At 33.6% G+C, this 72,089-nt stretch overlaps 1 protein-coding gene and 1 non-coding gene across 4 annotated transcripts; one reads left to right on the top strand and one right to left on the bottom strand.

Moving 5' to 3' along the window:
• Positions 1 to 8,052: 8,052 nt before the first annotated feature.
• On the bottom strand, positions 8,053 to 8,126 carry TRNAT-AGU (transfer RNA threonine (anticodon AGU)). The gene has a single exon. It is a non-coding gene; the product is annotated as a tRNA-Thr (tRNA).
• A 16,258-nt stretch (positions 8,127 to 24,384) lies between these two features.
• Positions 24,385 to 68,688, top strand: LOC143222761 (potassium channel, subfamily K, member 16-like). 3 transcript variants are annotated; one of them, XM_076449712.1, is made up of 6 exons: positions 24,385 to 24,563; positions 50,318 to 50,468; positions 51,601 to 51,777; positions 60,508 to 60,840; positions 62,526 to 62,755; positions 66,654 to 68,688. In XM_076449712.1, exons 1-6 carry the CDS (start codon positions 24,549 to 24,551, stop codon positions 67,191 to 67,193), a joined length of 1,446 nt encoding a protein of 481 aa, XP_076305827.1. In that variant the 5' UTR covers positions 24,385 to 24,548; the 3' UTR covers positions 67,194 to 68,688. The 3 variants fall into 3 exon arrangements, with proteins under 3 accessions (XP_076305827.1, XP_076305829.1, XP_076305828.1); XM_076449714.1 differs by lacking the exon at positions 24,385 to 24,563 and adding an exon at positions 37,747 to 37,986; XM_076449713.1 differs by lacking the exon at positions 24,385 to 24,563 and adding an exon at positions 46,330 to 46,662.
• The last annotated feature ends 3,401 nt before the right edge of the window (positions 68,689 to 72,089 follow it).

The raw sequence follows: 72,089 nt of genomic DNA, 5'->3' as shown, positions 1-72,089 counted from the left end.
ATTTGTTTGAAATGAAGCGCAAAGCTAAATTTTATTTATAATTCAGTTACATATATTTTCAATACTGTGATAAAGAATTTAACATTTATGAAACGTTTTGTTTGCATGATTCGTCGAATGTTTCGAAATACAGTTAATCCATGATCAGCGAAGTATATAAACAAGGTTTATCGATATATAAGTGAATATGTAATGAAATCTTAATTACGTTGGATAAAATAACGTTTAGAAAATATTGAGAAAGAAGAAACATAAATAAACCATGAAGAAAAGTAAAAAATACAACCAAAGCATTAATATTAGTGAAGAGAAGGATAAACATATTTATTTCTAAAACCTAAAGACTGAAAACTGAAATGTTATTTATTATTTGTGTGAAATACAACCTGCTCGGCGTTTGTGTTTATATATTAATGAAAACAGTTTATTTGGAAGAACATCTGTCGATTACTTAGACCAGGATGGTCTTTCACAACTAGAAAGATCCCTCGCTGGGACAGCGGTAAGTCTTCAGATTTACAACACTAAAATAAAGGGTTCCACTCTCCTTGGTGAACAACACAGCAGATAGCACGACATGACTTTGCTATAAGAAAACACACAAACACACACAATTAGAAGGTTTTCTTCAGGGTCTATACATCCAGTTGTAGTAATGGTAAAGCTGTAAGTTGATATGTTATGGTTCTTCATATTCAGAACCATGTTTGTTTCCATTGGTATACTTTGTTTTCCTTCTCACAAATCTATCACTATTGATACGTAACATTTTCTCTTCATTAATACCGATATTTTTAATTGAGCAAATCTTTCTCCTGTAACATTTGCAACAAGTTTAGAAGTTGTGTGTACCTAACATTTATATATTTCAAGTTTCTGTCATCATGTGATTAGCTGTTTTGACAATTTGAAAGATGTAAACGTATTGTTTGTAAGGACTTTCGATCTCTTTGAAGAGACACGTATTCAACTGATATCGTACCTCTAATGTAAGTTTCTTAAAATATTATTCTTTTGTCTTGATGTTACTTGTGAAAGAACAGCTTTCAATATCGAGTGTGTCCTAGTAATTACACCGCTAGAAACAAGGCTTCGATACCCGTGGTTAGCAGATCACAGATAGTCCATTATGTAGCTTTGTGGTTAATTCCAAAGAAACCAAACCTAGTAATTAGTATTTGGGGCTGCAGATCGTAGGAGGTTGTGTCAAGTTTATAATGTGTTTAAGTACCAATCAGTTTGTAATTTAGCTCACACTACAAGACAAACCCTTATTGCGGCCGGAAGTGTAGCTAGTTGCCTTCCCTCAGGTCAGCAATCATTAATTAGTGCTGGCTATACCTAAACCTTGTGTAGGAGTCTATGATGTAGTAGCTTAGTGCTCTTATGCGTATGACTTCATTCAAGTTACAAAATCCAATTTCATTCCCATTTGCAACAACCAACAGCATATTTGAACAGCTTAGATGGATGTTGATGTTAACAATACAAATGAAAATAATCTTCAAAAATATGGAAATATTTAACAGCTAAAAAAATCAATTCCAGATCAAAAAAAGCAAACACATATTATTGTGTATCACCTATGGAAATTTTCAGATGTTACATGCTACTTTTATATCTCGTGAACGTTTCTTGCTTTGCAACTGCGACCATAATATTTAGTGATCAGTCTAATTTAGAATATTTCTTGACAGTGATTACATTACACACTCAAAAGTACTGCATTTATAGTATCGATAAAAGACGTTTGAAAATAAAAAGAAAAGTGAAATATTTATATATTCGAAATATTACTTAACGTTGACCAAACGTTGCATTGATTTTTAACTTGTACTCAAATCAAACTACGTATAGACTCAGAATGAAATATTAACCCATAGTTTTTAATATTATAAATAATCTCTCATAAACCGAATATAATCACTCTTTGAGCTGTGGAATGTTATAATGTTACGGTTAATCCCGCTAACTGGCGGTGGGTGATATTAATTAGTTGCTTTCCCTCTAATCTATCACAAGAAAATTGGAACCGGCTTGGGTAGATAAGCATCGAGTAGTTTTGAGCGAAATTCAAAACAAACAAATTTCTTGACATCAACTAGTGAATGAATTTCTCTTAGTGAGACGATTGAAATTGGAGGTGATCGATTGTTCAGTTTCAAACCCAGAACTGAGTTTATTTACAGGAGAAAATACGATTTACTAGGAACAAACATTGGCGTGATGCACACTTTCATCTTCCTAACGACTTGTGCCACAATATATATTTTTGCACATAACTAGGAAAACTAGATAAAAAATAAAGAATGTGTGTCATAAATAGTGCTCAGGATATAAGTTAAGCTGAAGACACGAACTTGTTTTTTTTGTATAATAAGCTTTCGCAATTTTTTAATTCAGTAAAACAAAGTAAAATAAATCATATAGTAAAAACATATAGTAACAGTTTAAAATCGGATTTTTATTGATATTTATTAAGGTTAATCTTTGCCTTTCTTTAATACTATGCATCAAGGAAAGTATAAAACAGATTGATGCTAAAAGTGTTTTAAGTCGATTTGTGTTCCACAGTGACCTTTGTAACTTCAATAAATTTGTAGGTTTCAGAATAAAAACACTTGTACATTAAAGGAACTTAAACACAAAATCCGCAAACTAGAAGTGTTTGTGTTCGTGAGGACAAACTTCGCTCAATAATTTTCTTTAATGTTTTTCGAGATTTTCAAGCCCTAGTTTATGATAGGACAGTAATATTGATTCATCTAACCATTTAGAGTAACTAGAAATCTAAAATTATTACTTTACCAGTAGGAAAACGTGGATACAGATAGACTCATTCATACCGTATACCTTTGGAAACTATTGCATTGCGCTGTGAAAACACTCAGACTGCTTTTATAAATGCAGTTCTTTAGGCTTAGGAAGAGCTTTAATTAAAAAATTAAATTAATCTGTTTTATGTTTTGGAATTAATTGGAACATTTAACAGTTGGCGCCGAAATTACAAGTATTCCGCTTAAGTAAGTTTCAGATTTATTTTTTATTTGTTCTATCAATTCCATAGACGCTGCACGCGCTAGAAACTAGTCTCAGTTTAAATCACACGAGATGCTTCATTCTGTAAAGCGCAGAATAGTAATTTGTTATCACGAATAGACTTCTGTACTTTTTATTTCTATCTGAATTTTGACTTTTTCTTTGCCTAGAAATAATTAACAAAGTATAAATATTTGTTCGCTTATTTGAATCTATTTAAAATGGAAAAAAACACAAGAAAATATTATTAAGCAGTTGATGGTACACAATACGACATACTTGTGTAAAACAAAAACAACAACGATACCAAGAGAGTACGTAATTAGTTTACCTTCATTAAGTAATGAAAGTTGTAACTTTACGTCCGTCTTTAGACAGCCACATTTAAAAGGATATATATACTCGTTGACGTCTCCCTAATGGATCAGCGGTACGTTTATGAAGTCACACATTCGATATTCGATTCCCCATGGTGGACAGAATGTATGTAGCTAATTGTGTAGCTCTAAGAAACAAAACATAACACAAGTAAGTGACAAAAAGTTTTATTGGTGTGAATTTACTATTCTGTCCCAAAATTCTATTTAAAAATAGTTTCTTTTTGTTTCATTTTATGCTTTTTTTCTTAAATTTTATTACTGTACAATTGAATTAATGAGACAGGATGTATTAGGTCCAAAATAAGAGGTTTAGAATAAAATATTTGAATTCGAAGCCTTTAACTGTAGAAAAATTCAGCATCAAAAACTTAAAAGTAGGTTAAAAATCAAACAGAAAATCACTTTTGACTGGTTCATACCTTGTAATGAGCTCTCTAATTAACTCTAACTCAAAACATTTACAAATAATAACTCTATTTGATTTTTAATAGTAGTAATATTGACAACTATTTCTTCACATTATTAATTTTTAACAATATCACTGCAAACATTTTATAACTCCAATACGTTTAGAATATTCGTCTTATTATCTTAAACAAAATTTGTTTATCCACTTCATACAGTGAACTTTCTACAAAATGGTTCAGTCTCCATATGGAATATAATTAAGTGGTGGACATTGCAAATAGTCTAATGTGACTTTTCCCTAAAACAAACAAACCTTTTACAATAATGGTTGAACAAATAATTTTCTTTAGTCACCCACCAGAATTCTTTAAACATCTAGATCAAACATGATGAAAAATAATAATACACTAGTTAGATAAGTTAGTGTAAAACGTCTTTAGATCTTCACAATGTCGTTAGAGTTCATGTTGCTATGTCCGATCATACTTTATCTATCTTTGCAGCGTAGTTTCCATCGCACAATTCTCTGTCATGTGGCTGTCATGTTCAAAGCACGAATTCCTCTCTGCTGGCTTTTCACAGATTATCTAGTGGACGCAGACAGTAGTTTTCTAGTGCCCGTTTCAACATTCCTACCGCACAGAAATTTACGGTTGCAACATAAAGCGTCTGGACCAATATTTATTGTTAAAACATAGCATGAATACTTATTTAATTAGCTAACTATTTGAGAAATGTGACGTTGAACAAATATGTGGTGGGAGCAATTTGTGTCTGACTTTTCCAGATGGAGATCCTTCTTCAATATTTGTTTCCTACTGTTGCCCAAACCACGAGGATGGCTTATACCACTGATCGTTGTAGTTATGGATTCTAATCTGTTACAAATAGCTAGGATTCATTTGCTGCAGGTCTCTTTCTGGATGGTCCTGTTGCTCCAAATTGACTTATATTCCTTAGCTCTCATGTGTCATTAGGTCCAAGGTATAACCCCGTTTTGGAATTTCTAAATCCTTGATTTGGACACATTTTTATGATCTGAGTATATGTATATTTTACTTCTGAAAAGGCTGTTATATATTCTTTTCAAAAGCCATCAATTTTCGGCGGAATCGAACTACATACAGAGAGTGAAACAATGTCAGAATATAGTTCTGTTACTGCAATACACCACGACTTTATGTCAACTGCGATTGTGACGTAACTTACTGCTTTCTATATTGAAAGTTCTTTTCAATATAACCAACTCAACACCATTCACTAAATGAAAAGCTGCTTTAACATGATGATATTTCTTTAGCTTTGGTACATCCATCCTACTACAAAACATTTACCCTTCTTTCGTTTTCTTCATCTACGTCAAATAAGATGTTTTCTTTACAAGCTCCAAGCTGTTGGTGTGATGAGTTCTTAGGTAGGTGCAGGGTCCTGTGCAAAATTTAATAAAACTTGGCTGAAGATAGCAAAACATCCAATTTTCTATAGATTCTTTACATTAAATACTACCATACAAATGAAACATATAAAACTTTGCAGCCATAATTACATGCCATTAAAAGCCATTAAATAGGCATAAGATTCAAAGTTTTATTTGAGTTCAGTAACATTTCAGTCAACCTTCAACATTTCTATGTTCCTAGGTAGTTATCATAGCAAATATAATGTTTTTGAAACAGTGAATGTAAACTTAACACTATATAGAGTATTGACACACATAACAAAGAATACTTCTAAGTTGAGAAAGATTATTTCACAATAGACAGCTGAATCTGGTAACTAGACCATATTTATAAAGCTGTCAATCAATAATGAGTGTGAGTGCATTTTTTTTATAGCAAAACCATATTGGGCTATGTTCTGTGTTCTCCGATGAGAATCGAATTCCTGATTTTAGCGTTGTAACTCCGAAGACTTGCTGATGTTCCATGAAGGGACCTTAATAATCAGAACTGGTGCAGTTCTACTACATGGAAGAAAGAATAACGAACCAGGTTATAAATGTATGTATATCGTTACATATATTTTATTGCTCACAAACCTAATTTCTGGGTTTCTTTGACATAGTAATAATTATTGTCAGTCATATTCATTATAATAAAAAAAGTTGATGTGACTTACCAATTATATACTAATTTACATTTTAGTCTACAGCAAAGAAAAGAAGTGCCGTTGACAGTGATAGAATGGTGAAAAAGATCAAATCCAACACCGATGAAGGACGACCTGTGAAACGTGAATATACGGCAGTTAGGTTCTTCTACTGTTATATACAACATGAAAAAGCACCTGATTCATCTCATGTCTATTTTATTGGTAATAATTGTTACATCACTCCATCAGCTTACGATAATAAATAAAAACTGTCGTTTTAATGATGAGCTAATTATAAATGAATTTATGAGTAACTATCGACATGATGAGACATGTATTGAATGAGTCATGGCGCCTAGAAAATCAATAGTTCGATTCCCTGCAGTGGATACAGCAGATAGCCCAATGTGATTTTGCATCTAAAACAAACAGACGAAAACGTTATTGAAATAAAGCTTGTAATCCTGAAGAAACTATTAATGTATCTTAAAGAGATTCGTATTACGCAATCAATAAATTAAACGTTTAAAACTAGGGTTCTCTAAGTTTTAGACTGCTCTGTATTTTCAGGATTCTATCGGCGATGTAATAACCGATGTATTGTAAAATAATAAATTCTAATAGCTCACTAGTAAAGTGAACAAAACAAATAACGGTTTTGTATTTAAAAAACGGACTTTTTATTTAAATTATTAATTATCCTGAGCTCGTTGAACTTTATTGGACTTTTCTCTACTAACCATCAGCGGCTTGCTTTGTGTGTTTGTTTGTTTTTTAATTTCGCGTAAAACCACACGAGGATTATCTGCGCTAGCCGTCCCTAATTTAACAGTGTAAGACTAGAGGGAAGGCAACTAGGAGTGTGGTGTATGTATATATATAATATGTTAATCCTGGTTTATTTGAATTTTGATTAAAGAAAGAAATAGAAAAATTTGCTTTTTATCTAGTGTTATAGATGAGATATAAACAAACAAACAAGTATAGTAAGAAAGTTTTACATTTTATAACGTCAGGTAGGTATAGATGCATACATAATCTAACTAGGTAGAAAGTACTGAAAATATTTATGTTTTAAGTAACACAATTTTTGTAGTTTTGACTTTCTTGTTTCAATGCTTTTTATATCATTGAAACTTTCTATGTTTGTTTTATTACATTTGTTTTTTTAGTCATTACTAACTATATATCTGTGCAGCAGCAACACCAAGCGTGGGGCACACATTAACCTAATTCAGTTTTATCACTCATCAAGCTCTCTACCAACCAACCCTGAAATCTAATTACAAACCTATAGCAGCACGTCGTTCAACACACGCTAATATCCTTTTCGGTACAAGAATTGTTTGTTTTGGAATTTTGCACAAAGCTACTCGAGGGCTATCTGTGCTAGCCGTCCCTAATTTAGCAGTGGAAGACTAGAGGGAAGGCAGCTAGTCATTACCATCCACCGCCAACTCTTGGGCTATTCTTTTATCAACAAATTGGCCGTTACATTATAACGCCCCCACGGCTGAAAGGGCGAGCATGTTTGATGTGATGGGGATTGGCATTATAAGTACAATAAGTTTCAGTTTTGTTCAGCCAATACTGTGATATAGTCATTGTTAATATTAATATATTTTGAAGGTGGTTTCTGACAGATGATTTTTATAACCTCCATATTGTTTCATTCCTACTAAAGAGCGCTACCGTATTTATTGATAACTCTTTGAACTTAATATTACGTAAAATATACAAGTTGCTTTGACTAATAAAATATTTCTTGCCTTTCATCATTACTACCATGACATAGGACACTCACGTGAAATATGAAGCACCTTTGTAAACGTTCACACACGTGCTGATGCTTTAAGATTCAATGATAGAGTTATTACTCTTAAGAAACATCTGCACGTCTTCTTAACAGGTCCACTATTGTCAGATTAGAAGCATGTTGATGTTTGAATATTACACTACTTGTTAAGTATTCACTGAAACTTTGTTATTCGGTAAAAGCTAATTAATAATAATATTTGTTCCTTCAAACTGTCACTACTGCGTGCGAGTTGTTTTATACACAGATGCAATAGATTTCTCGTCATACTTCGAAATCTATCTTTGAAACACGAAGTTAATTCGATAAACTGTTTGAAGGCACCGGCGAGAATCGAACTCGCGATCTCCTGTTTACTAGACAGGCGCTTTAACCAACTAAGCCACGGTGCCGTTAGATGTTTTATCGTAAGAGTGGTTTGGTTCGTTTTGAATTTCGCGTAAAGCTACACGAGGGTTATCAGCACTAGCCGTTCCTAATTTAGCAGTATAAGACAAGAGGGAGGCAGCTGGTCATTACCATTCACCGCCAACTCTTGTGCTATTCTTTTACCAAGGAATAGGGGGATTGACTGCCTCATTATAACATCCTCTGGACTGAAAAGGCGAGCATGTTTAGTGTGACGGGTATTCGAACACGCAACCCTCGTATTGCGAATCGAGTACCTTAACCACCTGGTCATGACGGGACAGTAAGAGTGGCGGATGAGTATTAGTCGAACCGTAATGCTTTCACTTATCTAATATCTTTCCAGAACGATAAGCACTGGCTATTTACCCGAGCCTTTCAGTGGCTCAACTTCAAGTCTGAAGGCTTATAACGCTAAAAAGCGGGTTTTGATACCCGTAGTGGGCGCATCACAGATAGCCCATTGAATAGTTTTTGCCTTAAGTACAAACAAATAAAAAAAATGTTTTTAGTTTTCAATAAGTCGTGAAAATAAACAAAATACCTTGATTTACTTTGCTCTAAGTGTCTTCTGGCAAAATGGTTTAAGAAGAAACCTTATTTTAAAGTGTGATACAGCCAATGAAAATGCTGAAAACATGTTAGCAGTGTTTCTGTTATACGAATTACATGAACAAGGTCATAAAACCTATAAAGTTAGCCCTACTAATGGTTCTTTTGTACTCAGATATTTTGCAAACAACTGTAACAACCACTTTAAAACATTACCCCTCTTTTTTGGAAGTATCCTTTAGACAGGATAGTTCTGATAATATTAAAATAAAGTGTTGCTCTCTTCATCTTGCTTCAGACTAACTGCTATTGTGTTGCACGACAATTACTCTATTGTATGAAATCAAGATACAACCCACAAGGCAACTACATGATAGGACATTTAGAAACATTTTATTAACCAACACAGATTTACCTGCCCTTGTTGTTTTAACCGTATTAGTTAGAGTTATTTTTCATTATTCTGTCATAAAACCAGAGAAAATCCTCAATAATTGCGGCACTTAATGTTGTTTTTTGCAGAATATGTTTGTTAGTTTTTTTATTTTCGCGCAAAATACACCAGGGGTATCTACGCTACCTAGTCATTACCACCCACTGCCAACTCTTGGGCTATTGTTTTACCAGCGAATAGTGCGATCGACCGAAACATTATAACGCACCCACGACTGAAAGGGTAACTATGTTTAGTGTAACTGGGTTTGAATCTACGTCCGTCATATCACGAGGCGTGCTCCCTAACCACCTGGCCATACCGATCCTTTTGGACAGAATTAGAGTAAATTAGTGTATGAGACCTTTCTTTTCCCTTTTTATGATCTATATTTTTATGCACCAATAATACTAAGCGTGGAACATGCACATATCGAATGAGAGTTTACTACTTGTCAGGATTTCTACCAGTCTACTACTAAACTAAAATTCACGTAGGCAGTGGAAGAGTAAGTTAACCTATAAGACCTTGGGCGTGGTGAAATACGTCAACTGAAAGGTTTGACCTGATGAGTCGAAAATCGTAATTAGATTTCAAATCGATTAAGAGATGATGGATCTGTGAGCTAAAAGTTTATACTTGGAAAAACTCAGAGTAATTCTCTGAACCGCTGTGCCGCGGCTAAAAAGATAAATGCTGAAACACATTATATACTTATTGAATATTGCACAAATGTTCTTTCATTGCGAACAATACTTAAGAAGTTTGATAAATACAAATAACTGAAAAAAAATACATCAGATGTTAGATTATCCAAAATTATAATATGTTGTGTTTAACCAGTATTGTGCAAGCCAAGTACCTTCAAGAAACACTTTTGCGATTCCAGTTAAACAGTTATCTTCCTTCAAATTTGTACTTTTTGCAGATGTACTGCAACTAGTGTAAACTTATAAAGTTTACAGAATTTGATTACTTCTTAACCTCTAAATAAAGATTGAAAACATGAAATGCTAAGTCATTAATATTCGAAAATCTCGAAATAAACTCGCAAGTTATTGTCATTCATATATTGAAGTAAAAGATACTTTAATAAATGTATTGTATAAAGTGTCCCCCGGTAGGACAGATGTAACTCTCCGGATTTACAATGCTCAAAGTAGGGGCTCGATTTCTCTCGGTGAACACAACAGATAATCCAACGTGTGTTATGAGAAACCACACAAACACACTATTGAATATAATGGTTTGAGGTTTTGAATTCTCAGCCTTCTTAACAAATTTCTTATTACAACACTAACGTAAGTGTTAGTTCAAGAAAAGACTATCAACTGCGATAGTTTTCTAATAATGTATTGCTTATAGTAATAACTGTTTATCTTAGAATTTCGCGCAAAGCTACACTAGAGCTTCTTGCGCTAGCCGTCCCTAATTTAGCTGTGTAAGACTAGAGGGAAGACAGCTGGTCACCACTACCCACCACCAACTCTCAGGCTATTCTTTTACCAACGAATAGTGATATTAACGGTCACATAATAACGTCCACACAGCTGAAAGGGCGAGCATGTTTGGTGTGACGGGGATTCGATCTAGCGATCCTCAAGTTGTGAATCGAGTGTCCTAATCACCTGGATAGCCAGGCCACTTTCCTATTAACAAATGGATATTCATTAGCCGCACAACGAGTTCTGTTATACAAGTTGTCTTAGATTTGGTAACTTACTTTTGAAAATAAAATCTCAGCCACGAAACGCTTAAAGGGTTGAGTTTTATCTACTTTAATAGAGTATTTTATATAAAATATTAATAAGAACACCAGTGGCAGGTATATTTATCATTTACTAATTTAAAATTTTCTCTTTGAATTTAATTCTAGGCTTTGTTGCGAAACGTCTTTTAGATAGTAATAATAATTAAGAATGCCTGTTCCACTTTGATAAAAAAAAAGATGAAATGAGAGAATTCGATATCAAATACAGTAAGCTATTATACAAGCCTTGACACTGGAAAATATGATTTTTTAATTTATTTATCATTGACAATTTATAGAAAATAAGCACAACATATTTCACCTGATGCAGATATGTTTCATTCAAATTTCTTTGTGAACCTGACGATGACAGAAGAAGGTCGAAACGTTGTTCGCTCCTCTACTAGTGCTTTCTCTACCCATACCAGCCGTTTTAAAATATATAATTCTCTACAAGTGGTTTTCTCGTCATCACGGATTATTGTTTCATTCAAATGTTTTGAACAGCTGGAATTAGGCCCACCACTCTGTATTTACACGTGAAGTCCGTTGTGTAATGCTTGTTGTAAACAGAGGGTAGAAACGATAACTAAAGAACAAACAGAATAGACCCCGAAATCTTATTACATTTAGGACTACTTTGAAATAGAATTGACAGTCGATTTCAGCTTGTCGATGTTTCACATTTTATGGATAAAAGTGATAATTTTCAGGTACTCTTACACGTTTCTAAATTTGAATCAGGAACTGAAAAGAAGTCTGCATGCATATATGAATTTTTCATAAGCTTCAGTCTTGCAGTATCATTTGATGATTCTAGCTGCGGAAGATGTAGTTTGTTTGGAATTAAGCACAAAGCTACACAATAGTTTATCTTTGTTCTGCCCACCAGGGTTATCGAAACCTAGTTGCTAGTGGTGTGAGTTTACAGACATACCGCTGTGCCTCTGGGGGTAGAGAGATATAGAGGGAAGAAATATTCTATATTCTTCAAACAATAATATTGAAAAGAAAATTGGTTTTCTATTTTCATTGATATAAAAATCTGATCTATTCTTATAATAAAGGATGTGTAAGGACATGTCAACTAAAATATCGATTAATTAGTATTTTTGTTCTATGACAGACGGATGATGATCATGTTGTCCTAGAAACCGTTACCACGGAGAGAAAATCAATTTTACTGTAGTTAACAGATGCGTCTTCATGTGCTGTATTTATTAGTGCAAGTAATCGGACGTGAAAAATACAGTTCAATGATTGTTCACCTGGTTAGAAAACAGGGTTAATACGTGATTTAAAGCATATGATTTTATTTTAATTTTATAGTACCCCAGAGTAATTGACAAATGATAGACTCGTTTCGATGAAAAATTGAAAAAGATAAGAGAGATGCCAACTGAAATTTTGTGCTTGTCAGAGGTCTTTTATTTTGTGGGCGTTAAATTGAGTTAATATATTGAATGAAGTCCATCTGTTAGGATACTTGGGTTGTTTTTTTTTCACCCTGGATGACAGCGTCGATGTTGATTTTAATGAATGTCTGATAGTAACCAAGACAATATCGAAAATGTTTTGATAAACGCAGATAAAAGCTTCACGGCAAACGAAATAAACTGTTTCTTAAGATTTTAAGAATCCAACCACTATATGCAAATGTTCACTTTATTCAGAGAATAAAAACAGCAAGAACTGTTTTGAAGGTTATTTTTTTATTTCTCATCAGGTCTTGTTGCGAGTACAATCATATGTAGCAATTACAATAAAATGCATAAATAACAATAATAATTCAAATAAAGATCAGAATACTGTATACACATCATATTAGAATAAAATTAACATAACTTTTAACATAGACAGGTATTAGTTTTAATTAAACTATTCTAGACAACGATCCAGACTTCCTTAGTTAAGGTCATGCTCATTCAAATACTCTTAAAAAATAGTATTACACTGACTGTACCTTTTTACTTTTGTCATATATTTAAATTTACTTTTATGATATGTGAAACATTTGTAGTTTGGCATGTTCCTTCATTGTTTGAAGTAAGAGATCAACAGTTTAACAGCTTTAGAATCAGATTATATCATGGAAACTTGGTATATCATTTTAACATCTATCGGGAAGTGTATGCTATTAATCTAGCCTTCTTTACGATATCCATTTTAAGGTATTGTCTACTGTCTGCCTAATTTAAACAGAAAACAACTTTTGATCAGTTTAACGTTTTTGTTTCTTTCATACTGTTTAAACTAATATTTCATTTTATATAAGTAACGTTTTAATCATTCACTGGAATATCTTAGATAGACTAAAGCAGTGAAATAAAATATTTTAGTTTATTTACCTCAATTTTCATTTCGATATAAACTGTAAAAAAATCACATTTTGTATGCGTTTTACTTCTTCGACAAAGTGAATAAATGACGATATATCACTATATAGAGGTTGAGTGTGCTATGTTATGACGATTTTCGAGCCTCACAACGCCGTTGCAATATGTGTCACAACGTTCGGTAATGATGGCTGTGCATCTTGGCAAAAACCTTGCAGCGTAGTTTTCATTGAAAATGCTCCATCGTAAGGCTGTTATGTCAAATGTACAATATTACTTTCTGATTGCCCTCCGTAAGGAATCTAGTATGCGAAAGTTGTAGTTTCGCAGTATACGTTTCAACAACCTGAACGCAAAAAATTCTTAGGAGCTGCGTTTGATAACTAGACAAGCATGTTTTTCACTGTCCAGCAGCTGCTTGAAATAATCGACTGTTGAACGGACAAGTCACGGAAGCGACTTGTGTACACGTGACTGGTGCTGTTTTTCCCAAAGGAGATCCTTCTGGGTTATGTTGCCTACCGTTTCTTGGGACACGTGGGTGACTTTTGCCACTGAACTTTGCTTTCGTAGACTACCACCTGTTATAATATGCCGCGCTTTGCTTGCTGTGGTAGGGGTACGTACACCGCTATCTGTATTTCTCTCTCTCTTTTATTTTTGCTGCTGAAAGAAATGTTAATCATCTCGAGCTACGTGGTTAGTAACTTTCAAAAATATTATAATTATTGGAGGATCGTTAGCAATATTCAAAATTTTCTATCTTAGATTTAGGCTTCCTGTGATATATAATTTGGCTTTGTAACAACACCATGCCTCAAAACTTAATCTTGACCAAGATCAGTCGTTTTATTTCACTGTAGCAGAACATAATCGAAATCAAAGCTTTCGGTTACTTGAAACCTTGGCTTGAATAGATGAAAACCATTAATACCAGAATAAGTGTTGTTATACTTGCTAAATACTAACGATTTTTACAATATTAATGTTTTGGGAGAAGACAATAATAACAATGTGTTATTATTGTGATAATATCTGCTGAAAGCTGAACTGTATTTTGCTACTAGAACGTTAAATTTTGTATCAGCTGTATAGAGTATGTATAGGAATTAATGCTAATTATGATGTTTCTAATTATTGTGCCATGTATCTATACACTAGAAACTTATATATCAATATGAATTACAAGTTGTAGAAATTAATTTTTTGTTGCTTTCAAGCATTTTTCTGTAAATTGAAAGTCGGGCGGTGCAAATTACAATCAGAATAAAAAACGAATATTTTAATTAATTCTAGACACAACGTAAAATTAAAATGTTGAAAAACATGGGCTGCATTTGTATATCATCATTTATTTTTAAAAAATTCTAATTTGTATTTCGTATGAATGGCCTCCTAGTGGTATGTTTGCAGACTTATACTACTAGAAACCTGGTTTCGATACTCGTAGTAGACAAAGCACAGATAGCCCATTGTGTAGCTTTGTGTTTAATAACAAACAATGTTTGTTTTTGAATTTCGCGCCAAGCTACTCGAGGGCTATCTGCGCTAGCCGTCCCTAATTTAGCAGTGTAAGACTAGAGGGAGGGCAGCTAGTCATCACCACCCACAGCCAACTCTTGGGCTACTCTTTTACTAAGGAATAGTGGAATTGACCGTCACATTATAACGTCCCTACGGCTGAAAAGGCGAGCATGTTTGGTGCGACGGGGATTCGAACCCGCGACCCTCGGATTACGAGTCGAATGCCTTAACCCACCTGGCCATGTCGGGCCGTTAATAACAAACAAACAACAACAACAGTCGCTTGAATAAATTGAACCTTGGTTTGATTAATTGATTGCAATTAAGCACAATGGGCTATCCTCCTTCTACCCACCACGGGTATTGAAACCCAGTTTCTAGCGGTGTAAGTTTGAAGACATATCGTTGTGCCACTTTGAATTCTATTGTATATGCTTAGTGACATTCTGCCAATAAACGCTTTCCGCATTTTGGCTGTCTGTGCGCTATAAGAATTATAATCAAAGTTAACTATTCATTCAGACTAGAATAGCCAAAGAATTGGCGGTGGGTATTATTGAGTATCTGTCTTCCGTCTATTCTGTCAGCTCAGTATTATGGACAGCTATGTGCAGGTGTTCCCTCTGTAACTTTAGGCAAGTATTCTGAGACATTTCTCTCTCATAACACGTGCAAGATAATTTGTTTATTTGTTTTTGAATTTCACGCAAAATCTACACGAGGGTTATCTGTGCTAGCCATCCCCAATTCAAAAGTGTAAGTGTTATTACCACCCACCGCCAACTATTGGGCTACTCTTTTACTAACGAACACTGAGATTGACCGTCACCTTTTAACACCCCAACGCCTGAAAGAACAAACATATTTAGTGCGATTGGGATTCGAATTCGTGACCCTCAGATTACGAGTCGAGCGTCCAACCACCTGGCCAAGCCGGGCCTGCACAAGGTGGATAGTATGATTAATTTTTAAACATTAGAACCTTTTGAATAAAATATTAATGAACACATGACAAAAGCAAAATTGTAAACATTCTTTTCTTAAAAGAAAGGGAAAGTTTATCCGTTTTTACAAGATGTTAGCAGGATTTTTGAACTGATTTAAAGATGAAGTTTCAGAATGCATGATGCTGAAATTGTGATCTCGTTTTGATGTTATTTTTACAAAATCAATGATGATGGTTGTGCAATGTTTATGATCCATTATTATTGTAATGTCAAGCTACAATAAGTGTGTTTGCACATTGTTGGAAAATTATCAGTTTTAGACGGAGCTCATAAAAGTAACTTATGCTAGACTTAACAACGGCTAGATGTTATAATAGAACTTTCTAAAGAATCGACCCAACTTGTACATATCACCACATTCTAATATGATTTTCTTTGTCGAAATATCGAACCTCATGCAGTGTGAGGCCAATGGTGAGGCCAGCCCACGGTCTCATGTGGTAACCAGCTTATCCTCTTTGCGAACAACGTGAATGGTATGTGCAATGAAGGATTTCTCTTCAATTCCCAAACATTGGAGAATAGAATACAGTAGTATGTTTTTGCTTCGATTTCACAATTCTTTTATAGATAACTGCAAATTTTTTTAAAACAATCCCAGTGTAAACGAAGCTGATAGAATTGATCTAGTTTATAAAAAAAAACTTGGAGATTATTCTAGGTTACAAAGAATATCTTTAATATTTTTATAATACATTTTTTTTTGTGAGGCTTCCAAGCAAACTTTCTTTCTGCTAGATCTATGTTTTGTCACATTCTTAATCTTAAAATAGTAAAGGGTTATTGTTTCAGATTGTTTCAAGCCAACAGGTAATTAAAGAAAACTGAACCTGACAAATACTCAATTTCACTAGAAGTTACATACCTGTGATTGTCCAGTATACTAGCGCCGTTTCGTTTAAATTTATTGTTACGTTTTACACTTAGATTTTCTGTACTTATCAAAATAAAATTTATATATTTTGTTAATAAAAGTGTTTGAATTCTTAACATGATTCTCAAGGTAATTAAGAAATTATAAAGAAACTAATTATCTTTTGCAGTGTCTGTGAACGATGGAATACTTTACACTAAAACTTTACTTGTAATTTAACTCTGGTATTGTGGGTCAACCATTCTTTATAAAAACGACATAAAGTATATATAGTAAACCTTTTTATAGTCGTATGCAAATTAATTATAAACAATATAAAAAGAAAGAAAACATTTTTTACCTTTCCTGTCATGTCTTTGGTCAAACTATGAAACAAGAAAAAAACTTGGTCAAAATAAATAATAAATTCATGTGTATTACACATTTTACTCACTGTATTTCTGTCAAAATACCAAAATACACGTCTTTAAAGAATCAAGTTACTTTATGTAGTAATATACAAACACACAGAATTTGTAACATCCTCCAGCGTATAAACTTGCGATTCCAATCATGTCTTTATTTACTTAAGATGTATTTAATTCTAGTCACCCAGATTCTAACAGAAAAGATTACCTGCTGGTAACAATAATGACATCCTCAGCAACTCTGGATAATTCCTTGATGCCAAGATACACTAATCGACGTAAGACAGGATCTTTGGATTGAAACAGTTTTGTCATGGCAAAGAAAGTTTCAGTAGCTTTAGTGGTACCCACCTGCTCTCCCTGGAATAAAAAAATGTTATGTCTTTTAGTGTCCTGGTACAAGATGGTTGTACACAGTTTGGTAATATAGTAGTCTGAAGAAAGAAAAGCTACTTCAATAGTTTATACAGTTATAGATACTTAGACAGCTTTCAGATTAAATTGTACATATAGCAACGAATAGCTACTTGAGTGTAAATATCGAACTGAAATGAACATTTTTTACTGATTTGTACATACATATTTATATAACTTAATGTTATTGGAAAGTAGTAAGGTAAAAAGTACACATTTAATTTTACCAACTCATACGAATCTTTCAGATTCTTGTGTAATGGCTTCCTGTGAACAAGTCATAGTTAAAACTTAGAGATATAAAAAATGGCCACTGCCCTGCATCAGTGTTGCGAGGTGTGAGTCACGCTTCTACAGACAGCTAGTTTAGGTATCCTGCAAAGAAACCAAAATCGAACTATTAGAATAGCATTTCGCCTCAAAATGTAGTCCTCAGCTTGTTATATAAATAAAATGAGTGACATTTTTATATTAAAAGAACAAATTTTTAAATTAACTGCTTCCTTTCACTGAAAGCCTCAATCTTTTGTAAAGTGCTTTAAATAGCATTTCTTGTATAAAATGAAAGTTCGAAACATAATTTTTATCAGTGCATATCACACGGTAATGGGCGTAGAGAAATCATACAATCTGTGACCACCATTCGTCCCACCCAAAAATGCTACCAAGAAATTGTCGTCAACAGCTAAAAATTAAACAACATCTTCAAGAATAGTCTTATGTTTGTAGGTATATATAAATATATCACATCTTCTTCTTGAAAAATGATATTCGTACAACGAGATTGTAAAACGTTATAAATCTAAATGACAGTGTAAAATTGGTATCGTAAAGCAAAACAAGCCCAGGAATACCACAGCTGAGAGTAACAGTTTCATTAGAAAATCAGTGACATATTTATGAAAGAGGAAAATCTCACGCAAAACGTCTTTGTGATGAAGTAAAAATATATCTCCTAGTTTTGCTAATAAACAAATAAACAAGCATTTGAAGTTAATAACAACTTTCAAACCAAATTTTCACGAGTTTCAACCACACGTCAAAAAATCATCTGCAGTTTTGTTGAGAAAAATGGCACTGAATCGAATTCCAAAAACCTAATTCGATCAATACGTCCTGCCACGTTCACACATGGTTTTACAAGTGTGTTTTTGGATGTCTTCACAAAATCTTGTTATAATCGAAACTGCAGGGTACCACAACGGTGTGTAATTATGACCATCAGATTGAACGTAATCAATAGTGGAGGAAGCCATTTCAATGGCAGCAAAGATCTAGAGTATCGTTTTTTTAAAAAAAAAATGCCACTAACTTTCATTTTTACAATGTTGAATCAATTATCATCCAATAAACGCGGTATGTAATTATAACACCTTTGTGGTAGCGCTGATAATTGGACAAAAAAGCAAAGTAGAATACTATTATTAGCATGCTTAAAGGAAACAATGAATAAAGACATCGTGAAAATGCTCAGTTGAATAATCAACATTTATTGAAAATAGCCTAATCTCTCTTCCTGTAGTGAGAAATGTTTCAGTTTCAATGCAACAAAAATGACTAGCGGTGACTTCCTTATCTTAAAGGAAGTTCAACTAATAGTATATTCATATATATATTCTAGCCAAGTTTGTACTGTCTAAATGAGTGCAACGAAAAGAAAACTCTATGTCTTAAGGCAATGTTGTTAATTAACAAACTGATGAAAGAACTGAACGTTACTTGTTCATTCGTTTATTTACATATAAATATGTACTATTTAGTGTGTTGATTTGGTGATAAAAATGTAATATTCATTCTATTGATGTAATTTTGCAGTTTAATTTTTCTGCTCGTGATATATTTAAATGATTGTAATATGTTGGGAAACGAACCTTATATATTTGTAATTCTTCTAAATTCTCTACGTAGACTATTAATGACAAAAACTTCATTCAAAGTTATAGCAATTATAGCATAACAGGCTGAAAGTGTGCGTGCGCGTTTTCTTATGGCAAAACTTGGTTGTATTCGTTTTGAACTTCGCGCAAAGCTACTCGAGGGCTATCTGTGCTAGCCGTCCCTAATTTAGCAGTGTAAGACTAGAGGGAAGGCAGCTAGTTATCACCACCCACCGCCAACTCTTGGGCTACTCTTTTACCAACGAATAGTAGGATTGACCGTCACATTATAACGCCCCCACGGCTGGGAGGGCGAGCATGTTTGGCGCGATTCGGGCGCGAACCCGCGACCCTCAAATTACGAAGCGCACGCCTTAACGCGCTGAGCCATACCAGGCCTAATAGCAAAGCTACATCGGGCTATCTATTGAGTCTACTGAGGAGAATCGAACCCCTGATTTTAGCGTTGTAAATCTGTGGACTTACTGCTATATCAGCGGGGGACAGACTGAAAGTGTCTGATTTTGTGTTAGAAAGGTATAATGTACAAGATTTAATAAAAATGTATTTCAATGAAAATCGATATTTCGCATTTGTGGATGCATTTCTAGTATATTTGTTTGTGTGTTATTGAATTTCTTGGGTACATTATACAACTAAATTCATCTTAAACTAAAGTTAATCTGAACTATTTATAAATGTGGTGGCAGTGTTTCTGTTAGGCCAAAAGTAACATCCAGTGAAGTTTTTTTTTTTTTTCAAATTAAGGAAACTTTTTTAAACATTATTTTCCTGTGATTCGTCCTCAACAGCTCTTGCTGATTATTAAAGTCGTAATATAATTAATGTTTTTACAATGGTTTATTACACTATAAGATTAAATACAATATTTTGTATATTATACATAAAGTTAAGGCATATGATATTCTGGATATTTAAGAATATATGTTGTGATATTTCTATTCAAATTCAAATATAATACTTATTATATTTTCTTAATTTTCCAAACTGGTACACGCGATTGGCTAACAGTCTATAGTTCTTAGCTTAAAACATCAAATTACACTTTTAAGGTGGACCGTCATATCCGATACCATGTTCAAAAGTCAAAATTACCTGGCACAACCATCACGTGTAAAATCTTCTCCGTCCAAATTCTGTCGTAGTTTATATTACCACAATGTGCAAACTTTTATGGGTTGGGATCTGTCATAATGAAATAAGTCTAGAGCTTATTTGGTGTGCTTTATTGTTTGCATTAGTTTTTCACGGTTTGTAATTTTAATTTCGCTCTTTATCGAAACGAAATAAAAATGGACGATTTTAATAAATAATATACTTTGTTAATATAATTTATTATTATTTTAAGTCAAGTAAAGAGTTCTTCTAGCTTTTATTGCATTTTCTTCCACAAAACATTTTAAAATCGAGTCAAGAGAGCGGCTTTGTAGTTTTAAAATTTCTATTCAAGTTTATTGAAACAGAATTACGATTTTCCACTTAATTTAGCTATATTTTTCCTGTTGTTTTTATATATCTTTCGTAATAATGTGCGTCATCTCTTCACCTCGATTTATAGTTCTCGTTTTCGAAATTTCTGATAATTCTGTGCACACTCCTTCAGGCTTTTCACATCATCTCAGATCAATAACGTAACTCATTTTGAAAGTTCGGCAAAACAGGTTTACATCAACTTTCTAATCTAAGGAAGCTGACTTCAGTGATTTATTATGGCACCAAATACCGGTCTATGATTTAAGGAAGGTGATAAGATCGAGGGGTGGTGCAAGCAACAGAAACGACAGGTTATTAAGTTGAATGTTAGGTGGTTTCACATATAGTAGAGCCTTGAGAAAATCACAGTAAATATTGCGCAGGCGACAAGACTCATGGTTCCAATATTCTATAAAGTCAAACTTTATTCAGTAAGAAATAAAAAAAATCGGAATGTTTATTTTACTTTTCTAAGCCAGTAATATCATTTGCCTCATGTTTTCATTTTGCTTATAATTCTGCAGATATACAGAAGTACTCTAATTTAAGATACGTGCGCAAAGACTTACCGAATTTCTTTTCAATATTTTATTCATATGTATAACAGTACGAGTTCAACAGTTTTATAATTACTAGTAATTTATACTTTACGATTCCCTTGACTTAAGTGCAGAAGATATCAAGAAATATAGTAAGAAGAAATCGAAAGAAATAATGCAGCAATGCTGGAAACAGAAACAACAGTACAAGCTTCAGCTTAGACAAAATATTTTGACTAAGTTTTTTCCATGTAACATGTGTCTCTTTGTTTTTAAAACTGTTTGTGTTTATTTACTTTAATAAATAATACTGTATTGTAATAATCAATGTTTATCAATACGTGGGTAAACCAGTTACACATCTTTCACAGGTAAGAAACAATGCTTTCAGTTACTAACATATCTCCATATATATGTAATGTTAAAATGACTATTTAGAGCTGACTCATTTAGAACTCTGTTCTCAAGAACCATTCCTTAGCGCCAGATTAGTTGTTACTACATTTTCTGTAGTAATTTTACGTAAGCAAGTGAATCTTTAAATGAAATAAAACAATATATTAAAATGAAAATAACTTTTACTTAGCGTATACGTACCGTGTATTAAAGGTTATTTTTCTCTGTTTTGTTCCTATAAAATTATGCTCCATTTTTCTCGTCTTATTTTTTAAATTCTAAGAGTGTTTTAAAAGTAATGCCGGATTTAGATGTAGATGGATAAGAAAATATTAGCTATAGTCACATTCCAAGCATATCCATTTTTTAAATAAGAACATAGCTTTTTCTAGCAAAAGTTACCGTCGTAATAAAATTAGAAACTGAAGATTATTTGAATATTTCTTATTTTTGGACTTTCAAAATATGAAATTGGTTTCAACGTTGGATAATTTAATACGAGCCCGTCATCGCCAAGGCACTCGACTCGTAATCCGAGGATCGCGGGTTCGAATCTCCATTACACCAAACATGTTCGCCCTTGGGGGCGTTCTAATGTTACGGTCAATCCCACTATTCGTTGGTAAAAGAGTTGGCGATGGGTGGTGACGACTAGCTGCCTTTCCTCTAGTCTTACATTGTTAAATTAGGGAGGGCTATCGCAAATAGCTCTTGTGTAGCTTTGCGCGAAATTTAAAACAAACCAATACTTTAATACGAATACTTATACTGGATTGTATATTCAAACTAATTGTTTTTGCTAAGTTCTTCATGTGTAATTTACATCAAGTGTTAATACGTAAATTCTTTTTTTCTTGCCTGTAAACAATATTTTTAATATTTTACTATATCAACAATGTTTTTCTGACATAAAAACAAGTTCACCCTAAATTTGATGTTTTCTGGTTTTGTTAGTAATACACTTCAGTAAATTTTACTACTTTTATATGAACAAAAATATTATAAATATTCCCATAATTAAAAAAACAGTAACTTTTATGACGAATCTTTTATTTCAGAAACCAATTTTCTAACTTCTAAATCATTTCTCACAGACAAAACTTAGATGTAACTTCAAAAGTGAGTTCGGACTTTTTAATATTTTTCTTATAAAGATAAGATACTTAAAATGATGATATAAGTAAAACTTTCTAAGTATAGCTACTTTCTATGCACGAAAAAGTTATGTGTATTGGCTTTAGTATTATATGTCTCTGAGAAAGAGTTAGTGTAAATTCAGTCTTTTGTCTTATAACAACTCTTTTTCCCACACGTATAAAGTGGAAGTTTTGTTTTTGCTACAAAAATCTTTATTTGTTCTCAACTGTGATTAATAATTTGTGATCAGCTATTATCGTGCAAAACTTTTTCTGTGATATTTTATAAAAATACACTTGTGATTAGATCGCTTTGAACATAGAGCTGTCGTAATAGATACTTCAGAACTTTTTGTATCGCATCAGTTATGCACACACAATATTACTCAATTAATGTATCTGTCATAAGTTTTGGATTAGATGTAGACTGATTCAGCTATCTTTGAGAGTTTATTTCTCGCACACTCCAAACTACTGCTATATTTGATAGAAAGAGCCAGTGACTCTCTAAAGTCATCCAACATACTAGAGGATATAGAAAACTTATGACACTGAACATACTGCAGAATAAAGGAAGCAAACTATATTAAACATACTACGGGATAAAAAACAATAATAGACAACATGAAACATATTCGACAGTAAAGGAAACTGAGATTATCAAGTATGTTGACGATACAGACAATGAACAAAATTTAATGTGCTGGAAAATAAAGAACAGCACCGATACTAAACATACTAAAGGATAAAATAACCCAGGAATATAACATATATTAAACGATAATGACAACAAACTTACCAGAGCCCAATAATTCTTGGCGAATATGATAAGGCTGTTTAAAAAAGGAATCCCAGGCCATGGGTAATTATATCAGAGAAATCAAAGTATACACAATATGGCCACCTTTAATCCCAACAATTACATGTATTCTTGGAGAGAAGTTGTCCGTATCTAACATGGACATATTCCTTCGATTGACTTATTTGATGGAATACTTGAATCAACTTTGTATCATGAAAAATCTATTCCGTTTATGGGCTTGACAGGTGTCCTCCTACTACAGTAGACATGTTGAATATTGGTATATTGCTTATGTGTCTATCATGACATTTCAAGACTGCAGTCCAAACTGAGCTGAGGTAGAGTTCTATGCTGAATACCACCATTAACCATGGATTCATGTTTCTCATGGTTTTATTGGTATATTGACCAAGATTTGTTATTTATGATGAATAATATTAATTTTACTTATGTTCGAACGTGCCAAGGAAATTTATAAGAACCTGTATGTTCTCGTTATATTTAGAACCTCAATTTACATGTAACATATAGCATTACGAAGATATTCAACAATATTTGAGTGGGTCACCTGTTTCTGGGTGTATTAGTCTTCTGTCTCACTTCCATCCTTTTTACGCACATCTGGAGAACAGCCAATATTTTTATCTGATCCAATCCTTGCTGACACAAGACTAAAAATAATGCATTGAAGTTTTTTTTCTATCGCTTAGTTTATAGAGTCTAACATTGGCAACCAGCATTGTTCATTGTTCAGACGTTCTGTTACTTTAAGTGCCCTTATGGGTGCATGCAACTTCATCTCGTGTGAGTAGTCAGGCATAAACTACAACACTAAGAGAAACAGAACTCTTACTAACAGACCAAGATGATCCAACGAATGGTATGGAAATATTTAAGTCTTTATGTGTATAAAATATGCTCATATATTTCAGTATTATTGGCAAAACACACAGATAGCGGACGGTCAAGTTCACTTTTATGTAAAGTGGGAAAAGCAATACAAAGTTTAACATGTTAACTTAAAATGTCTGCATCTCTAAACCTTTAGTTTCAATATTATTTTAAATTCTTTGTATACTTAGCGAACGTCATAAATTTATATACAGATAACAATAATGTTGTTTAAACATATTTATTAAAGAAATTAATGTTATATGTAATTTATTTGCATCATCAGGATTAAGGTCATTTGGGCGAAACATTGACGTTACATATTTTCTCTCTCAGCTACTTTAGTAAATTCTTTATATTTTTAGATTTTCATTATGCTCTAACTGTTCTTTATGTTCACGAAGAATGGATGGCAATCTGCCTTGAACTTGTACGATTATCACGGTTAAGGAGATAAAAATGTTAAAAAAGGACTTAAAGATGTAAAACCTGAAATTAAAATTTATTGTTGTATTTTTTTCATTTGTTTTTATTCATAAATGGAGATAAAAATATGTTAAAAAAGGACTTAAAGATGTAAAACCTGAAATTAAAATTTATTGTTGTATTTTTTTCATTTGTTTTTGTTCATAAACACTTCGAGTTGTTTATAAGATATTGTTTTTAAAAACTCCCAGTTGTTTATACTATATCGTATTTTTGGAATCTTTCAGTTATTTATGCTATATGTTATTACAAAATATTTGTTTACAGTATATCTTATTTTTAGAAACTTCCAGTTGTTTATGTATATCTTGTTTTTAAACTGCAGGTGGTTTATATTATATTTTGTTTTAGAAAAACTTATAACTGTTCGTAGTATATCTTATTTTTAGAAACTTCCAGTTGTTTATGTATATCTTGTTTTTAAACTGCAGGTGGTTTATATTATATTTTGTTTTAGAAAAACTTATAACTGTTCGTAGTATATCTTATTTTTAGAAACTTCCAGTTGTTTATGTATATCTTGTTTTTAAACTGCAGGTGGTTTATATTATATTTTGTTTTAGAAAAATTTATAACTGTTCGTAGTATATCTTATTTTTAGAAACTTCCAGTTGTTTATGTATATCTTGTTTTAAACTGCAGGTGGTTTATATTATATTTTGTTTTAGAAAAACTTATAACTGTTCGTAGTATATCTTATTTTTAGAAACTTCCAGTTGTTTATGTATATCTTGTTTTTAAACTGCAGGTGGTTTATATTATATTTTGTTTTAGAAAAATTTATAGCTGTTCGTAGTATATCTTATTTTTAGAAACTTCCAGTTGTTTATGTATATCTTGTTTTTAAACTGCAGGTGGTTTATATTATATTTTGTTTTAGAAAAATTTATAACTGTTCGTAGTATATCTTATTTTTAGAAACACTTCAATTTGTTCAGATACCGCAGTATATACGGATAATTATATGTATGGAGAGAGAGAGAGAGGTGAAGAGAAGGAGAATGGTTATTTAATTTATTAAAGTTAACGTGCCTCCAGTGGCACAACGGTGTGCCTGCGGACTTACAACACTAGAAAACAGATTTCGATGCCCGTGGATGGTAGAGTACAGATAGCCCATTGTTTAGCTTTGTGTCGAATGAAAGACAAACAACAAATGAACTAAACTTTATGTATCTGAACAAACATTACAAAATAGATACATTTTGAAGCTTTGCCGAATAACAAAGAAGATCCGACGAGAAAAAAGTGCAAAAGATAGAACATAATTGAGTTCGGGGATTGTTTTTGATGTAACATATGCGTATTAGCAAGGGTTTGAAACTGGATTTGAACTTTTTCCTAAAAACCTAGTTTTGTTAAAAAATTACCTCCAATAATCTTATAGTTAACTCCGTTTGTCGTTTTGTATTTAGAAGGAATGAGCAATTGCATTTACATGTTAAATAAAAGTATGAAGAAATATATGCTTGTTGATGGCTGAATTATCAGACCGCATTAATAACACCTATACATGTTAAGCCATTTACGAAGGAAAAGAGAAAAATATTATTATTTGGAACAAGAGCACGTCGTCAAAATTAAGAAACAAGGGGCTACTAAACTTTTAGCCCCCCGCTAGTACAGCGGTAAGTCTACGAATTTACACCCTAAAATCACGGGATCCATCCCCTAGGTGGGTACAGCAGATAGCCTGAGGTGGCTTTGCTATAAGAAAAGCACACAAACACACACTAAACTGTTAAACCAAAAGTATATAATATACCTCTGTAACTGGGAAGAGAGGGGGACAGTGCTATAAATCTAGGGAAATGTGAGTAATTAAAACTAATTGCTATGATAACTAAATGTTGTTAAATTATTTAAATAGAAAGCTAAATTCAACATTGACCATATGACTTGAACGTGATGATCGGTTTAAAAGTCATTATTTATTGTCTATTGTTACTGGATCATGAAAATATAAACTAATTAATAGTCACTATTTATATTCACTGATACTGGATCATGAATGGTTAAATTGGTTTATCTGTTGTTGCTGGATCATGAAAGGTAAAAAGGATTAATCGTCACTATCCATATCTATTGCTACTGGACTATACATTCCATAGGACTCAGCACATGAAACAATACAAAAACTCAACATACTAAGAAACCAAATAAACACAGCCATAAAATTGTACTCACCAGATAAATTAATGACGAATTAGACAAAATAAAACAATACTTCATCAACATCAATAAGTTTCCTCCACAAACCGAAGAAAACATTATACGCACACACCTAGACAAAAAACAAAATCAACTAACAAAAGTAAATATATCCTACGATTTAGAAAATCACAAAACCATATACTGCTGTATACCATATATTCCCGACATCAGCAGACAAATAACCAACATTTGGCAGAAACTAGTAACAAAATATGACATTCCAGTTAATACCAAATTTATTCAAAAACCAGGCACAAAACTGAGGTCTATACTATGTAAAAACTACACTGAAAAACACCACACCAACATTATTTATAAAATACAATGTGATAACTGCCACGACTTCTATACTGGAGAAACAAGTAGAAAAATGGAAACCAGATTCAAAGAACACAAAAAGTCATCTTCACACGTTTCCGAACACTGCAAATCAAATAAAAACAACATAACCATAGAAAACACTCAAATACTAAATAAAGAAACAAACATAAACAAACGCAAAATTAGAGAAGTCTTACTTATACAACAGCTCAAGCCCAAAATAAACCAACACAAAGGAACACCTTTATACCTATATTAATAAATATAATCAAACATCTAAGCACGCCCTCTACAGTCATACACTCAGTTACACAACTCCTTTCAAACATGTGGTCAGCTATCAGTCAGTTGCCTCTTTCTTTCTTTGTGAACCTGACGATGACCGAAGAAGGTCGAAACGTTGTTCGCTCCTGTGCATAGTTTTCTCTATCCATAACAGCCGTTTCTACATATATATGGATCATAAAAGGTTAAACTGATTAATAGTTTCTGATCATACCTGTTGTTACTGGATCATGAATGATTAAACTTATTTACGGTGAACGTTCCCAGTGTTACTGGACTATAGAAAGTTGTGCTTTTATAGCTACATCAATACCTTTTTCTCAATTCTTCAATGACTGAATTTATTGATTATTTTATTCCAGCCATCAGGATAAACAAAGTTTTGTGAAAAGGTATTTAATATTCTTCTCACAACACGTTGTTATAATCGTCTTGAAAATAATAAAATTTAGCACAATTAAAATTTGCATGTTAGTTATTATTCAGTTTCAAAATGATCATTGGTTTTAGGTGTGTAAAAATTAATTTTTGATTTTAAGAAATGTTATACAGCTGTCAAGCCCAAAACTATACGTGATAAGCGTTTAACCAATCTGTCTGTTTCCCTACCTATCAGGTCCGGCATGGCCAGATGGTTAAGGCACTCGACTCGTAATCCGAGGGTCGCAGGTTCGATTGGTTGGTTGGCTGGTTTATTTAGTGTTTTATGGCGCAGGTTCGAATCCTCGTCATACCAAATATGCTCGCACTATCAGCCGTGGGGACGTTATAATGTGACGGTCAATCCTACTCTTCGTTGGTAAAAGAGTAGCCCAAAAGTTGGCGGCTGGTGGTTATTACTAGCTGCCTTCCCTCTAGTCTTACACTGCTAAATTAGAAAGGGCTAGCGCAAATAGCCCTTGTGTAGCTTTGCGCGAATTTCAAAACAAACCAAACCCTAAATATCTATTAATCCTCTCTCACAAGTGTTTGATTGAGTTTGTTATAAATACTAGATACGCCGTTATTGTGCTGATATATTGCCCAGTGTAACATCTCATTATTCTTCGCAAGATATCGTCAATGTATATGTAATTTGAATAACTTTTCGCTAAACTTCGAATTTTTTTGATAACAAGATAGTTGTTTATCATATAATTTATTCGTACATAAAAGATTCCACTCGTAAAAATTTGATTGAGAAGTTTACACTCTGTTGGAAATTAACATGCCAAGTTTCCAAAAACCCAGCAATGTATCAAAATTATACAAAGTCATTGGGTTTCATTCACAAGTTAAAAAACCTGATTCGGAAGGAGTATTTTAAGTTTTCTTAAAGTTTTAGAACAAGGTAGATTTGCCCAAAAAAGCTTATAAATTGTGTTGATAATAATTTAGTTTGTAACCAGTTCGTGTATTTACGTGCTGGCATATGAAATGAAACACAACAAATTATGGATGTTAACCGTTTGTGGTGATGGATAATTTTTGTATTTTAACTGTTAAATTGAGCTCTGACGGAGTTCATTTAGGCATCATATTCTCAAGTCCTTGATTTGATATGTATAAATGCAACACCAGAGGCCGTTAGTGAGTAAACAGTAAACGCTAGTTTCACGTCCTCTGCAATAGCATTTTCCACAGAACTGATATTCCTGTTTTGCTAATTTGCTATAGTTTCAGTTTCTATTGTTTTTGTACAATACAGTATGTGAAAACTGCCTACTGGTATGCTTAAATGATAAAGTTGTTTAGTGGAACTGCCTCGGTCTTCTTTTCTTTGTTTGCGCAGTTAATGATCAATTATAATATTTTGTTTGTTTGTTTTGAACTTCGCACAAACCTACTCGAGGGCTATATGTGCTAGCCCTTCCTAATTTAGCAGTGTAAGACTAGAGGGACAGCAGCTAGTCATCACCACCCACCGCCAACTCTTGGGCTACTCTTTTACCAACGAATAGTGGGATTGACTGTACATTACATTATAATGCCGGTCCGCTGAAAAATAAAAAAATAATAAATTAAATTAATTTTAACCCTTTCACTCCCAACCACAATTTTGAAACTTTTTCCAAACTCTTGTTGTATATTAAAGAAAAAAATATGAGTAAACCAGTTAATATAAATATATTCTAATAATATTATCATTTTCAATTACATTATAATTTAAATATTATTTCAAATTGGATTTTCTCAGTATTTCAACTAGTATAATATAAGAGGAAGGAAAAGTGAAAGTTTATACTTAAAGCTACGAAACTATAGAATTGACAAGTTTACGGCTGCCTTCATACCTTACAGTCCCTCAGGAAGTAATGTGTTCTCACTTAGTGTATATTTGAGAATTTAGGATTACGTTTTACTGTGTTGATAACCTTGAGATTCTTGTGAAATACCTTAAACGTAAATCACGTGTTAGCTGGACATGTCCCTGCTGAGTCCAAGCAGATATTCCCCTGTCTACAGGTAAGAACAACTAAGATATTTTGTTTCATATAAAAGTACCATTTGTTCCTTCAAGTTAACCGGTTGTTCTTCGACACCAAAGTTTTAAGAATTTTATACCAAATGTGTTAAATTTGCTTATTCTATTCATGGAAATTGACGGGCATGCGAGACCTGAGTCTTACGTCTAGTAGCGCCAAGTGGCAGCAGACAAGTTGCTGGTGTCCAGTGCTAGAAGTGTCAGTTTGTACTAAGAAGACAGAGAATTGTTTGTGACTTACTTTGTACTAGCTAAAAACTTGTTAAGTTGTTTATTTTAAAGAAAATCTCTCTTCAGTATGGATAGATGGCTGAAGGAACACGCATCACACAAGAAAACCTTAAGTGATGCACAAATGCAGCCTAGTTTTATTGAAACTGAAGTTAGGAAAAATAATAAGCCTAATTATAAACGTTTAAGTGATATGTAGCTTGGTAGCAAAGAAAAGAAAACAAAGACCTATTGGACTCGACACTATTGAGATGAATATTTGAATTATGGTTTTATAAGTGGTGGTGGCAATAATGACTTGCCATTATGCGTTCTTTGTTATTCAACATTATAAAATGAGAGCATGAAACCATCGAAACTGAAACGCCACTTTGATACCAGACATCCAAAATACTCGAGTAAGCCAATATATATATATATATATTTTTATAAATAAGAAATATTAAATAGTTATATCCAGGAAAATAATTTTACACACTTTTCCCATGATATCTTCCAATAATTGGTTTGTGTTGAATTTCGCGCAAAGCTACAGGAAGGCTATCTGCGTTAGTCATCCCTAATTTAGCAGTATAGTACTAGAGGGAAAGCAGCTAGTTATTACCACTCACTGCCAAATGTTGGGCTACTCTTTACCAACAAATAGGGGAATTAACCCTCACATTATAACTCCTCACGACTGAAAGGGCGAACATGTTTGGTGTGACGGGGATTCGAATCTGCGACCTGAGATTACGAGTGGAGTGCCTTAACCACCTGACCAAGCTGGGCAGCTTTCAATGAAGACTCGATTATAGACTCATATGTAATTTCAAAAGTAATAGACGAGACAAGTTATCCACATAATATTGATGAAACGTTAATACTTTCTACAGTGAACATCTGTGTTTATAAAAAAAACAAGAAAACCACTTAAATTTACTGTTTCTCTCTAATAATAGAGTGAAGTTAGAATTGTGGACATGGTGAAAAATATTGAAGAAACTTTTATACGCTTGGTTCATTGTAGTCAGTTTTTTATTACAAGTGGGTAAAAGCACAGACATAGCAGATGCTGTCAGTTTAATGTGTTTTGTAAGATATTATTGTAAGGACACAATTCATGAATATTTATTCATCTGTAAATCACTTCCAACAAGAACAACGACTGACTAGATTTTTAATTAAATCAATAATTTTATAATTCAGAGTGGAATTCAATGGAAAAAAATGTGTTGGATTGAATACCGATGGCGCTCACTCAATGGCAGGTTTCCTTACAGGAGTTCCCCAGAGGATTAGAGCAGTGACACCAGTTTGTAAATGGATGCATTGTAGCATTCACAGAAAGGTGTTAGCTGTAAAGGAAGTGAATACACTTACTTTTGAATTCATCTATGCAAGAATGTGTTAAATTCATAAACTATACAAAATCTAGTTCTTTGAATTCCTGAATCTTTACTGCTTTGTGCAGAGAATTAAGAAATAAACACAAGAATTTCCTATTACATTGTGAAGTTTGGTGGTTATCAAAAGGAAATGCCTTAAAAGACTCATCGAAATGAAGAATGAAGTCATCTTGTTTTTGGAGCAACATCCCTATCAGCAAAGGATGCAATACATGAATTTAGAAACAGGTTTCATAATTTGCTTTCGTTAATTAAGGTGACCTATTTATGTGACATTTTTGGCTTCTTAAATGTGTTAAATCTAAACTTACAAGGTGCTAACATAAATATTTTTAAAGTTTGGGAAAAGACAGAAGCAGCTTTAAAAAATTAACATGTGGGTACATCGACTCAAGAAGAGAAATTATACGTTTTTTTCTACTTTAACAGAATAACACAACCAAGGTGAAAAGGTAAAATTCTAGCTGATATTTCTTCATCAATCAAAGAGTATCTTTTCGGGTTAAAATCATGCTTTAAGGAGTATTTTCCTCCAATTGACAGCAGTGAAATGTAGATGCATTCTACTGTTCACACGGAAAATGAGGAAGGATTACAACTTAGTGAATTACATATTGATTTTATTATCGAACTGTCCTGTGGCAGCGCACTGAAAGACTGTTTTAGTTAAGTCTTGTTAATTAAACTTTGGCTGACCTGTCGTGCTGAGTATCCAAATTTATCAGAAAATGCAGTAATAATTTTTATGCCCTTTGTCACGACTGAAAAGTGAGAATCAAGCTTCTCAACGTTGGTTTTTCTCAAAAAACAAGTATAAAAACAGGTTAGGGATCCAGTCAGGTTTTAGGATCAAATTGATTTCTTTTCTTCTTCATTTGAAGTTGCTGTATGATGAAAAACAGCATCATCTTTCTCATTAGGTAAGTTTTTCTCAAAAGAACGTTAATAAATATAGAGTTAATGTAAAAATTAAATAACAATGACGTATAATTTCTTTTATTTATTTTTACAAAGTAGTACAATAAAACACCTGTATATTTTATAATCAATCATGTATCGATAGAACTATTGCTTACAGCTTGATGTTAATCCTTAACCATTTCTTAGCAGGTTATTTAATTAGGTATTTCAGGAGGCCGGGTTTCATGAAAAATTATAAAATAAACTTTTCCAACAAGGGACCGGTTTATTTGGTTTATTTTGTGATTTTTCCTACATTCACATTCACATCCCTCAGCTGTTATAAATAGTAAAGACAAAACGCCTACGAGGAACTGTTTTGTGTGGCACTGAGTACACTAAAGGGAAACATCGTTACCCTAGTGTAAATACTATCTTAAGATAAGATTAGTGTATATTATTGATTACAGGAGGATAATATAAAAGTTGGGGTTTTGTTTTAAAAGGGTATTTTTAGGCACATAACTTAAATTGTTTGAAATTATCAGTTTATCATATAGTTATATAATAGTATAATCGAATAGCTCTCTATTAACGCAGGTCTGGCATGGCCAGGTGGATTAAGGCGTTCGTCTCGTAATCTAAGGGTCGCGGGTTCGAATCCCCGTCGCACCAAATATGCTCGCCCTTTCAGCCGTGGGGGCGTTATAATGTGACGGTCAATCCCACTATTCGTTGGTAAAAGAGTAGCCCAAGAGTCGGCGGTGGGTGGCGATGAATAGCTGCTTTTCCTCTAGTCTTACAATGCTAAACTAGAGACGGCTAGCGCAGATAGCCCTCGAGTAGATTTGCGCGAAATTCAAACAAAAAAAAAATTTTAACACGTACCAGGTATACTATTGTGTGTATACTTCGTGGATATAAATTAAATATATTCAAATATTTCAGCTATCCACTTTCAAATTCGCTCTGTAAAGCTTGTTTAAATAACTTTGACCTCAGACTTGCTTGTATATGGAATGATGAATTCACCATTAAAATAGGACGAACTCGATTCTATTTCAGAAATTGAAATAAATTTGATTTTGCAATTTATACTACATGTGCCATTTTATTGTGATCAAACATTACTATTCGCGTCTGTCTGATATAAAGTATATTTTATTGTTAGTTTAAATACGTATAAAATTATAATGTGAATCTGTTTCATTCTATCACAGTAATAATTTCTGCTATAGAGTAACTTTTTGAAATAATTGTTTATTGTGTAAAATTCCAGTTAATTGTTACGTAACTTTTCCGTAAATATATCGTTAACTTTTCAGTGCGTTTTTCTTCATATCACTAATTCGTTGGTTTCCCTGTTTAATAATTTGCTTAATTATTATTTTTTTTGTAATAATGTACTATTAAGTAATTATAAGTCGCCCCCCGTTAGTACAGCGGTAAGTCTACGGATTTACAACGCTAAAATCAGGGATTCAATTCCTCTCGGTGGGCTCAGCAGATAGCCCGATGTGGCTTTGCAATTAGAAAACACACACACAATTATAAGTCAATATATGCTGTTTAAATACACAGTTATGTACTGTGTCATAACATGATGAAATGAGGATTATTTGAACTACAAATATGGTTAAAATATCAAAATAATAATCACGAGATTAGGCTTATGGCTTTGTTTTGAGTTTTTGGTTTATTTATGGAGAATAGTGTGACGTCATTACAATAATGTTATTGGATTCAGCTGTGATTACATGCGTTCCTTCTGTGAGCTTTTGTTTCTTACTCAAATTTCCGAATCTACTGTCACCTTTTCTACTCTTAACTGAAGATAAATAGTTAATCGTAGGCATCTTCTGTTGGTTTTGTGTTTTTTCTTCTATTTCTTTTCACATGTTCATCATTTCACAATTTTTACATGTTTGTGTGTTCCACTAAAATGTTAAGAAATACATTTGCATTCAATCAAAGTAGTACGGACAAGATTAGTGATTGATCATTGATATCGGATATTAGTATTCAAGTGGTATTTCATTTAATACACAGAAAAATTGAATTTTTGTCACTAAAAGTATTATAAAAAACTAATTTTAGCGTGTTTGACTACCCATATTATCAGATAATTTCATATAAATTATTATTCTACACGACTATTTTAACTTTTTACAGTTTTCTTTCGGAAATAAACATAAACTAAGAAATATAATGTTTAAAATAAAATGGAAAACAAATTACTGAAACTTTCTCGTCGCCAGCTTTAATTCCGAGTGAGTTTTGAGTGTTCTAATAAGTTGTTAACAAAACGTTTTCACACGCTATCCCATGGCATATCAAGGTCCGGCATAGCCAGGTTGTTAGGGCGCTCGACGCGTAACCAGAGAGTCACGGGTTCGGATATCCATCACACCAAACATGCTTGTCCATTCAGTCATGAGGGCGTCATTATGTGAGGGTCAATACTACTGTTTGTTGGTAAAAGAGTAGCCCAATAGTTGGCAGTGGGTGCTTATGATTAGCTGCCTTCACTCTAGTCTCACACTGCTAAATTAGAAACGGCTAGCACAAATAGCCCTCGTGTAGCTTTACGCGAAATTAAAAAAACAAACAAACTCATGACATATCAAGTATATAAGCAATACTAGTTTAAGTACAAAGGTAAAAAATCAAGAACATTATGTGAGTATAACGAGAGAAAATGATATATGAGATGAAACGGGGTGATTTAAGAAGTTTTTTTTTTTCCGTGAATATGACTTCGTTTTATTCTTGTTACATTTTTATTATCAAATGAGTTTCATCTTCAGATGCTTTTGAAGTCAATATGGTCAAAGATTCCAAAATGACTTTATTATACTCTTATGTTCTTTTCCAAAAACATTTTTATACAAATCAGCTGTCCACTGTAGACGAAATGCAAATACCCGTAATTTTGTTTCTGTTGACTTTATTCATTTGAAATTAATGTTAAAAATAAATATTTTTCTGTGCAAATCGATTAAATATTACTTGAATTCTAATCCTGATAATGACTTTTACTAACTGGTCATGCCAGTCTTCCTTCGGTTTTAAGCCTAACGTGCATATTGTCTGCAATTATTCCTTTCAAAGGTTATGGTGAAAATCGTAAGCTTAAATATCATCTTCTAGGCTAAATAATTCTAAGAGGACAAACAATTGGTTTCATTACATAAATCAGATAGTAGCGTAGTGATTTTCTCTATCATTAATAGGCTTTTGTTTAATTGTTTGCCTTAGCGCAAAGTAGTAACTTATCTGCTCTTCTCCGCCACGCGGATCGAGACCTGGATTGTAAGATTGTAAGTATAACGTTAACCCGATGGCGACCCGCTAATATAGAAGGATAAATTGTGCTTCCTTTAGTCTAACTCTAATTCATTTCTACTTTTATTGATTCCTAGTTTTATATTATACAACGATTTATTGGTAGCATGTGAAGAAATCTTATTCTACTAAACTATGATAGACATCTGTTTCCACAACACATGCTTTAAAGTAGTTAGAACAAAATAAAATTTTTTCCCTGAACTATTAGATTCATGATTATATTTAGATAAAGTCTTTGATTTACATTTACATATATCATTAATTTAGTAGATTTGAAAAATTTCAGTCTTAAAATATGAAGTATAACTTAATTATTAAACACGTTCTGATATGAACTCGATTCTCGAAGTTTAAAGTGATCATTTGAGACTATTCTATATACTTTTGCTGGAGTATTCAATAACATTTGTATGTCCTGGGATCGATTTTGATGTCTCTTGTGTGGATGACACCACTGCAACTTTGTATTTCACAGACGAACTCTATATTATTACTGTGGTTAATAAACATATTTCTTAAACTCCTACTCCTAACTACCCAATTCCGCCTCTCACTTAAACAAGGATCGGGTTCAATCTCTTGTGGGAAAATTAATTAAAAGAATGACGTCATTGTCCCATATAATCGAATATTTACATCTTCCAAGCTTGCACCTGATATCTCTTGTATCCTGAAAGGTACTCCAGAACATAATTAAAGAATTTACCTCTTAACTGATAACAAGTTATTTTTAGTAGCTGGAACTGTGAAATACGTCTTTATAACTTGAATATTTTGTTAAAGATTGCTGTAGTACTTTAAAGGAGTATTTTCATTACATTTTTTTCGTCTTTTACACAATACAAGAATTAGCTATTTGTTGTCTATACCGTGTGTAGTGTGCACTAATTTGGTAAATCATTTAAATTTATGAAGTTATATATATATATAATATAATATATATGCTTAATTAATATGTGATTGATAAGAAAATTGTCCAGTTGTTTTTATTAATTTAAATATTTGGGTTCCCTAAGGACGTGACGATGAACAATAGCAAAGTGAATAAACCTTACAGAAATACTGATTTAAATTTATAAAAATGTCTCAAAACTGTTTTCATCACTTTACTACAGCCGGTGTTATGATAATCGCTGTGACGTCACAAACAACAGGGGCTCTCTTTTTTCCTTAAGAACATGTGTTTCAGTTGAAAAAAAACATCAGTGCCCTGAACTCTAGAAGTGACACAACAGCTAGATATTTTCGATATGATGGCCTTTTTCGCTAGTCATAACAACATTTTTCTAGATAAGTTGACGTCCAAAGCCTTCCCGGAAGTATTCAACTTGTCTGCAATCCAAACACAACTTTCATAAATATCCATTTTAGTGTTTGGTCATGAGGTAGTTTGGTGAAAAACACGTCATTCTCACGGATTGTAAACAGGGTTATGCATTAACACGCTGGTTACCGCCCTTTCCACCTACACTTTTATATAGTCATTCCAAGGGATAAGGTGTAGATATAAAAAGGCTGATTATTCCTCGTATAATCTCATCGTGGACCCCACTATACCGTAACAATTTTGGCATATTAAAAACGCTTTTGTTTTACTTAGCCATTTATACAAAATACTTATATCAACAGAAAGAAGATGATGATGATTTTGTTCTAAAAACATAGTCTTAAGAAAGAGTAAAACTCATGGCATCTTAAACTTTAGGTTTAAGATTTAAAAGTATAAAAATCTTCATCAGTGATTAAAGCAACTTTTGTACAGTCTGAAGTCTCAAGTAAGTGGTTTATTGAATTTCGGATAAAACTCTTTTCTTTAGTTCCGTAATGCAGATACAGATGAAGCTGCAATGTATTTATATCAGGAGGAATATATTTAGAGAAGGTATACTTACAAACACAAAAAGAATGGCATGCTCAACTGCTTTGGTGAAGAAAAAGAAACGGCAGGTTCTTAAAAGGCTTTATGACTAATTTCGGAATCTTCGCGTAAACCTATACTAGAGTTATCTAGTATGCTCATAGTCGTCTCTAATTTTGAGGTGATAGACTAGAGGGAAGGCAACAAGGTAATAGCACCTATCGCTATCTTTTAGGCTATTCTTATATGGCAGAAGAAAGAGATTTAACTGTAATTCATGCAGCGCACAAACAGACCTCAAAACAAGAAGTTTTTTGTAGCAACGAGTCCTAAATTATGAACACGCAGATTCTCACTCCGAAATCTCTGACCGTTAGGCTACACGTGGCTTCAAGAGTTATGAAAATACGGAAGATTATGAGTACTAGTTCCTCTCTCCCTACCATGGGTGTAGCAGAAGGTAGAGAGAACTGGAAGAGAAGATAAACGTTGCTTGTTAAATATCATCCACATTTCTTAACTTGAAGTTTGCAAATTGTCCACATCCAGTTTAACAAACCTTTAGTGATGCAAATTGTCCACATCCAGTATGACAAACCTTTAGTGATGCAAGTTGTCCAACTCTAGCACTACAAACCTTTAGTGTTGGCTCGGCATGGCCAAGCGCGTTAAAGCGTGCAACTTGTAATCTAAGGGTCGCGGGTTCGCATCTGCGTCGTGCCAAACATGCTCGCCCTCCCAGCCGTGGGGGTGTTATAATGTGACGATCAATCCCACTATTCGTTGGTAAAAGAGTAGCTTAAGAGTTGGCGGTGGGTGGTGATGACTAGCTGCCTTCCCTGTAGTCTTACATTGCAAAATAGTCCTCGTATAGCTTTGCGCGAAATTCAAAACAAACCAAACAGCAAGGGTAGCCAAATGAAGATTCAAAGTTTAATATTACTCTTATCAGTACAATAATGTCTTGCAAAAGTTAAACATTACTATTATAGCAGCTTATTTTGCCCCTGTAATAATCTAATGTTTCTATTGTAACAGCATGAAAATACAAAACCCTATAACCAGAACGTTTTCGAAAGGTGTACCCTTTTTACCCAGAAGAAAGCACTCTTGTTTTATGGGTTTGTTTTTTATGTGAAATTGGTTTTTGAATCTACATGTTTTCTTAACCTCAGTGTTAGGAGTATAATATGAGGTTGTAACATTTAAAACTTCCATTATAACAGTGTATCTTACCTTTGTAGTAGTTTCCTGTTGCTGTTGTAATTGTTTAATATTAGTTTTCTGGTACTAAAATGGCATTCTTATAAATTTTATGCACCGTATTTTTCGGTGTATAAGAAATATCTTTTTTCCCCACAAAAGGGGGTCTCAAACCCCTCTGCGTCCTATACACCAAAGGTAAAAATTTTATGCCTCTCTAGGCGTATTTTGAAAGGGTTTTTGGCGAGTAGGCAGTTTTTTTGTTTCCATAATGTTGAAAAGTACCAAACCTTTTTTCTTTCCTAAAATGTTGAAACTGTAATAAAGATATTTTAAAAAATGTGAAGTGAGCAATTGCCTTAATGGCGCCAAAGATGATATTGTTTGAGGACAATGAGAGTGAACTTTCAGAACTTGTTTTCAGTGAATTCAGTGACGCAAAAGAAGATTTTGAAAGTTTTATAATGAATGAACAATGTTTTGATACAAATGTGTAAAACAACCATATTTTATTTTATTATGGACACTACTTTTGAAGTATTCTAAAGAATAACAAAGTATTATACTGATATTGAACAAATAAATAAATGATAACTGTGAATATTTTTTTTCTTTGAAGATAGCCTTAGAAATATGGGTGCATCTTATACACCGAAAATGCGGTAATTGTTATAATATTTTATTATTATTTTGATAATAAAGTTTTTGTAACATGTTTATCAGATCATCTTAAAGATCATGTTCAGGCAAATACACCCAAGTTTTAGTACTGAGTAAGACCAGAGACGAACAACAACTTGTATTAGAATATTTTCTGTGTTACACAGTTTTAGTTTATAACTGAAAATAAGGTATCCGATACTATTTAAGTATATATGCATGCTACGTATTGTAATTTATATCAGACAAGTCTCCAATTTATTATGTTATTTATTACGATTTCAAATAGCCTGAAATTTTAGTTTTAATCTACAAGTGAATTGATTGTCGATATGTATCAAATTTATGATGTTTGATAAGAAGGTTGACACACACAGCTTTCTTTCCGAACACAAATATACTTTAATATAAAAACAATAGTACAATTTATGATAATGGTTATTACAAATAATAATTTATAAAAAAAAGTTTTACAAACATGCAAATAATACTAAGTCTTCTATCTGGTCTGGAATTAAATATTTTATTGATTATTCACAATGAGCGAATCAATGATACACTTCATTTGACGGGAAATCGGTTAGTTTCTTCATACGTGAGCTTTTTCCGCTGAAGTTATACGATGAATTACTAACGTCCAAAGTTAATTCACAGATGTTAAGCTGTTTGTAATGTTCGAAATCTATGAACATTCCTGGTAAAAAATCTGCAATTTTCCGATTAATAAGCGTTAGCTACCAATAGCTTTCAAGGTCTATAGTATACTAACTTCAGCAAACCAACAATATTAAACTGTCTCTTGGCGTGTCGATTTATAAGCTTTTAGAGTGAAGTTCTCGAAAGTTCAGTTGGCAACAATATTTGAAGATATGCTAGTGTAAAACATATATTATTAATTCTAACATTTGATAATCTTCAAATTTATAAAATAGGTGGGACGTTTGTATTATACATTTAACAATGTAAGCTACATGCATTTCTAAATATTGATTAAACTGAAACAAACATAGATATTAAAATAAATACACAATAGTAAATCCGTTACATATATATATTTTAATTGAATATATCGTAAAGATACGTGTGTGTGAGGATATGTGCGAAGTTTTTTAAGCCATATATTTTCACTTGAAATAACTCTTTATTTTTAATGCGTTTCACATTTTTTATTCTAATAATCTAATTTTGTTTGTTTGTAGTTAAGCACAAAGCCACACAATGAGCTATTTGTGGCCTGCTCACCACGGTATCGAAACCCAGTTTCTAGCCTTGTAAGTCCGCAGACATACCGCTGTGCCACTGGAGAGCTATAATCTTGTATTACATTGTTTTTCTTATCTGAATAAAATCGTTTGCATTTGAGTATATATGACTTCCTTATAGGTATATTCCATATACAATACATGATCAAAAGTATGTGGACACCCGCCCATCACATCCATATGTGCTTGTTGAACATCTCATTCCAAAACCAGGGGTATTAATATAGAGTTGGTCCCCTCTGCTGCTATAACAGCCTCCACTCCTTTGGGAAGATTTTGGAACATGGCTGCGGGGATTCGCTCCTATTCAGCCACAAGAGAATTAGTGTGAGGTCGGGCACTGATGTCGGGCGAGAAGGCCTGGCTTGCAGTCGGCGTTCCAATTCATCCCAAACGTTTTCGATGAGGTTGAGGTTAGGGCTATGTTCAGGCCAGTCAAGTTCTTCCACACCAACCTCGGCAAACCATGTCTTTGTGGACCTTGCTTTACGCACGGGGGCATTGTCATGCTGAAACAAAAAAGGGCCTTCCCCAAACTGTTGCCACAAAGTTGGAAGCACACAATTCTCTAAAATGTCACTGTATGCTGTGGCATTAAGATTTCCCTTCACTGGACCTAAAGAGCCTAGTCCAAACCATGAAAAACAGCCCCAGATAATTATTCCTTCTCCACAAAACTTTACAGCTGACACTATGCATTCAGGTAGGTAGTATTCTTCTAGCATTCGCCAAAATTAGATTTGTCTGTGAAACTGCCAGATTGTGAAGTGTGATTCATCATTCCAGAGAACGCGTTTTCACTGCTCCAGAGTCCAATGGCGGTGTGCTTTACACTACTCGAACCGACGCTTGGCATTGCACATGGTAATCTTAGGCTTGTGTGCAACTTCTCGGCGATGGAAACCCGTTTCATGAAGCTCCCAACGAACAGTTCTTGTGCTGACGTTGCTTCCAGAGGCAGTTTGGAAGTCGGTAGTGAGTGTTGCAACTGTGGACAAACGATTTTTACGCGCTACGCGCTTCAGTACACGGCGGTCCCGTTCTGTGAACTTGTGTGGCCTACCTCTTCGTGGTTGAGCTGTTGTTTCCCTAGACGTTTCTATTTCATAATAACAGCGCTTACAGTTGACCGGGGCAGCTCTAGCAGGGCAGAAATTTGACGAACTGACTTGTTGGAAAGGTGGCATCCTATGGAAGTACCACGTTAAAAATCACCGAGCTCTTCAGTACGACCCCTTCTACTGTCAATGCTTATCTATGGAGATTGCATTGTATGCTTGATTTTAGGGACCTGTTAGCAATGGGTGTGGCTGAAATAGGTAAACCCACTAATTAAAATGGGTGTACACATAACTTTGGCCATGATGTGTTTTTAACTCATGGAATCGCCGTATTAACTGTAAAGTGTTTCAATCCTAAATGAAAGTCATACGGAAGTTATTACGCTAGCTAAAAACTCAGACCGTGAATGTACGAACACCTCACGTTTCAAGTGATGTTTACCCATGTTAGCTAATCCATCAGTCTGCTTCTTACGCATGCCAAGAGATTTGAAACCACAGTTATTTGATGACTTTGGTGAAAACCTAGATTAATGACTTTTGATATTCCTTACCTTGAAAATAAATAAACTAGAATGATAGATGTTCAGCAAAAGCTTAAAAATAGCTGATGTAATAGTTGTTAAAGTTATAATAATGTTTCGTTTTTATTTTAGACTAGATGATATAACATTAAAATCGACAAAATGCCTTTTTATCTTTCATTAGTAGAAAATATTTGAAATACTAGTAAGCTGTAATTCAACTAATTTTCTTGTTATCAGGGTATAGATGCGTCTAAATTAAAACAGACACATTGAATGAAATGTAAATATTATCGTGGAATTTCTGAATCTTCGAAAAACTATCAATGAAAATCGACTGGTAATGGGTAACTTACTCTCGTTCTCAAAAATATATTGTTAAAAAACATGAATAACATAATATGATTATCTCGTTAATATACGTATTATGTTGGAAGTACTATCTACTACATTCGTTTTCACTAGAATGTTGACAGGCAATTTTAAGAGAATAGAATGGATGAACATTCATTCGCAAAAGCAAGTTGCTTGTTGTAAATAATATCGTACAAAAGACTTTTAAACAATCAAACTATCTTCTGATAGGTTGTCTGTTTCGTCCATTTAAATAAAATGTTTCAAAAGCCACCTACAAGCTCTGGTCGCATTGATTAGCATGTTCTGTGCGAACCCCATTTGTTTGAATACACGAATAAAAAACATAAATTAAATTCGTCTTAGTTAATCAGCAGTGTTCCAAAACTGTAACGGGTTCCTCTCTCTCTTCTTTTTGGCTCGACTCGCTGACTGACTTCATCTTGTCCTTCGAGGGGAATCTTTTTCATTTAAATGTTTTCCTGGTGGTGAACGATGAAACGTCAATAAATCTTAATATGGGGCGTCATTTATCAACTAGAAAATACTGTGGACGTATTTGTTATTGATAGTAAAAACAAATACTACTAATTATTAACGTATACTTACGATCAATTCTTCTCTATATTTAGACAGAAAAGTTACAAAAAACGTTAAGAATACTAACTATGGTACTTTGACGTGATATACATAAGGTTTTGTTGTCAAGAAGTATTATTAAATCATTTAAATATTCTAATCAATTAATATTATTTAATGTTTTAAGTAATATCACAACGTTTGCTTTTGCTGTCTTTAAGAATTCTACGCAACTACACACATTTGTACGCAAATATAAATATAACGAATTACTTCTGGCAAAGTAGTATGATACGGTACAGGCGGGACAGTTGGCATAAGTCCGAGTGTTTAACGGTTTAACATATATAAGGCAACGAGAGATTGACAAAAACCAACGTTAAAACCGAAACGATGATTTTCTCTTGATAACAGTCAAATATTATACAGCTTCAGTTTATGCTTTTCGCACATATTCCAAACACTTGGGTTTCACAATACTAATGTAATAGTTCGATCAATGTTGCTCAAAGTAACAAATTTAAAAGTTTATTTTTTGTTTAGTCAATGTTAAAGTAACTACATAAACAACATTATTGACAAGAGACTGTATGTTAGAAATGGGAAGGCAGCTAGTCATCACCGCCCATCGCCAACTCTTGGGCTACTCTTTTACCAACGAATAGTAGGATTGACTGTAGTATTATAAGGCCCCCAGGGCTGAATGGTCGAGCATGTTTGGTGTGACGGGGATTCGAACCCCGACCCTCGAATTACGAGTCTAATGCTTTAACCACCTGGCCATGCAGTATCGTAAAACAACACACGAAAAAAGTAAAACATATAAACTCCAGAGTTATTTGAATCTTCATTTGGATACCTTCACTGTTAACGACATTTTCGGTCGTAATCACAAATTTTGTCAGATTAGGATATTAAAGTTCGTCCTAAAGTCATACGTAATAAAAAATATTCATTGTTAAAGTTGTTGAAATTATTTTACATATTATAAATAATGATAATATTGAAACGAATTACGAACAAAAATGGAGAACGCCATCACTTGTAAAATAGATAAGAAAGGCCGGTTGTTATCTGCTAAGATTCACAAAGTTTTGAAAATACACTGAATATACTTTTAAGCGTTCATATATTTGTAATAGCGCATATTCAACATAACAAAACACTAAAGGTTAGAAAAAATTCTTAAAAGCGCACTAGCCACTTATCCAGACTGATATGCTTTTCTATTTATATCAAAATCTGGATATTCTGGCATCAGAATAAGAAATTCTCTGTATAGTCCTCTCAAACAAAGGCAAGCGACCACGAAAACCGTCTATGCATCCTCAATATAACTCCCAAACAGCAAGCGACAAAGAAGACCGAAAATATGAAACACTTTTATATATAACCTCCTAAACAACAACAAGCGATCATGAAAATAGACTGTGCAACTTTTATATAATACTCCTAAACAACAAGTGACCATAAAAACCGACTATGCAACTTTTTACATAATACTCCTAAACAACAACAAGCGAGCATAAAACTCGACTGGATAACTTTTATATAATACTCCTAAACAACAACAGCGACCATAAAAATCGACTATGCAACTTTTTACATAATACTCCTAAACAACAATAAGCGACCGTAAAATTGACTCTGCAGTTTTTATATAATACTCCGAAATTACAACAAGCGATTCTAAAATTGACTGTGCAATTTTTATATAATACTCCTTAACAACAACAAAAATCGACTATACAACTTTTATATTACAATTGTAAGCAACAACAAGTGACCATAAAACTCGACTATGCAAGTTTTATGTAATTCTCCCAAACAAATGCAAGCGACTCTTAAAACCAACAATGCAACTTTCAACAATTTAGCATTACATATATACCACAGATAGAGTTGCGCATAGAATGAGATGAGATTGAGTCACTTTTACCTTGTGTAAGTAATTATTTGAGTTGAGTAAAAAAGTATACATTATTTTAAAGTCACCTTTTTAATTTGTCAGATTCTGATTATATATTCCTAAACTGATTGTTTCATTGTTTAAGTAACCGAGATAAAGTATTTCCTCCCTTTAAAAACGTGACAATGTTTAAGATATATTGGCATTTTACACTTAAAATGTTATAAATGGTATGATTTAGTTTATGTGTATATTTATGCTTGCTAGACTTACATCATAATTTTAATTGAGTACGCGATACTAATGATATCATACTTTTACTTCTGTTGTTAAGTGTAAACTTATGTTGAGGATATAGAAGCGCGTAGTTCCGGAAACTAATAGTGAACGTTTGTGTTTGTACATTCAATATTTTCTTTAATTGTTTTTAATTTTTGTTTGAAAATATGTAAACAATGGTTTCTGCACTTGATCTATAAAGATATTTTACCCTATATGTTTTTCAGAATATCTGTTAGTTATTTTATAAGTAGATTAATGTATTTCGGTTCGTTTTTGTGACTATAAAGTGAATGAAGTTAAAAACAATTATTTATTTCCGCATGAGGGCGCTAACAAGATTATATGTAAGCTTAAAGCACCTGCAAATCCTAGTCCTTTTATATATATTTCTCGGGAAAGTTGCCAACTAGAAATGATCTACTTCTAGTTGAAATTTCTCTCTGTGTGTTCCTAAAAATACAACAAAATTAACATGCCCTATCGTGAAGGGGCCAGGAATACCGCATGATGAAGTATCTTCTGTTTGAACTGAACGACACCACGTGGCGATGTCTTTTCTCGCTTCAACTACCCTAGTTACTTCAAAAAAGGGAAAGCCTGTATTCAAAGAGAATGTTTAGGGTTTGCTCGGATGGTCACTCTGTTGAATGAAAGGTTACTATACTCTTTGAATGATTGGTAAAGTCAGCTTTGCTTCTCAGATAGTTTTAAGGTCTCGTGCAAAGTTCTTTGGTTCGTAACGTTGCAAGAACACATATGGTAAGTACGAGACACAAGTCAATATAACGATTAATCTGCATGTGTTCTTAACATGTCTTATATGTGTTATTTTACGATGCTATTTTTACGATTTAACCTTCTAGCTAAAAGAGTTATTCGCGTTTGTTTCTTTGTTTGGAATTAAGCACAAAGCAACACAATGGGCCATAAGTGCTCTGCCCACCACGGGTATCAAGACCCAGTTTGTAACATTGTAAGTTCGCAGACATACCGCTGTGTCTCTGGGGTGCGTTATTCGCGTTAAATCGGTGGTTTTGCTGAGAAAAGTTTTATGACAAATAAAATAACTGATGGATAACCACGTGTTCTTCCCTAAGTATTTTACCGAACATAATAATAAGGATTTTATTTTAATTCGTGATAACACCAGAAAGTGTTGATATAGTTAACCGAAGAAGCTAAAAATACCGCAGCTAAGAAAAGAAATGGAGATAAACAAAAAAAAATAAAAAAATAAAATCAGTAAGTCTGAGAGAAAAACTCATGACAGTTAACTCTTAAACACAGTTTAGTGGTCTTATAAAATGTTGTTTCAAATGTTTTGATAACACTCACTGTAATAATAATGATCCCTTTTAACTTATAAAACTCTTAAAAGTTCATGACCAATTATTACCTAATACAAGTCAACATGCAAGTCGAGATGAATTTCAGTTACACGATTTTACTGTTAAAAATAACAGCTACAGCTTTGTATGCTCTGTATTTGAAAAATAATAACACAAAACACACACACAAAAGAATAAGTAGTTTTGTTCTACAAAGTTAGAGATACAAATACAAGGGTTGGATATCGTCATTCATCATGTACCTAAATTAGAACTTTATGGTTCTTGTTACTCTTTGTCAAAACCCGGCATGGCCAGGTGGTTAAGGCACTCGATTCGTAATCTGAGGATCACGGGTTCGAATCCCCGTCACTCTCAACATGCTCGCCTTTTCAGCTGTGGGGGCGTTTTAATTTGACGATCAATCTCATTATTTGTTGATGAAAGAGTAGCCCAAAAGTTGGCGATTGTTGGTGATGACTAGCTGCCTTCTTTCTAGCCTTACACTGCAAAATTAGGGACGGCTAGCGCAGAGAGCCTTCATGTAGCTTTGGACGAAAGTTAAAACAAACCAATTCAAAATCTTCGTCAATCTCAGTTTACTGAAGTTTTGATCTACAGACGTACCTACTACTAGTACTAAGTTTTATGTGTTTCCGACCACTTGTTTACTCATCGTTAAATGATTTGTTTCGGTTGGTTTGATTGTTTGTTTGTTTCTGAGTTTCTCACAAAGCTACTCGAGGGCTATCTGTGCTAGCCGTCCCTAATTTAGCAGTGTAAGACTAGAGGGAAGGCAGCTAGTCATCACCACCCACCGCCAACTCTTGGGTTACTCTTTTACCAACGAATAATGGGATTGACCATCATTATAATGCCCCCACGGCTGAAAGGGCGAGCATATGTGGCGCGATGGGGATGTGAACCCCCGACCCTCAGATTACCAGTCATACGCCTTAACACGCTTAACCATTCCGGGCCCGGTTGGTTTGAGCAGTAGGTTGTTGATATATAATACGAAAACACGTTATGATATCGTAAAATAAAATGCGAAATTCCTTCCCATTTCTTTTTAAACACAAAATTCACTAAGTCTGGCATTTATGTTATGAAAATAGATTTGTTTCAAAGTAAAAACGATTTAAAGAAACCAAACTATACCATCGCTACTGAAAGTATGTGAAGATGATTGCTACAGTTCTGTGTTACATAAGCGATACTGATAGTTAATTATACTTTATTAGATCGATGTTTCAGGGCATGTGCTGCCTGTGGAACTGTTAACTCCATTGTCGTTCACATTGAGTCCAGTGACCATGATTATACACTAGCTGAACACCGTTAATTCCATTGTTATTAGGATGATGGAGCCATTCTTAGACCATACAGTTCGTCAAACTTTCCACAAGGCCTATATGCCAATTACACCTGCGAACATATAAGAGTATCAAACAGAACTGGTTAAAATGATCAAATCCGCTAAACTTCTCGATTCGTACACATAGTGAAAACACTAGCCACCCTGTCTTGATTACGAATTTCAAAATCATCTATCTGGATCATCCAATATTGAACTTTTAATTAAAGAAAGTTTGTCTATTGTAAATGCATTTCCAATTTTAAATAATAACACAGCTTAAGATAGAATATGTATATTCCAAAACGTTTAAGAATTTAATGTTTGTTACTGTAAGCACACGTGCCAGATGTTTATTGTTGCTGTTGTCGTTATATACTGTTCCATATTAAAGTTTGATTCTCGTCGAATGAATTTGTTGCTTTTGCCTGATATGTGCTTTTAATGCCCATTGTAGGGGAATATTTAATTATCTTGTGGTATTTTTGTTTTTCACAACATATTTGCCCGTATTGGGTCTAAGAGACATGGAATCTTTCATGCATCAGACGAGTGCTTGACCATCTGAACCATCTGAGAAAGTTAATTCTCTCCGGCTGGCTATTAAGGAACCTTTTAATAATTCAACTATTACATTTTCTCACTCGCATAAACGAAGTTTGTCCCTTAGCCAAATTTCGAGATCGTGGGGACGGCTTTACGTTGTGTATGAATTTTGTATCTTGATTTGAAACCGATAACTTGTCACAGCTAAACGAGCGTCCCACCAATTGAGCTAATATGCAAATCTCCTAGCGCTGGATAATAAGACACTTTAATAAGATTAAAAAATATAGAAATTATGTTGTATGAACTACATATTAATATTCATCAAGACACGTATTGGATTGTTTACATTTTGTGATCATTGGCGAATTTTCTTGTTTTATGCAGGACTGAATATGTTACATTGAAATCTCTTTGAATATATCGTATCAGCACATCACATGAAAACAGCAGCTGGTAAAAAGTGTGATGTCACAAAAAGAGGTATTGCTTTTGTAATGGGTTGTAACAGCTCCTTCCGACGCAAAATATTTGCATACCCAAATAATAAAGCTTTGCATACCCAAATAATAAAGCTGTGTTCAGATCAGGGGCTTAAGAAAATAATGATATAATTTCTAGTTAATGACAATGTAAAAAAAAGTAATATCTATCATCTTAGGGCTCAAGAACTATCCAGAAAGTGGTCTACTACAAGTCATACCCCAACTGTGATAAGCAGAATGTAGCGTCTTGTAGCAGGTTAAAACCCATGAACATAAACGCCAATAGCAACAACTGATAATATGATCCAGGAAAAAATTATTCAACACAATGACAAAATTTCAACTGAAAACAAGGCCATACTTTAGTTTTAAGAGACGTGAGCTATATCAGTATAACAAAGTCATTTATAGAGAACAGTTTAAATTTCTTGCTAGGGACAACAATGAATATGATTTGAAAATAAAAGATACTATATTAATAAATAGACTCAAATTTGAAATAAGTGAACTGTGTAATGCTGTCCATTTATTATTGCAAATATATTGTGGTTAACATATTATTAATTCTATTTTTGACTTGTATTAATAATTCTTGTAAATACAATAAGCACTTGCTTATGGTAATACAAAAATATGTATAATATTTATGGTTTTTTAACCGATTCAGTATTGTTAAGAATATTTTTTGCTTTGCTTAGACAATCACTATGACCAGAAAGGAGGTTCTTGGCCTCTTGGTTCTATTCATCATATACGTATTGATAGGTGGAGCTGTTTTTATGGCTCTTGAAGCTCCCTTGGAGGAGAAGATGAGAATGCAATTAAAAGATACCCGGAAAAAGTGGGAAGGTAGGAAATATTAAAATCTGTAATTTGTTTGTAGTTATCTATAGCAGTGAGTATCATGATCAGGTTACTAAGATTTGATTATCAGGTTAAATGTCTGTTAGCCTTTAAAACAATTTTACTGGGATGTTAATTGCGAAATGATTCATATTAGGTTAAGATGTTTATGAGATATTTAATGCCTTGTGAATTTAAGTGTATTTAATATTTTACATTGATATAATGCTGTAGACAAAAGGTTGTTTTTAATTTAACAAGGAGTTCAATAAAATTTCACTCTATAAATATATTATAAAGCTATATTATTGTTATCCACTTATCACTGAGCCTGAGAAGTAATTCATTAGATTTTAATCAGAACTGTATGCCTTCCCTTTAGAACCCTTAGAAACGTTAACCCTTACTACACAAAGCCTGATTGTAATACAGTCACCTTCATGAAACGGTATGAAGTTCATAAATAGCAAATCTTTAGTAATCTTCTTTACTTGTAGCACTTCTACAAAGCATCATGATCTGTATTTTTGGTGTGCTTTTTCTTATAGAGTTACATCGGGCTATCTGCTCAGCCCACCAAGGGGAATCGAACCGCTGATTTTAGCGTTGTAAATCCGGAGACATACCGCTGTACTAGCGGGGGGCATATTTTTGGTATTAATGTAAATTGTTTGACAGTTACATCATTATCTCACAAAGAACAAATATGAATAACTTTAATCCTTCCTCTGAACTGAAAATTCATTAAAAACCTTGTCTTATTTATTATATTTTATTTCGTTTTTACCGTCCTCAACGAGACAGTTGTAAGGTTACTGACTCAAAGTTCAATTATCCGCGCTAAACACAGCAGATAGCTAAGAGTGGCTTTGCTCTAAACTAAAAATTAAACAAATTTTTATTTAATATGTTTTGTATATTTAACATATCCAAATATCAAGATGCAATAAGAAATATTTTTTTATTATTATAATATAAAACAAGTTCCTCTATCTCTTTTAGATTCATAATAGAGTATATGATTTATTAGTTATTTATGAATAAGACAAAATTATTACCAGGGCTTTCGGATATAAATTCTAAATAATTTAGAAAACAGTATCATATAGAGTTTTTTTGTTTGTTTGTTTTGAGACAGATAGGCTTCTAGGGACGAATCATCCAAATTTCACTAAAGGAGATTTGCAAAAACTTGTGCATCACCTAGCGGAAGCAAGGAGTAAAAACTTAATGGATGATTATGGTAACAATACCCACATCAACTGGAGTTTCTACAACTCATTTTTCTTCGCAATTACAGTCGTTACAACAATAGGTAAGAGAATCGTGCATGACGTCTTTACTTATTAATACAGCTTTCTGTTTCATTTGGTTTTCTTTTCTTTAAATATAAAAAAGGTAGATGAGAATTATTTAAAATATTGATAACTAAGCCTAATAAATATTTTTGCATGTGTCCTGCCAGCCTCGATAAAACCGTTATGGCGAAACGTTGGCTTAAATTATACATATATACCTATTCTACTGGTAACAGTTCTGATTTATTACTACCAAATAAAAACATCTCTTTAGTGTGTACTACAGATTTTGACCTTTCAGAAAAGGTTTATTCAGTTTAACAATTGGACTGATGGTCCTTCGTTAGGAGATAGAATGTATAAAACAACATTATTAGCTTTCGGTTTGACGTTACTTCGTTAGCGATTAAAATATTTTGCATTGCGTCTTTCATACTGTAACGTTGTAGCTGTTATACGTGGAGGCTTATAACGCTAAAAACAGGGTGTCGTACTGTGATGGGCACATCACAGATAACTCATTGTGTAATCAACGCGTATTGTTTGTTTGAATTAAGCACGAAGCTACACAACTGACTATCTGTGCTTTGCCGACGACGGATATCGAAACCCCCTTCTAGCGGTGTGAATCCGCAAATATACCGCTGTGCCACTGAAGGGCATTGACGCGTAATCAAACAGTTTTAGTTTGAGAGATTGAAACAGTGTGGACTTGTGGTAAATAACATTATTACTACAACATCAAATTTGAAATTAGCGTAACGTTTGAAATAGTAAATAAAGTACAGTACTCGTTAAGTCTGGCTGTTTTCAGAAACGACAGGGCGTCTTATCTTCACTCCCCTGTCATTGGCACAACAGTAAGTAATGGGATTTATAACACTAACAACTGGGTTTCGATATTCGTAGTAAGCACAGCACAGGTGGCCTATTGTATATCCTTCCGCTTAATTAGAAACAACCAAGCAAAACTGTACCACTTACAAATATATTTTTTCGTTAGACGTTTCGGGTACGATGTTATTTTTTATTCAGGTGCTGAATAGATACTTAATCAAACAGACCCAGCCAGTCAAGCATACAGGTTAAGTGTACCTAACTTAGAGGCATCAAGCATCCAAAATATCGTTCCATATATGTATTCACGATGTTCTAAAAACACTTAGTTCCAAGAAGTCTTGATAAAAATGAAATAGAAACCCTATAACGCAAGCGCTTTCGAAAGGTGGACTTTTCTTCTTCAGGGGCAAACTGGCAGTTCTATATATGTATTTATACAGAAAACCACAGGTATAGTACGTGTGAAATAATATGCAATATACAGCATGTCAGCACAATATATGCAGTTAGAACATTATAGAAAGATGAAATTAATCAGCTTTCTTTCTTTTGTTCTGACTCAACCGACAATGCCATCAACTCACTTAAACGTTATTTTGGTATGGTGCTCCAGAATTTGTTTTTTTACAAATTTTAATGTTGTTCTTTCAGCTGTTGCAAAATGCTGGTCAAATATTTCCTCATTTCTTGTGCTTTAAAGTCCTAAAACTAACACTTAAACTTCAAATGTCGTTATAACGGTGTTCATACCAGCTCTTTGTAGATACTTGATAGCCATGTGTCATAATTTCGAAAGTTCACTCACAGTGAACAAACAGACAAAAGTCCATCTATAGTGAAGAGGTAGAGACGTTTGTCTGTTTGTTTCTTTTTTGAATTTCGCGCAAAGCTACTCGAGGGCTATCTGCGCTAGCCGTCCCTAATTTAGCAGTGTAAGACAAGAGGGAAGGCAGCTAGTCATCACCACCCACCGCCAACTTTTGGGCTACTCTTTTACTAAGGAATAGTGGGGTTGACCGTAACATTATTACGCCCCCACGGCTGAAAGGGCGAGCATGTTTGGTACGATTGTGATTCGAACCCGCGACCTTCGGATTAGGAGTCGATCGCCTTAACCCACCTAGCCATGTCGGGCCAGGTAGAGAAGAAAGAGTTCATTCATAGTAACAAGACAGAATTAAAGGTCTAAAGATTCCAAGATGGTTGAAGGTTCACTAGTAGTTTCATAATCAAAGTTACCATTGGCCAAAATAGATTTTAGTGTAGAATTCACAACACCGTTTGTACTGACAAGTATTGTACAGTTTTTTGCTTGAAATGACCAACGTGTTGTACCCAAGACTTTATTGTGACACTTCATTTAGTTCGCAGCTTGTGTTGAATGCCATATTGCTCTGTGCTGCAAAATAGTTTTGGAGTGTTCGAAAGGCATTTATTGTCACTTTATTCTTCGTATGTGTCTACTATCACCAAAATCAAACGGTATACAAAGCAACGAACATAATATACTATTGAGTCCAAATCTTGCACATGTATCTTTGGTTTGATTTGGTTTGTTTTGAATTTCGCGTAAAGCTACACGAGGGCTATCTGCGCTAGCCGTCCCTAATTTTGGAGTGTAAGACTAGAGGGAAGGCAGCTAGTCATCACCATCCACCACCAACTCTTTGGCTACTCTTTTACCAACGAATAGTGGGATTGACCGTCACTTAACGCCCCCACAGCTGAAAGGGCGAGCATGTTTGGTATGTCCGGGATTCGAGCCCGCGACCCTCGGATAACGAGTCGAGTGCCTTAATCACCTGACCATGCCGGGCCCACATGTCTCTAGTCTGGTATAATGGCCAAACATAGTAGAACAGTCATCATATCTTGGATCACATAGATTATCAAATGAAAATCATGATTTTTAAAAAAGATTCTGCAGTGAACTAAACATTCATGCTAACTTTGTATCAAAGCTTACTACCATATCCTATAAGTATTCAATTTTTTCTATATTTTTACTAACATACCTAACAACAAAAGAAAGCAGTTCCTGTTTGTTCAGCCAGGTGTTGTATATAAATAGATTGAATGGTACTTTGTCTATATTAATGTCACTTACGATTTCACAAACAATCTCAACACGGGCAAGATCAATGGTATTCAGTTATCGGATTTAACTTTGGCTTTTTGTAGATGTTCAGACACATTTGGATTCCAGTCTCAAGAAGGCCTTCTCTGTTAGATGATTCTGTTTTATTGTAACTTAAACAGGAAGGTTTAGATGGGACAAACTATTATAACATACAGTAATAAATACATAAGTAACAATATCAATATAATCTTTCTGTGCTGCTTTTCTTCACTCAAAGCGATAATTTTCTATTCTGTTTCTTACTCAGTATTGTGTATACAACGGTATTTCACACAATATTTGTCAAAACCTTGCTAAGCTTCTAACATCTTGAACCAAAATGCATAACTAGTTAATTGAAATGTCACATTGAAACGGGTTTTGCCGGACAACGATAAGTCTACGGATTTATAATGCTAAAATTAGAGTCCGATGTGGCTTTGCTATAAGAAAAAACAACAAAAACACACACACACATACACGAGTCTTGCCACAAACCTGGCATGGAAAAGAAAGATGTGAAATAATTCAGCCAAGCACGCGAATAAGACTATTGAGACTGAAAAATAAACATATTGTTACTATTGAAATTAGCTTAGAGATAAAAATTCAGTTTTGGTTGAATAGATTCACGTCTGAAGTATGCAACACGGGAAGAGTAAACCACTAGTGTCAAAAAAATCAAATTCGTCTTCTGTGTCCTGGAGTGCGAGTGGATGAACATCGGAACTACCGTAGCACAAATACTTAGAATTATTAGGTCAGGTTAACAGAACTGCAGCAACTGATGTTGTTTTGAATTAAGCACAAAGCTACACAATGGGCTATCTGTGCTCTGCCTACCACGGTTATCGCAACCCGGTTTTTAGCGTTGTAAGTCCGCAAGCAAACCCCTGAGCCACTGGGAGGGCGCAGCAACTGAAGGACATAAGATTTTTAGAACTGGTTAATATCAGAACTACAGTAATTAGAGAACAAAAGGTTATAAAACTTGGCTAACATAAGAACAGCAGTAACTGAAGAACATAATGACGAGAAACCCATCTGAAGTAAAAATATATTCTCAGGACAGATGGTATGGGTCAGGGGTGGGTAACGCCATAGCCAGTAGATAGCAGAATTGTGGCCAACTCGACTTTAGAAATCAACTTTTTCCATCATTTAATTTTAATCGCAAATTTGATAATCAGCAACTGCACTGCCTTACGTCATTGCTAATGCCACGCGCTTTCAAGCTTTTAAATATATTTTGTTTTTAATCCTATAATAAGGATAAGTGGATCATTCGAAAAGGAAAGAATCCAGATGATGGTAAACACTCAGAAAATAAAGCCAATTTAAATGATTCTGGCATTACTGCCGAAAGGAGAATGGCGCATGACTGGAAAAACGTGACACGAGAATTTAATGAAAGTTGGGAGTTGAAATTTGCAGTGATTGAAGCAGATAATAAATCAGTGTGTCTTTTGTGTAACAAAAGATTTTCAGAATAACAAAGGATACAACCTTAAGCAACACATTAACAATTTACACAATGAATTTGATGTAATATTTCCAGTTGATAGCAAAAATCGTATGAATGAAATTAGCCCTCTGAATTAGCCAACTTCATGAAAATGAGGCCTAGAAAGATTTTTATCGTCAATAGAACTAGTTACGTTAGCTAGTTATAAATTAGCTTGGATTCTAGCTCAAATTATGATTCAAAAATAAAAATACATGAAGATCATGAGTTTATTAAAACTGTTTAGTACCAGAAATGTAAGAGCTGGAGGATATAAACTTCTTGCAAGTTTTAGTTGCTACAAAATTCGAATATGTTGTTATAGAAGATATTATTTGATTATATTCATTAGGTATGCTGTTGTAATTAAATATGTATTACAAATATTATAGTTTTAATGTTAAGTGTGAAATAAGGCATGTTTCGTTATTATTATTATGGAATACCAGTGGGAAAACTTGTGCTTTGCTTTCGAAACATTTTTTGTGGTTGTGATATTTTGTGTTTGAATTCATAAAGCTTATAAAATTTAAAGGGAATGCTACGTTTTACAAAAAAAAAATAACATTTCATGGAAGTGTGGGGCGTTTTAATGACTCCGAGGTTATATCAAGGTGGTCAAACCTATTCCATAACACGTGATACCCACCAGACACTTGCATAAAAGAAAGAAAAATACATTTTGAACCAAATGGCGTCATAAAACAATGACAAACCGATTAATTTATCTATTAACATGTTTCAGATATAGCGACATTTTTAAAATCTGAAAATCAAGGCCAAATGTTAAAAACCTGGATGACAGTGTTTACAAGCATATGAAGACATACCTGTACAAAACCTTAACATGTAAACACTGTTGTCTGAGATGGGGTTCTAAGGGATAACAGATCTATCTATATCTCATCCTTTTAGTGCATAGCACTCTACACCTACATTCTCCTTTTGCATATGGCGAAGTTATCCATACTTCCTTACTCCTAATTTTTACATAATTTAATGAAATTCAAAAAAAAACATCCCCCAGATGCGCATACACACGTTGCTCTTTTAATTACGTTAAAATGGAAAACTAATGAAAATGATGAGAAAACGAAGCGTGTTTTGCAGATGAAAAACATTATCAAATAATGAGGTAAAAGCTTAGATTAACAGCAAACAGTAACTGGATTAAACTACTTATTACTGGCTATTCTAATAAACAAATGTTTGATTTCCTTGAAAGTGCTGATTGTTCACTTAACTGTTTCAGAAATTTTAACGAACTTCTTTCGCAAACGTAGGACTGCAAATACTGTCGTTATGTTGTGATGGTTCTAACATCAAGTGTTCTTCCCTTCTGACTTGAAACAACTGTACAAAATAAATGTTCAAGCAAATTCCACAGTGTATCTTTTGAAAATAAGCTTCAAGCTTACTTTTAAGTTGTTTAGTAAGGTAAGAAACAATTTGAACATGATGTTGCGTCAAAGATAATAATGTAGAATAAATATTACATAACCTTCCATGAGTAATCGTGTCGATATTACAAAATATGGCGCGTTATGTTAAATAGATAATTATATCTATAGCTATGGCCGAAAATTTTATATCATTCTGAAATTTTGAGAATGAAACATGATTAAAAATATTGTAATAAGAATATAACTTCCATCTCTTATTTAACACAATGCTGATTAAAGAAGGTACGAAAGGGTAATAGTTATTCTTATATTTACAATGGATGTCATTATTTTCAAGAAATTTAATCTTCTCAGATGCTGAACTGTCCATTTAACCTTTAAACATAACAGGATTCATTCGATTTTATTAAGCAATAAACACAAACCAAACAGTCATATTAGTTAACATTCGTATTTCCAACTGTATCTTCATCCAAATGTATTGAAACATTCTCTAACACAATTAACACAGTCATCCTACTAGTGGTGAGTAGAAAACCCTTCAAGATTTAATCTGCAGGGACTGTTATTTTTGTTTTAAAGCATTGATGTGCTTAACGTGATGTTTATATTCAATTTGTTTCTCGACTCACAAAGAGCTCGTAGAACGCGAAAGCTGGCCTTCAATAAATGCATCGTGGAATTAATCACAAAGCTATTATTTATGTTTTCTGAAAATTAAAATAATAAATTTTTAAAACTCACATGTTAACGAGTTATTGAACGTTAAAACTTTAGTGTATAAATGTTTGTGAAATGTATGCTTGTGAATACTTTACTTTGCTTGTCCTATTTGTCCTCATAGAAGCTAAAGTTTAGTATTTATACAGTGTCGTCACTAGTTAATCTCCCTAACATTACGAAAAACGAAGGCGACTTAAATTTTCTCTTTCACAAGAAAGTTTCTAATATAAGAACGCGAGGCTAGCATTTTTTAAGGAAAAGGGAAATGGGGACAAAGAACTTCTTCTGTTGAAATCAGAATATTCCTCGAGCCATGCTGAAAACAACAACTAGAACCTCATAGAACAACTGCAGATTTTCGACCTTACCAAATGACGTACAATTTGCAACAGGTTTTTTTTTAATTATAATTAGAAATTGTATTGTTTTTTATTTTGAATTTAGAGTGCTTGGAAAAAAGTTTTATATTTTTAAGTAAACAAACATAAATAAACGATGTACAAGAATGATCTTTAACATTGTTTGTTTTTTGAGTGAAATTGAATAGTGGCTATTTATGGCTAAGCCTACTTTCCTTAATTCTCTTCAAAGTTCCAACATAAAACAATTAAATCGGACATGCTGTTTTGTTTGAAACTCAGTGGCGGCACCAGGGCCAGGATATTTTCGTTGGGGGGGGACTGAGGTAAACTGTGAAGGAGCTTCCCAAAATGCCATCAATATGAAGTATAGATGGTAAATTATAATAATGTAAATACCAAGGTACATTTCAGAAAGGTGTGCTATTTTGAACTGTGTTTTCAATGCAGTTTTCATTGGAAACTCATACTCTGATTAATAATTCATTATTACAAATTAGAAATAATATGTTTATCAAAATATGCGTATATGTAAAAGGGGAAGCTCACCTACATTCCACCCAAGGTATTTTTCATAATAATAAAGAAAATCAAGATTAGCTTAGACTGAACATTTAATATACCATTAAGAGTAAAGCTACAAATCAAAAGAAATATAACATAAAGACAGTTTACATAGCAGAAACGTTGAGTTCTACGGATCTATGTCTCTTTGATGTTAATTGTTAAGCAACAACGACGATTGTGTTTTCCATATTTTGTGAATATATGTAGGTAACAATATTGGGGGGCTGATGAGGGCTCGGCTCAGGTCCCCCCTTGGTGCCGCCACTGATGAAACTTTATTATGTTAGCCTGATCAGATATCGGCCAATAAAAAGAAAGGCTGGTCACAATACGATAGAAATAGCATTAAATTAAGAAACTGTCTTCTATTTTCAGAATAAGTCATTTTCAATAAAGATAGGCTCATTATTCAATTTATGTAGTGCATAGTGGTGTGTAAAATACATGTTAACACTGTAAGTAAAGAACATTACAACACTAAAGATGCGTTCATGTTAACGCATTAACTCATGATGACGAGAAACCCACTTGAAGTGAAAAGATGTATTCTAAAGACGGCTGGTATAGATAATAAAACATTAATTAAAATAAAGTACAGAACAACATTCTGACGTTTTGAAGATGACTTAAGAAGGTCGAAACGTTGTTCTGTACTTTATTTTAATTAAAGTTTTAATACCTGTACCAACCGTTTTTATAATAAATTTTTAAAGCAGTAACTAATCATCTTTGTGAAAAACCGCATTATTCCTCTGTACATTATTGACAGAAAGTGTTTGTTTTAACAGGGCTCGTTTCTTCCCCTGTTGCTTAATTTGGCAACACTAGAGTAAAAAAATGTGTCATTAGGTGAGTTCGTTTTGCTCAGTGGAATAACAATGCATTATTTGTCGTCTTTAACCCTGCATGCGTTTTGTCTTACATTTTCACTATTAGACACATTCGTGTTGTTTTTAATGTATTTAATATAGTTTATTAAAGTGGTGATAAAATTACCTGGCTTTCTATTCACTAGTACTAGGAAAATTTATATTAATATATTTGGTGTCTTATCAAATTTGCCCTTTAATAACATAAAAGCGTGTTCGTAACTTTATTATATTATTCAGTCATTTGTAAAAGATCGGGTAGTAATGAAATAAACGGTATCGATAAAAAATGTATTATACCACACTGCACGAACGTATTTAGTCGTTTATGTAAAAAAATCGAAATATACGCCTCTGTTTCAGGTTATGGTCACTTAGCGCCATCTACTGTCTCTGGAAGAATATTCTGTGTTTTTTACGCCATGATTGGAATTCCTCTGACGGGCATCCTCCTGGCGGCAATCGGAGATAATTTTAGCAAACAATTAATCAAAAGTTTAGAGAGAGCTAAGAAATGTTACAATTCCAAGGTGGCGCTGACAATCAACGCCTCCACTTTTCTACTGCCCTGGTTTATTGTGTTTATTATCTTACCAGCATGTATCTTCATGTTCATCGAGCAGTGGACGTTTCTGGAGGGGCTCTATTACTGTTTTATCTCACTAGCTACTATTGGTTTTGGGGATTATGTAGCAGGTAAGTTTGAGGCACGATACGTTAGTATTTTTAAAAATTATGTTTAATAGAATTTGCGTCTATTTAATGGGCATTAAAGACTTTACATTTTAGACATTATAATTTAAATGCATTTAGCATCAATCCCTCTTACCAACGATTTGCTTTAACCAAGTTCTTTCTATAAAACTCTTGACACTAAAAAAACATTTAGACTGGCAAGAATGCTTATGAAGACATTTTTATTGTGACCTAAATTATTTTTTTTATTCTTAATGGCCCAGGTGGTTAGGATGATCAACTTGCAATCTGAGGATCGCGGATTCGAATAACCATTATACCAGACATACCATTTCACGCGTAGAGACGTTATAAGGTGATAGTCAATCCCACTATTTATTAATAAAAGAGATACCCAAGAGTCGACGTTGAATGGTGATGACTAGCTGCCTTCTCTCTGGTTTTACACTGCTAAATTAGGGACGGCTAGCGCAGACAGCCCTCGTGTAGCTTTGCGCGAAATTCAAAAACAAACATGAAAAACTGGGTTTTAAATTTCAATTAACAAAGTACAGCACAATAAATTTAGCCTAATCAATATTCGTAAGAGTAAATACTTAAACATATGTATTAGACTACTTAGAAGCTTTCAGGTTGAAGTTTCATGAATAAAAAAATCTTAAGCATATAAATACAATGGTCAAAGTTAAATAATCAACAAACATAAAAAAGATTAATTGATTTCAAAAAATAAAATTAAAGGTGTTACTTCAAATCAGCTGAATATTCTTAATGCTTGGGACAGTTTTTTTTATCAAACACACAAAAACATGCTTTTAAGCTGTTACAAATTTCAACACTTTTTTTTTTAGTTTGGAAAGTACAGGGCTCCAACATGTTTGTTGGCAGCTACAATCGTAATTCATTTTGACTGCTATTTGGAAAACATTTCACAACTATCATTGGTCTTGAACTGTAGTTTGACCTTAAAACACCAGTAGATTTTATATTTCTCACTTCTAATAGCTTGTGTCAAATTGCGGCTTCAAGACAACATTAAAATAAAAACAAACTGTCTGTTGTTTTAAGAGCGAGATAGTATAGAGGCAGAGAAACAAAACAGTTCTCTTATAACGACCCTACGGCTGAAAGGGCGTTTGGTGCGAAGGGGATTCGAAAGCACGATCCTCAGATTAAGAGTCGAGTGTCTTAACCACCTGGCCATGCTGGGCCCACTATTGTTAGGATAAGGGTTGGATACTGAACGCTGGCCAGTGTGACTCGCTATTTTTAAGACGAGTCTTTGATCACGCTGGTCAGTGTTACTCGCTGTTAGAATGAGGCTTAGTACTGAACGATAACAGTAAGAAGATAATCAATCCCAAATTATCTAATAATAGTAAGATTATTACCATTAATAAGTAGGTCGATTCCAAACTGTCTGATCATAATAAGGATACTAACAGTTGTGATACTTAAGATACTGCCAATAAAAAGAATATCAGTCTCATACTACCTAATAATACTAAGAATAATGTTAATAGAAAGAAAACTGGCACCAAATTACGTGATAAAAGTATGAAACTAGTAAATATTAATAGAAAATAGTGGAGATCTGGTATGAATTATAGCAGGTACGCGTAGAATTTATAATAATTAAACATACATTTATGGTACTGATAAAGTTATACATCTTATCAACTCAGGTAACTTTAATGGAGACTACATATGGATCTACAAAATTGGTGTGATTTTCTGGATTATCTTTGGTCTGGGGTATCTAGCAATGATTCTTAATTACATCTCTCGAGCCATGAGGTGTAAGCAGATTCGTAGAATGGAACATGGTCTTTCTCTCAGAATCAACTACACTCAGGAGAAGGTGGAGAAAAGATTGGACGACATCCATCATCTCCTCCAGGAGTTTATTGCCAAGGTAAGCCAGAGACGTAAAATAACCCTAAGATAAAACTCTGTATGACACGTAAATAAAACATACTTTACTATTCACTTTAGTGGTTACTATGAAATTAATCCACAAAAACACAGTTGCGCAACCATCACCTACCTCTAATACATCCATATTATCAATCAGGCTTAGCAGTAATACACAAAAGCACATCCATTATTTACTATAAAGATAGGCAGTATTACAGGGAAACAACAATCACGTACAATCACACAAAACAGTAATATACAGAAAATAATTTGTAATGTTACCATCACATCACAATGCAGGATACATACAGTACTTTGCCTAAATGTTTCTATATTTTGTAATGTTACCATCACATCACACTGCAGGATCATACAGTCACAGCCTAAATGTTTCTATATTTTGTAACAAATAAGATCATTATTATTAAGATGGAAACCAAATACACTTGGTGGTGTCAAACTGAGAAATGCATGTTATATGGCCCGACATGCCCAGGTAATTAAGGCACTCGACTCGTAATCTGAGGGTCGTGGGTTCGAATCCCTGTCACACCGGACATGCTCGCTCTTTTAGCCATGGGGGCTTTAAAATGTGACGGTCAATCCCACTATTTGTTGGTAACAAGAGTATTCCAAGAGTTGACCATTAGTGGGTGGTGATGACTAACTGTTTTTTGTATAGTCTTACACTGCTAAATTAGGGATGGCTAGCGCAGATAACCCTCGTGTAGCTTGCGTGAAATTCACAAAAGAAACAATCGAACAAGCATGTTATATAAAACAACTACATACGTAATTCGTATATTAAGACAGGTTCTATGGACATGAATAATAAATAATGTAGTAGAACAACAAACAAATTTATCAGACACCTGTTAAAATCATACTATAATGACACTCTTGTTTAAATGATACTAAAAACATTTTTTTATTACACGATGTGCAACTCCCAACTTCGCGAAATTTTTATTCCGCGTACATGTAGATTTGTACTAGGGGTCACGATTTTCCCGCTTCGCCTCCATTTCCCGTCACGGAGAACTTTACTTTTCTTTATTCTCAGAATGCAGATATAACATCGTGAAATGTCACACACTGATCTAATGCATTGGCGCCACATGTAACTAGCTAGATGTATAATTTAGCATTTTAGCTATATCAGTAAAACTTTACCAAAGCATAGATGATGATAAAATATAACATCAAATATAACAAACATTTGTAACCAACTATCAATTCTTATTAAACATTCAGTACTTGATTGATTCTCTTTGTACTCTAATAACTTCCACAAGGCAACGTAGCATGTTATAAATGAAGTTATTGATATAATCCATCGTGATTCATCCCAGTTTGTCACTGGAAGCTGCTCTTCAGTAGCTGGCGTAAGGTTATGGTTAGTAATTTTTCGGCTTAGTTCTACCCAATAGTTCTCAATGGGATTACAGTCTGGAGACTTTGCTGGCCACGGTAATCTTATAACATCCTTTTGGTCGAGATCAATCCTGTACAATACATTTACTGTGGATAGTGAATTGTCATCTTGGAACACAAAGTTACTGACAAATCTTGTTCTAGTACGTGGAAGAAATATCGTCTCCATGTGATGCTTGTAGGAAGCGCCATTTCCATGGAGAATATAAAGAGCGATTTTTCACAATGATGAATAGCTGTCCAAGCATGTTTTGCACCACCTCCTCTGTGTTTCGTGTGCGAAGTACAGTCTTCCCTTGTTAACCAGCCAAATAACAAACATGAATCCTACTATCTTGTTTAATAAGCCGAAAACAGGACTCATATGAAAAGATGAGGTGTCGCCAGTGTCCTAACTGTAAGTTGACATTCTTTCTTGTCCAAGTAACATGGTAACGGAGGTGAGTTCTGATTAATATCGGTTAGCAGATAGTCCTTCTTACAAACTAATGTTATTTGTTCAGTCTACTATTTACTGTTCTTCTGTATGTCCTGGATTGAATGTATTCACGCCATTCTTGTCTTAAGGTGTCGCGAAACTTTTTATTACCTTGACGTGTTAACCTGATCAAAACACGGCTATCACAGGAAGTAGATCTTTAGCGTCTACCATATCCGGTACCACGTTTCCTGTAGACCGATGACATTTCAGGATTCTAGATGCAGTTTAGTCACACGACGAGGTATGACTACACACTATTTACAGACATTTTCTAAAAGAATAACACACACACACACACACACACATACCAAAAGCACTCCATATAAAATAGGTATGTATGTGTGTTTTGATGAACAAATGCTCAAAACCACTTATGCAGACCAGAATAACAAGTCCTAGGTACTTCATCTGATCACACATTACCTTCTCTGTTACCACTCGAGCATTACTCAAGAACTATTCCACAACATCATCAATATAGAAGAGTACGTAAACACTTTTGCCTCGACTATATTATGCTACAGTTAGACTAAGCAGTAATGACAAGAAACACGTGTATCATATTATCACGAAGCTAAACAATAACATAAATATAAATATATATTTAGCACGTTATTCACATGTTCAGCCAAGAACGCTCTAAAAAAGGTTAATCAGAGTGTTGTAGTCCTCTGTCATCAGTTAAAATTTATCCTTTTCTGTAACAGTTTTTAAACTAGTTGGATTAAGCCTGTTAGTTAGAGAAAAGTGGCCATAGTGTACTTCCTCTAGGGTGAAATATTAAATCAACAAGATTCGTAACCAACAAAAGATTTTAATTAACTTTATTTATACAGTAAAAGTTATCCTCATGTTGTTTTCCTCTATTTTTGTTATTATTATTTAAAGTAAATAAGTTAAGTAGCTTAGAAGTACTACGCCACTAGACGGAGCTGATGTCCAAATATTTAGTATGAATGCAAAGTGATTAGTGCAGAAAACGAAAGGAAAAGATCTTGAATTGTACTCATGACTGTAAATTTCAGCGTTTGTCATATGCAACCCTAACGAAGAAATGAGTTTGAGTGTTGTGTTAATTTATTTTAAAATAATTAGATTAAGTAAGTGTGTACTTGTGTTTTGTTATAGCAAAGCCATATCGGGCTATCTGCTGTGTCCACCGAGGGGGAATCGAACCCATGATTTTAACATCGCAAATACTAAGACATACCGCTGTCCCGGGGGACGGTTAAGTAAATGAAAATAAATGCTAAACAAAATCGTCAAAATAATTCTTTTTGTTTGTGTTTTTCTTATAGCAAAGCCACATAGGGCCATCTGCTCAGCCCACCGAGGGGAATCGAACCCCTGATTTTAGCGTTGTAAATCCGGAGACATACCGCTGTACTAGCAGGGGGGCAGTTCTTTTTGTTATTCCGGTTACTTCTTGCATAAGCAAATCATTAAATGGGTAATATGGTGAATATTTTCATTCTTTTATGCATTTGAAGTTTGTCATCTCCAAACAAAAACTAGCTACTATAAATATTGTTGGAAATCAGTTTTTCGAAACATTTTGCAAGACTAAACTGAAAGAAGTGCAAAAAAGTTAACTTGTTCTGAGAATATACTTTTTCTTTCAAAGCACTAAACATAATATCACTTTACAGGTGTTCCTAATATAACAGAAGATGAAGTATTGGATTGTTGTTGTTTTTTAAAGTCATGATATGACACTGCATACATTCAACAAAATACTGAGTCTGAGCTGAAATATACCTTCAATTCTCAGTGTCAGTTTTTCATGATATTATTTCTTATGTGCCTATGAAAACATTAATGACGTTTTGTAAAACTGATTTTTGTAAGTCTTAATTATGTTAAATCCATCGTTCAGTGTGAGTATGAGAAGAAATGTGTTATAGGATATTAATAAACTAGTACTGACTACCTTATTTTATTTTAAATTTTCGCACATTGTTTTGTATTCTTAATATGTCAGAAATCCCGGCGAAAACGAAAGCCACTCACTGGTTCATTGCCTTTTGGAAAATCAAATAATCCTGATAGTCCTACCGGAAGTGACGATACAACGAGTCCTCAGGACAAGAATATGAATGCAGAAGTTCACCTTCGGAGATTAATAAAACTTGTGGAAGCACTGAGACACGAAACTAACATTCATACTTCTTATGACCAACATCATGGGACATATTTAGGACAAATAGAAGCCTTGGATTTATCATCCTTCACACACCCCTTGTCCACTCGTTGGTACAGTCTACCAGAGTCTCTCCCTTTCGTCCATATTCATAATGGAACTGAAATTTCGGTCATCAAGAATAGAAGCCAGCTTGGATTTCATTCTTCTACACACGTAGACAGTTCCGTAACTAAGCATGACAAGTTTCCTTTTCTTGTTGGAGGTTTTCTTGGGGTTCCTAATGGAAACTTAGAAAGCTTAAAATATGGTTATGAAGATACTGCTCAAAGAAATAATTCAACTTTTGAAATAGAAAGCTCAAGAACTACAAATCAGTGATACGTTCGCATTTTACACACTACCATTAATATGGAATTTTCATTAATTTTTCAAACTTTTTGTTTTATTTATGCTAAAAGGATGTTGATGCTGTTTTGAGATGAACCTCACCAAATGTGTAAGATATTTTTTGTGTTCATAAATTTTTTAGCTTTCAGTACGATAAAGCGATTGAGCTATTGTTTATAAAATCAAGGCATAGTCTTTACTCAACAAATAACAAAGATAAAAGAACAAAAATAACTAATATTTAATATATCTTGGTATTATTTTACAAAAAGTCAGAGCAATATAGAATTCAAATAAAAATGGTTTGTGGCCGTATTTTCTAGCATTTTCTGTTAAAGAACAGGTCACTTTTATTTCGTGAACTAAAAAGTAAAATATAAATTCACAAAGTTAGATTTAAGTGTAATTCTTTTATAAATTAGTGTATTTTGAAATTACGTGCCTTCCCAAATTTTACATTTCTTCTCTTTTTTCTTCTTCTTTCTATTCTTATGAACATGAAATGATACATTTTCGGGTTGTTGAAACTTTCATTTATTTATTTTTGAAATTATAACTCATGCAGTATTAATTACTTGATATATATCGTATATTTCTATTTTTTATTATATAGCTGTATTCTGAGGAAGAATTTTTATTTCACAATTTTCTTGTAAAGCTACAAGAAAGGACTATCCGCATATAGCCGTCCCTAATTTTAAACTGATAGATTAGAAGGTGGGCAGGTAATCTGTAGCACCACCGTAAACTACTGTTTATCGGACTGAATAGTAAGATTTACTTGTCACTCTTATACATTTTGGCCAGGTGGTTAAGGCACTCGACTAGTAATCCAAGGGTTGCGGATTCGAATCCCTGTCATACATAACATGCTAGTCCTTTCAACCGTATGGGCGTTATATTGTGATGGTCAATCCCACTATTCGTTGGTAAAAGAGTAGCCTAAGAGTTGGCAGTGGGTGGTGATGACTAGCTGTGTTTGCGCTAGTCGTCCCTAATTTAGCAGTGTAATTCGCGCAAAGCTACAAATTTCAAAAACAAACCAACTTATACATTTTATGCCATAAATGAACCCCGAGAGATAATAAGCCTAATATTTATGTTTGCTTAGATAATATTTTTACGTCAATGACAAGATTAAGTAGCTAGACCCGAAAGTTTAAACGTTATCATCTCTAAGTCAGAAGCGGTAAATATGTTGTTTACACGCTCACCACAAATAAAAGGCAATAAATACAAAAATCACTTTTCAACGTGTACAGGCTTAGTTGAAAATAAAAAGTATATATCAAGAAAGAGTTTTAGAAAATCAACAGAAGTTCGTGAAAAATGAATGGAGCATGCCATTACTTTGAGTTAATTTATCTGAGCTGTAAGATATGATTACTACAAACATTTGTCTTTCTGTACAGTTAACTTATAACTATTGTTATAAATTGTCCTATTGTATATAATTACATTGAAATAAAAATTGGTTCGCCCTCTAGAACAACTGTTTTATTCTACAAGTTTCGTTATGTAACTTTCCATGCACATTATAAACATTTCTTTTTTATAAATGCATAAGGTTAAGTTAAAAATAAAGTCAGTTGCGCACATTAATAAATAACAACAAAATAGCAATTACTACAGAACCTTGCATTCAATTTTCAGTCATTAAATATCAGTACAAAACTTTCCACTATGATAATAAAAGGGGTTATACATTTCATTTTAGACAAAGTGAAGTATTTAATATTCTCTGAAAGCAACACTGAATTCAATTTTACCTTTCTTTTGTTTTAATAAATTTTCAAAACCACTTGACTCAGCAAATAGCCCGATGTGGCTTTGCTATAAGAAAACACACACACACACACACAAACCACTTAAATGGCGCCATCTACTATAGTTTTTTATTATAACACGGTTTAATTTTATTTTTGTAATTCTTACTTAAGTTATATTTTAATAATAATGTGTATATATCTATATCATTTACACCTGCTAGCTTTCGTTCTTTAGAAGTGAATACAAATGTTATTAAAAATACATTCGAATCACAATGGAAATATTGTTTCGTTAAAGAGCTGTTTACAATACAAAGTAAGTTAGTTTGAAATCACATAAATAAGCATCAGATTTTATCAGAGCATAAGTTCATTATTTATAATTGTTTTGTAAGACAGCTTCGATATTATTAATGAAGTTATTAGGTTGTCACCTGTACGTATTCAATTAGAACCGTTAAAGAGGGAGTTGTATTACATGCAGTATCATATTGTTGTGGCCATACTCTACTGAATCTTTGAATAAAGAGAATGAGAATCAGTCCTCTGACGTAGTATTTTAGTGATCTAAATAGATGTATTTCTTTCGAGAATAAGAGTTATGATAGACCACGTGTCTGGGACACTACGCTCTCAACAGAAACGTTCTGTTAAGTTACTGATCCTCTCGCTGTGTTAACTAGGAATCCAAGAATGATTTAACTTTTTTAAGCCTTCCATTATAATGTCACTTTAGCGACTTGTTATATATACACTTCAAATCTAGTGAATCGAACTAATTTCCTTCCTATTTCAGAATATAAGGGTTACTTAGGAACTCTAACTGACGAAAGCTTACATATGATAATTTAAACTGTTAATTTATTATATGTATATGTATTAACATTAATATTTTAAGATACATTAAGAGTGCTTAATAATACGTATCTTTGTTAAGAATAAACTTATATTTTCAATTAGTTTCCTCTCGGTACTGATACAGACACTTCAGCTTTCCTTCAAGTCTACCAAATGGTAATATATAGTGTATGAACTGTTACTTCGTGTTTTTGTTTGTTTGTTTTCAGAGAAATAAAAATGATCTTTACGATTTCGAAATATTTCAAGATATTTATAAACATTTATCCATAAGCTTCTATTTCATAGTTTAGTTTACACAAATTTACTGCAAAACACACCACTTCAATGAAATAGAGTTAATAAATAAATTTAAATTTAACATGTAATTACTCTAAATCCTATTCACGGACGTCATAATTTTTTGTAAATATATTGCTCTTAAATTCATTAGCTCCCCCCTAAGTGGCACAGATGGAAGTATGAAGGATAACGCTAAAACCCGGATTTCAATACCAGTTGTAGGTACAGCGCAGATAGTTCATTGTGTAACTTTGTACTTACCTATAAACTTAGTATTAACTAGTTCACACCTAACGTAATCATTACCCTTTGTACTATCCAGCTACTCGATATTTCTTTAATAAACTTGCATTTGTTTGTGGAACTTGTCTAAATAGTTATTGTTTTTTCAAGGTTCTACGTTTTAATGACCTCAGTAAGATTTATTAATAACAAGATGCAGACTAATTACAATATCACATAAAAACTCATAAAACAACCAAGTCCGAAAATAAAACTTTCTATTTTTTTACTTGACATCATTGTTACATATTTACAGTCATGTGAAAAAGTTAGGACACCCTAAGAAAGCCTGTGTATTTGTGTAACATTTTTGGATATATAGATATTTAATCTCAATTTTAACAATACTGAGAGATTATAGGAATATAACTAAACAATTAAAACTGAAGTAAAGACCTTTCAAGATCTTCTGTAAATGTAATTCTACAGAAATGCATATTCTAACTGAGAAAAATGTTGGGACACCCCCACATTTATTCCCACTTAAAATGGCTCAACTCACACACAGGTGTGTCACACCAGGTGCACATGATTAGAAGATCGTTACTCAGCATTTTGAATAAGGCTTGCCCTATTTAAACCTCAGACATTAAGTTTTGTGTGCTCCTGACTGTTGAAGTGAGAGTGAGCACCATGGTGAGAGCAAAAGAGCTGTCTGAGGCCTTCAGAAAGAAAATTGTAGCAGCTTATGAGTCTGGTAAAGGATTTAAAAAGATCCCAAAAGATTTTGAAATCAGCCATTCCACTGTCCGGAAAATAGTCAACAAGTGGAGGGCTTTCAAACAACTACCAACATGTCCAGGTCTGGTCGTCCAAGCAAATTCACCTCGAGAGCAGACAGCAAAATGCTAAAAGAGTTCTCCAAACACCCTAACATGCCATTACGAGACCTACAGCAGGCTCTGGCTACTGTTGATGTGAAAGTGCATGCCTCTACAATCAGAAAGAGACTGCACAAGTTTAACTTGCATGGGAGGTGTGCAAGGAGGAAACCTTTGCTCTCTAGGAGAAACATCAAGGCCAGACTGAAGTTTGCCAGAGATAATGTAGACAAAGACAGGACTTCTGGAATAATGTTCTTTGTACAGATGAGTCCAAAATTGAATTATTTGGACACCAGAAGAGAGGACATGTTTGGCGTAAACCAAATAGAGTATTCCAGGAAAAGAACCTCATACCAACTATGAAGCATGGAGGTGGAAGTGTCATGGTTTGGGGCTGCTTTGCTGCAGCAGGACATGGAAAGTTCACAATCATAGAATTTACCATGAATTCTATTGTGTATCAGAGGGTGCTTGAGGATCATGTGAAACCATCTGTAAGAACATTAAAGCTGAAGCGGAACTGGACCCTGTAACACGACAATGACCCAAAACATACCAGTAAATCCATCAAGGACTGGCTGAAAACTAAGAAATGGAGAGTCCTGGAATGGCCGAGTCAAAGCCCAGATCTTAATCCCATTGAGATGCTGTGGGGTGACTTGAAACGGGCTGTACATGCAAGAAACCCCTCAAACATCTCACAGCTGACAGAATTATGCATTGAGGAGTGGGGCAAAATTTCTTCAGACCGATGTCAGAGACTGGTAGATGGCGACCAGAAGCGTCTCACTGCAGTTATTTCAGCCAAAGGGGGGTAACACTAGCTATTAGAGGGTAGGATGTCCTAACTTTTTCCTCAGTTGGAATATGCA

This window comes from Tachypleus tridentatus, chromosome 8 (genome assembly GCF_004210375.1).
Source record: "Tachypleus tridentatus isolate NWPU-2018 chromosome 8, ASM421037v1, whole genome shotgun sequence".
NCBI lineage: Eukaryota > Metazoa > Arthropoda > Merostomata > Xiphosura > Limulidae > Tachypleus > Tachypleus tridentatus.
This window is presented reverse-complemented; position numbering and strand designations above follow the sequence as displayed.

Excerpts from the sequence above, each read along its gene's own strand:
- LOC143222761 (XM_076449712.1), top strand. Across the intron at positions 51,778-60,507 it reads TACAGTCGTTACAACAATAG|GTTATGGTCACTTAGCGCCA; the intron begins GTAAGAGAATCG and ends CCTCTGTTTCAG. Across the intron at positions 62,756-66,653 it reads TCCAGGAGTTTATTGCCAAG|AAATCCCGGCGAAAACGAAA; the intron begins GTAAGCCAGAGA and ends TTAATATGTCAG.